The sequence below is a fragment of the Oncorhynchus tshawytscha genome, linkage group LG05, assembly GCF_018296145.1.
Source record: "Oncorhynchus tshawytscha isolate Ot180627B linkage group LG05, Otsh_v2.0, whole genome shotgun sequence".
NCBI classification, from domain to species: Eukaryota; Metazoa; Chordata; class Actinopteri; order Salmoniformes; family Salmonidae; genus Oncorhynchus; species Oncorhynchus tshawytscha.
The window spans coordinates 72,238,602-72,304,015 of NC_056433.1; the positions used below are offsets into that span (position 1 = coordinate 72,238,602).

Here is a 65,414-nt window from a genome sequence, read left to right on the forward strand (position 1 = left end):
ATTTGTTGTCCTCGAAATCCCACTTAATAGACAGTTTGAAGCCTGCTTGACAGAGACGCTAACCTTAGCTAGCTAGCTAAGCTAAGCTGCTAGCCATCATCGAAGGATTTTCCGAAACTTGGAACGCCTCTTCCCATGCAGGCCTCCCCATTCAGAGGAAGAGGCCAATGCTTCCTGCCATGACCGACCCAGCAGACTCAGACCAGTTCCACAACGCTGTCCCTCTGCAAGGAGCCACCATTGGACAACACAAGGAGTTACTGCAATGTCTTATGTAGAGACTCCATACCCTTGCAGAACGCCATGACCAGGCGTTTCCCCACTGGGAAGCAGGTCACACACGTAATCTCCCAGCCTACCCCACTGGCCGAGCTGGGCATCCCTACTCAGCCCCTCTCCATTCCCATGGATGTTAAAGTGCTGGACGGACGCTCTATAGGCCAGGTCACTCACAATACCACTCCCATCAACCTACGAGTGTCAGGGAACCACAGCGAGAAAATCCAATTTGTACTGATTAAGTCTCTTCAGGTTACGGTGGTATTGGGATTCTCTTGGCTCCAGCGACACAATCCTATCATTGACTGGACTGCTGGTGACATTATGGGTTGGAGCCCGTTCTTCCACGCCCATTGTCTGAAGTCAGCGCATCCTGCCCCGGGATGTTTTCCTGTGGGCTCGGAAGTTACCCCGGACCTCTCTGCCATTTCCGCGAAGTACCAAGAACTCTGGGAGGTGTTCAGTAAGGCCCAAGCCACTTCGCTTCCGCCGCACCGACCCTATGACTGCGGGATTGACCTTCTCCCAGGCACCACTCTGTCCCAGGGACGACTGTACTCTTTGTCGGCTCCGGAGACCAAGGCTATGGAAACCTACATTGAGGACTGTCTAGCTGCAGGGTTCATCCATACTTCTGCCTCCCCCACCGGTGCAGGGTTCTTCTTTGTGGAGAAGGAAGACAAAACCCTGCATCCGTGCATTGACTACCGGGGCAACATCATGGTGACGAACCGCTACGCGCTACCCTCAACTCCTCTGCCTTCGAGTCGCTCCAGGGGTCCACCGTGTTCTCCAAGCTGGCCCTACAGAACGATGAGTGGAAGACTGTCTTCAACACAGCCAGCGGTCACTATGAGTATCTGGTCATACCATTTTGCCTTACCAATGCCCCAGCTGTGTTCCAGGCTCTTGTTAATGATGATCTCCGCGACTTGTTGAACCGGTTCATCTTCGTCTACCTCGATGACTTCCTCGTCTTCTCCCGCTTCACCCAAGAACACATGCTCCACGTCCGACAGGTTCTCCAATACCTCCTGGAGAACCAGCTTTCTGTAAAAGCGGAGAAGTGCAAATTCCATCACTCCACCATCCCCTTCCTGGGTTACATCATCGCTGCAGGGAGTGTAAAGATGGATCCCGTGAAGGTGCAGGGTGCAGCTGCAATGTTTTAGATAACCAGATGTTTGTGCCTGACGCTGTCCGCTCCTCAGTTCTGGAGTGGGCCCACTCAACCAGGCTTGCCTGCCACCAGGGATCCCATTGGACCATTGGCCTACCATGGTCCCGGACGTCTCCACGTCCGTGGCTGCCTGCAAGGTCTGTGCGCAGAACAAGACTCCTCAGCAAGCTCCGGCTGGTCTTCTTCAACAACTGCCTGTCCCTCACCATCCCTGGTCTCACATGTCCCTGGATTTCATTACGGGTCTTCCCCCGTCTGATGGCAACACCGCCATCCTGACAGTAGCGAACGTCCTTGGTTGCTATGATAGCCAATTAACTTTAGCTAGCTAAGTAACCCTAGTCAACGTAAGACTGTAACGTTAGCTAACGTGTATGGCCAGTTCATGCAGCACAATATGTCATACATTCTTACACAAAACATAACTAGTTAGTTAATGTTAGTCACATTAAGTTTAAAACCACCACATTTTGGGAAACTGCCATACTAATCACTTTCATTTGCATTGCACAGACTAAGCTACGGGCCGACTCTTTTCTCTGTTTCTATCAATGATGTCGCTCTTGCTGTTGGTGATTCTCTGATCCACCGCTATGCAGACGACGCCATTCTGTAAACATCTGGCCCTTCTTTGGACACTGTGCTAACAAACCTCCAAACGAGCTTCAATGCCATACAACACTCCTTCCAACCGCTTTTAAATGCTAGTAAAACTAAGTGCATGCTCTTCAACCGATAGCTGCCCTCACCTTCCTGCCCGACTAGCCATATTTCAGACAGGACGAACACTGCAGTTAGCTACGCTACATTTCTTAAGAACAACCAAGACCCCAGCACAAACCACAGCCACGAAAACAAATAGTTTTGTTAAGAAACAGTAAGTTAGCTACAGTGGACAGTTGTGGTCGGTACTGTTAAAGATGAGGCGGGGCATTTTATTTGTACTTTTTAATGAGCAAGGCCTTATTTCTATTGTAACATATTGCATGACTTTCAATGTAACATTGATAGGTTTACACTGCTACATGAAACTAGAATTTCCCTATACCCATCATGAGTTTGCTACAACCTTGCATATGAATGAAAGTTTACAACATCGAGAGAAATTAGAGTAATCAAGGTGACTGACAGTGACACATTCAATACTGCCTTGCACATTCTTGCCTGCATCTAGCTGATCTAGGTTGTAATCATTAGTCCAACAGTTGCAAATGAGAATTTCTATTGGACAAATTCAGGTATGTTTAACTTCATTTCGTTCTGTTTGCTTCCGTTTAAGAATTTTTCAACAGAATTGGTGGAATGAATAGACCCCTGATCACACGCAAACACGGACAAAATTTTGCCACTGTACTGAGGATAGGAAACATTGTCACCACCGATAAATCTACAAAAATCAATCATTTCAAAAAGCATTTTTCTACAGCTGGCCATGCTTTCTACCTGGCTACCCCTACCCCGGCCAAAATCTCAGCACCCCCTGCAGCACCTTGCCCAAGCCTCCCCACCCCCACCCCTGCTTCTCCTTCACCCAAATCCAGACAGCTGATGTTCTGAAAGAGCTGCAAGATCTGGATCCCTACAAATCAGCTGGCTAGACAATCTGGACCCTCTCTTTCTAAAATGATCCGCAGAAATTTTTGTCATCCCTATTACTAGCTTATTCAACCTCTCTTTCGTATCGTCTGAGATCCCCAAAGGGGGGGACACTCTAGACCCAAACTGTTACAGACCTATGTCCATCCTGCCCTGCCTTTATAAAATCTTTGACAGCCAAGTTAACAAACAGATCACCGACCATTTCGAATCCCACCGTACCTTCTCCACTATGCAATCTGGTTTCCAAGCTGGTCATGGGTGCACCTCAGCCACGCTCAATGTCCTAAACAATATCATAACCGCCATAGATAAAATACAGTACTGTGTAGCCGTCTTCATCGACCTGGCTTTCGACTCTGTCAATAACCGCATTCTGACTCGCCTGGTTCACCAACTACTTCTCAGATAGAGTTCAGTATGTCAAATCGGAGGGCCTGTTGTCCAGACCTCTGGCAGTCTCTATGAACCCCACAGGGTTCAATTCTCGGGCCGACTCTTTTCTCTGTTTCTATCAATGATGTCGCTCTTGCTGTTGGTGATTCTCTGATCCACCTCTATGCAGACGACGCCATTCTGTAAACATCTGGCCCTTCTTTGGACACTGTGCTAACAAACCTCCAAACGAGCTTCAATGCCATACAACACTCCTTCCAACCGCTTTTAAATGCTAGTAAAACTAAGTGCATGCTCATCAACCGATAGCTGCCCTCACCTTCCTGCCCGACTAGCATCACTACTCTGTACGGTTCTGACTTAGAATATGTGGACAACTACAAATACCTAGGTGTCTGGTTAGACTGTAAACTCTCCTTCCAGACTCACATTAAGAATCTCCAATACAAAATTAAATCTTGAATCGGCTTCCTATTCGCAACAAAGCATCCTTCGCTCATGCTGCCAAACATACCCTCGTAAAACTGACTATCCTACCAATCCTTGACTTCGCTGATGTCATTTACAAAATAGCCTCCAACACTCTACTCAGCAAATTGGATGTAATCTATCACAGTGCCATCCGTTTTGTCACCAAAGCCACATATACTACCCACCACTGCGACCTGTATGCTCTCGTTGGCTGGCCCTCGCTTCATATTCGTTGACAAATCCACTGGCTCCAGGTCATCTATAAGTCTTTGCTAGGTAAAGCCCTGCCTTATCTCAGCTCACTGGTCACCATAGCAGCACCCACCCATAGCATGCTCTCCAGCAGTATATTTCACTGGTCATCCAAAAGCCAACTCCTCGTTTGGCTGCCTTTCCTTCCTGTTCTCTACTGCCAATGACTGGAACAAATTGCAAAAATCACAGAAGCTGGAGTCTTATATCTCCCTCACTAACTTTAAGCATCAGCTGTTAGAGCAGCTTACCGATCATTGCACCTGTACATAGTCCATCTGTAAATAGCCCACCCAACTACCTCATTCCCATATTGTTATTTATTTTTTGCTCCTTTGCACCCCAGTATCTCTACTTGCACATTCACCTTCTGCACATCTATCACTCCAGTGTTTAATTCAATTGTCATTATTTCGCCCCTATGCCCTATTTATTGCCTTACCTTCTTAATCTTACTACATTTGCACACACTGTATATAGACCTTTCTATTGTGTTATTGACTGTATGCTTGTCTATGTATAACTCTGTGTTGTTTGTGTCGCACTGCTTTGCTTTATTTTGACCAGGTCGCAGTTGTAAATGAGATCTTGTTCTCAGCTGGCCTAACTGGTTAAATAAAGGTGAAATAAAAAATAAACAAATCTTGGCCAGGTCGCAGTTGTAAATGGGAACTTGTTCTCAACTGGCCTACTGTCACGCCCTGGTCTTAGTATTTTGTATTTTCTTTATTATTTTGTTCAGGCCAGGGTGTGACATGGGTTTATTATGTGGTGTGTTTTGTCTTGGGATTTTAGTAGGTATTGGGATTGTGGCTTAGTAGAGTTATCTAGTAAAATCTATGGTTGCCTGAAGTGGTTCTCAATCAGAGGCAGGTGATTATCGTTGTCTCTGATTGGGAACCATATTTAGGCAGCCATATTCTTTGAGTGTTTCGTGGGGGATTGTTCCTGTCTCTGTGTTTGTTTGCACCAGATAGGCTGTATAGGTTTTCACGTTACGTTTATTGTTTTTGTATTGTTTGTTTTTTCATCGTCATTAAACATGTATCAAGAATACCACGCTGCATTTTGGTCCGACTCTCCTTCACCACAAGAAAACCGTAACACCTACCTGGTTAAATAAAGGTGAAATTTAAAAAATGATCTCCCCTCCTCTCACCTTTTTCCTTCGATTGTGGACTTCAGTGCACAATACAACATGTGGCCTGTCACCTTATTAATGTCATAGTCAACATAGCTACTACAACTAACACGTTAGTAAACCCGCTACAACCACGCAGTACAGTGTACAGCAAGCAGTTTAGCAGTTACACTGACAGGCCCTGGTGGCAATACATTAATAAAATCTTTCCTTGACTTGGAAGAGTTCCAGTGTTGGATAGCCATAGTCAGCTAGCTAACGTAGCATCCCTCTCTGTTTGAACTGGGTGTTTGAGTAAGCTAAACTTGCTAGTTGCATATGCTAACTAAGTGAAAGTGAAAAAAATGATATATACCCACGAAATATAGCTAGCGTGGTCTCTCTCTCTTGCTTCTCATTAATTTTGGAATTAATTAATTAACTGTTCAACTATTGTCTTTGAGTCGACTGCTGAATGCACCAAGGTGTCTGTTTAAACTACTAGCACACAGCTCAGTCACCCATGCATACTCTACAAGACATGTCACCAGAGGTCTCTTAATCCCCAAGTCAAGAACAGACTATAGGAGGCACAAAGTACTACATAGAGCCATGACTACATGGAACTCTATTCCACATCAGGTAACTGATGCAAGCAGTAGCATCAGATTTTAAAAAACAGATAAACATACACCTTATGGAACAGCGGGGACTGTGAAGAGATACACACACAGGAACACACAGGAATAGACACACACTCTACACACATCTACTGATCATTGTAATATTGTTGTATTGCAGTATTATACATTTTGTATTGTAGATTTGTAGTGGTGTAATAATGTTATATGATTTACTGTTATTTTGCTTTATGTGTGATTTAAGTGCCTAAGTGTGTTTGGAACCCTGCCTTGGCAGCAACTAATGGGGATCCTTAATAAATACAAATACAATCTACTCACCACATAGTGCTAGGTAGCTGTAACTTATGCTTTTAGCACTAGATTAATTCTCTGATCCTTTGATTGTGTGGACAACATGTCAGTTCATGCTGCAAGAGCTCTGATATGTTCCTCCGTAAGTTGTCATAATTACTGTGTAAGTCTATAGAAGGGGGTGAGAATCATTAGCCTCCAAGGTTTTGTATTGAAGTCAATGTACACAGGAGGACAGAAGCTAGCTGTCCTCCTGCTGCACCATGGTGCTAACCTACAGAGTGCTGCTGAGGCAAATGTAGACCTTCATAGCAAAACAGTGTGTTTTAATCAATTATTTAGGGACATGTGAATATATATTTAGTATAATTTTATCTAAAAAATTACAACTTTTCTAACGTTTCACAATTTTTATTTTCTGAAATTCACTGAGGTGGATGGTCCTACCCTTCCTTCTCTGAGGAGCCTCCACTGATGTTTAACCACATATAGTAAATGGTTCAACCAGAAACGCACATGTAATCAGAACCTCCATTGTGCATGCCTACCATACTGACAGCATTGCTGTTCAAGTCAAATCAAATAAAATTTATTTATATAGCCCTTTGTACATCAGCTGATATCTCAAAGTGCTGTACAGAAACCCAGCCTAAAACCCCAAACAGCAAGCAATGCAGGTGTAGAAGCACGGTGGCTAGGAAAAACTCCCTAGAAAGGCCAAAACCTAGGAAGAAACCTAGAGAGGAACCAGGCTATGTGGGGTGGCCAGTCCTCTTCTGGCTGTGCCGGGTGGAGATTATAACAGAACATGGCCAAGATGTTCAAATGTTCATAAATGACCAGCATGGTCGAATAATAATAAGGCAGAACAGTTGAAACTGGAGCAGCAGCACAGTCCGGTGGAAGTTGAAACTGGAGCAGCAGCATGGCAAGGTGGACTGGGGACAGCAAGGAGTCATCATGTCAGGTAGTCCTGGGGCATGGTCCTAGGGCTCAGGTCAGTTGAAACTGGAACAGCAGCATGGCCAGGTGGACTGGGGACAGCAAGGAGTCATCATGTCAGGTAGTCCTGGAGCTCAGGTCCTAGGGCTCAGGTCCTGTTTAAAACCCCTGTCGAATAAATTCCAGCTCCGGCATAAACTCCATCTTCTGTCGTCTTGGCATTTATAATCCAAATGTGTTCTGACTGATTAACACAGTGTCAATTTATACTTTTCAGTGAGTTCACAGAAAATCTGAAATCTCCATCCACATGTAAAATGTAGTCAGGGCGCTCCACATACTGAACCAGGTTAAAACAACAACATCAGAGTTATTACTTACTTACGCGACATGCTGTGTGCCAGATGGTCTCATAGACTAGACGTAACATAGTAAATGTAAATCCTGACATGAACAACAGGACATGAACGAGCTCCAAAAACACGCTCTCAGTATAGTGAGGTATGACTTTAGATGTTTTACACATGAAATTCCGAAATGTATCTGCAACTTTATAATCCATTTCGGTGAAGTCATGTTGTTTCCCCCACGGAGCTGTGCAGCTGGATTATAACATTGCGGATAAAATCAGCAACACCACAATTTCATGTGTACAACATCTAAAGACCTACATCACTATACTGAGAGCGTGTCCGTTTCTAAAAGGACCTATTTGGGTGTTATTGGAGCTCGTTCCTCTCTTTTGCTTGCCTTGACACTGCGCATTGAGCAATGAGGAGGTGAATCGCGATACGTTTCTGAAAGACAAGCCAAATCACAAACAAAAGCGTAAATTACTTCAGAAATAGGAAACTTCTCCTCTAAAGCAAAAACGAGGGTGGTTAAATGGGCATATAACACGAATATCTAGCAACCCAAAAGTTCAAAACTCATCATGGACAACTAGCATTTTAGCTAATTACCAACTTTGCAACTACTTACTACTTTTTTGCTACTTTGCACCTACTTAGCATGTTAACTATCCCTTCCCTTAACCATAACGTTAACCCTTTAACCTCACTCCTAACCGTAACCCTAACTCCTAGCCTAGCTAAGGTTAGCCACGTTAGCGTTAGACACCTAGCTAACGTTAGCCACAACAAATCTGAATTCGTAACATATCATACGATTTGCAAATTCATAACGTATTGTACAAATAGAAAATTCGTAACATATCAAACGAATTCATAACATATCTTGCGAAATGGATCACGGTAGTCCACAAAGTAAGACATACCATACGAAACTTAACATATCACACTAAATGGAGTGTCACAGATTTACGTTCAGAATAATACGAAATGCTATGAGATCAGGTTGCAGCCAGCCTGCAGCAGCATGCACTTAAAATAACATGAATGAGTCTGTTTTCAACAAATGAACTGTTTTAGACTATTGTACACTACATGTCCAAAGTATGTGGACACCTGCTCGTTGAACATCTCAAAACCATGATCAACTGGCGACGTCCATGGAAGAGGTTCTCCATAGTCTGCAGCATCTCGAACACCCCTGAGAAACGTTGCAGTCCAGAATCGGAGGATACTCTAGAGTCTACCCAACGAATCGGAGTCTATCCAACGAGCCAGTGCAACGGCCCATTCAGCAAATCGCTCAGGTCAGCGATGCCCGACTATCCCACCCGGATAAATACGACGGTACACCATTCAAATGCCGTGCCTTCCTCCTTCAGTGCTCCCTCTATTTTTCACACCAGTTGTGAGCCCCCACCACCAAGAGGTCTAAGGTTGCCAGGGTTATTTCTCTAATGACCGGGTGGGCATTGGAATGGGCTACAGCCTTCTGGGAGAGAGGAGAGGAGAAGCTAGATTCTTATGAGGGGTTCATGGCTCTGTTTAAATGCATTTTTGATCATCCTACAGAGGGCAGAAAGGGAGGTGAGCGTCTTATTCTGTAACGTGTGCGCTGGGAGTCGGGAAGCAAGGAAGTGAATCATTTAATCAATAAACGAAACATAATACAAAACAAGAAACACAAACAATGCACAGACATGAAACAGAAACTTCAGGACTTCAGGTGAGTGTCATTAGGCGCTGATGCTCGTGACAGGTGCACACAATAAACAGCAGCTTGGTGACCTAGAGGCCGGAGAGGGAGCACACGTGACAGTATCCCCTCCCCGAAGTGCGGCTTCTGCCACAGGACTCCGACCAAAATGATGGTCCCGGGGAGCGGACCAGTCACCTCTGCTGAGCCACGGGAACCTGTCGATCCGGCTCAGGTGCGAGAGCATGGCAACTTAGAGTGCCGGAGAGAGGAATACGTGACAGTTCACTGTCAGGATCGGCAGGGTGAGTGGGCACGATTCCTTCCCTGGGAAGTGTACGCCCAGAACTCCCTAAGTCACTCCTCCACTGGGTTGACCCCATTCCAGTGTGTTTTGGGTTTCCAGCCGGCCCTGGCCCCGTGGACCCCGGGCCAGACCGCGGCTCCTGCGTTAGATGAGTGGTTCCAGCGAACGGAGGACGTGTGGAGCGACGCACACGTGAGACTCCAGCGCGCCGTCCATCATCAGAAGGAACAGGCAGACCGCCACTGCAGTGAGACCCCTGTGTTCCATCCTGGGGACCGCGTCTGGCTTAATGAGGTGACATACAGGTTACAACTACGCAGTCACTATTGCATCTCACTCCCTTTTCATGTTTCCCTTCTCATGCCGGTGGTTCCTGGTCCCCTTGCTGAGTCTGTCCCCCATGACACACTCCCACCGACCCTGGACATTGAGGAGGGTCCGGCGTACGCTGTCAGATCTCTACTGGACTCCCGACATTGTGGGGGTCTGCTCCAGTATCTGGTGGACTGGGAGGGGTATGGCCCAGAGGAGCAGTGTTGGGTTCTGGTGGAGGACATTCTGGACCCCAACATCATCAGTGATGTTCACCTTCGCAGCCCGGACCGACCTGCTCCTCGCTCTCGGGGTCGTCCCTCTGGTTGGCGTTGTCCTGTGGCTGGAGCCGCTCGTCAGAGGGGGGGGTACTGTCACATCTTCTCCTGCTCCTCCCCTCTAGCGTATGACATTGCCAAAATACTAACTACCGGTCCTGGGATTCATCATTACGCACACCTGTTAATCAATATGTTTCACACCTGGACTTCATTCCCTTCAATATTGCCTCCCCTTTATATGCCACTCACTTACAGTATGTCTTCTCACCAGTTGGTATTGTTCTTGTGTACCGGCGTGTAGCCTTATGGTATTGACTTGTTACTGGTTTTGTTGTTTTATTAAATATTTCACCTGCACCTGCTTCCCGACTCACAGCTCCGTTATTACATTGGGATAACTTACAGGAACTCAAGTCCTTTTGTTCCACCGACCTAGAATACCTCACAATCAAATGCCAATGGTATTATGTCCCAAGAGAATTCTCTTTGGTTAGAGTCACAGCCTTATATATTCCCCCTCAAGCCGATACCACGACGGCCCTCAAGGAACTACACTGGACTTTGTGAAAACTGGAAACCACATATCCCGAGGATGCATTTATTGTAGCTGGGAACTTTAACAAACCAAATTTGAGGAAAACGCTACCGAAGTTCCATCAACACATTGCCTGTAGTACTCGCGCTTGAAAAACTCTCAACCATTGTTACTCTCCCTTCTGGGATGGTTACAAGGCCCTCCCTCACCCTCCTTTCGGCAAATCAGATCACAACTCCATTCTGCTCCAAGCAGGAAATACCCGTGCTAAGGTCTATTCAACTCTGTTCTGACGCATTGGAATCCCATGCTTCAAGATTGTTTTGATCATGTGGACTGGGATATATTCTGGGTTGCCTTTGAGAATTTCATTGACGTATACACTGACACAGTGACTGCGTTCATCAGAAATTGTATAGGGGATGTATAGGCGCTTTGAGGATAACATAGCGCCACTGACACGGCCCGCTCCCAAAGACTGTGGGCTCGCTTTCTTCATGGCCGATTTGACTAAGACATTTAAGTGTGTTAACCCTCACAAGGCTGCCTGCCCAGATGGCATCCCCAGCTGTATTTTCAGACCATGTGCAGACCAGCTGGCTGGAGTGTTTATGGGCATATTCAATCTCTCCCTATTTCAGTCTGCTGTCCCCACATGCTTCAAGATGTCCATCATTGTTCCTGTACCCAAAAAAGCAAAAGTAACTGAACTAAATAACTATCGACACCATAGCACTCACTTCTGTCATCATGAAGTGCTTTCACAGACTTGTTAAGGATTATGTCACTTCCACTTTACCTGACACCCTAGACCCACTTAAATTTTCATACCATCCCAATAGATCCACAGACGATGCAATTGACATCACACTGCACACTGCCTTATCCCATCTGGACAATACCTATGTAAGAATGCTGTTCATTTTCTACAACTCTGCGTGGTCACGCATGCCTCCAATTCAATCATGAAGTTTCTAGATGTCACAACAGTAGTAGGCCTGATTACCAACAATGACGAGACAGCCTACAGGGAGGAGGTGAGGGCCCTGGCGGAGTGGTGCCAGAAAAATAACCTCAACGTCAATAAAACAAAGGAGCTGATCGCGGACTTCAGGAGACAGCAGAGGGAGCACCCCCACGTCCACATCAAAGGGACCACAGTGGAGAAGGTGAAATGCTTCATACATATCACTGATAATCTGAAATGGTCCACCCACACAGACAGTGTGGTGAAGGGGGACGCTCACAAACCTTTACAGATGCACCATTGAAAGCATCCTGTCAGTCTGTATCACAGTCTGGTACGGATACTGCACCACCACAACCGCAGAGCTCTCCAGATGGTGGAGCAGTCTGCCTAATTCATCCCCTGGGATACACTGCCTGCCCTCCAGGACACACTTGATGCCACAGGAAGGCCAAAAAGATCATCAAGGACATCAACCAGCTGAGCCACGGTCTGTTCACCCAGCTATAATCCAGATGTTTACGTCAGTACAGGTGCATCAAAGCTGGGACCGAAAGACTGAAAATAGCTTCTATCTTAAGGCAATCAGACTGTTAAATAGCCATCACTAGCCAGCCTCCACCCAGTACCCTGCCCTGAATTTAGTCATTGTCACTAGCTGGCTGCCACCCGGTTACTCAACAAGGTAATTTAGAGGGTGCTGCCCTATGTACATAGATATGGAATCACTGGTCACTTTAATAATGGAACACTGGTCACTTTAATAATGTTTACATACTGTTTTACACATTTCATATGTATATGCTGTACTCTACTGTATTCTAGTTTATCTCACTCCTACATTGCCCATTCTAATATTTAGTATTTATTCATTCCATTATTTAACTTTTAGACTTGTGTTTATTGTTATGAATTGTTACAGTTGAAGTTGGAAGTTTACATACACCTTCGTTTTTCACAATTCCTGACATTTAATCCTAGTAAGAATTCTCTGGCATAGGTCAGTTATCACCACTTCATTTTAAGAATGTGAAATTTCAGAATAATATTACAGAGAAGGATATATTTAAACTTTTATTTATTTTATCACATTCCCAGTGGGTCAGAAGTTTACATACACTCAATTAGTATTTGGTAGCATTGCCTTTAAATTATTTAACTTGGGTCAAATGTTTCGGGTAGCCTTCCACACGCTTCCCACAATAAGTTGGGTGAATTTTGGCCCATTCCTACTGACAGAGCTGGTGTAACTGAGTCAGGTTTGTAGGCCTCCTTACTCGCACACGCTTTTTCAGTTCTGCCCACACATTTTCTATGGGATTGAGGTCAGGGCTTTGTGATGGCAACTCCAATACCTTGACTTTGGAAGTATGCTTGGGGTCATTGTCCATTTGGAAGACCCATTTGCAATCAAACTTCCTGACTGATGTCTTGAGATGTTGCTTCAATATATCCACATAATTTTCCTACCTCATGATGCCATCTATTTTGTGAAGTGCACCAGTCCCTCCCACAGCAAAGCACCCCCACAACATGATGCGGCCACCCCGTGATTCACGGTTGGGATGGTGTTCTTCGGCTTGCAAGCCTCCCCCTTTTTCCTCCAAACATAACGATGGTCATTATAGCCAAACAGTTCTATTTTTGTTTCATCAGATCAGAGGACATTTCTCCAAAAAGTACGATCTTTGTCCCCATGTCCCCACACACGCACACACACACACACACACACACAGACAGACAGACAGACAGACAGACAGACAGACAGACAGACAGACAGACAGACAGACAGACAGACAGACAGACAGACAGACAGACAGACAGACAGACAGACAGACAGACAGACAGACAGACACCACTTACCAGACCAGACACATGCACACCACTTACCAGACTTAATATTATGCTAAATATTTCACTATTTAAACATTTGCCAAACAACTTCCCCAAAACAAGTGTACATTTCGGACTATGAATTGTGCCTTCATGTATTATACTGATGCTGATGCTAAAATGTTTATTATATTCCACTGAGTCATTTACTTTATGTTCATAGTCTTATATTTGATCATTTCTTATTGTTGCTTGTCGAGAAGGAACCTGCAAGTATGCATTTCATTGGACTGTGTATACCATGTGTATCCTGTACACATGACTAATAAAACTTGAATCTTGAGAAAGGTTTGGGAGCTCATGGAAGCTCTGCTACAGGTTTATCATGGAAGCTCTGCTACAGGTTTATCATGGAAGCTCTGCTACAGGTTTATCATGGATGCTCTGCTACAGGTTTATAATGGATGCTATGCTACAGGTTTATCATGGATGCTATGCTACAGGTTTATAATGGATGCTCTGCTACAGGTTTATCATGGATGCTCTGCTACAGGTTTATCATGGATGCTCTGCTACAGGATTATAATGGATGCTCTGCTACAGGTTTATCATGGATGCTCTGCTACAGGTTTATCATGGATGCTCTGCTACAGGATTATAATGGATGCTCTGCTACAGGTTTATCATGGATGCTCTGCTACAGGATTATCATGGAAGCTCTGCTACAGGTTTATCATGGATGCTCTGCTACAGGTTTATCATGGATGCTCTGCTACAGGTTTATCATGGATGCTCTGCTACAGGTTTATAATGGATGCTCTGCTACAGGTTTATCATGGATGCTCTGCTACAGGTTTATAATGGATGCTCTGCTACAGGTTTATCATGGATGCTCTGCTACAGGTTTATCATGGATGCTCTGCTACAGGTTTATCATGGATGCTCTGCTACAGGTTTATAATGGATGCTCTGCTACAGGTTTATCATGGATGCTCTGCTACAGGTTTATAATGGATGCTCTGCTACAGGTTTATCATGGATGCTCTGCTACAGGTTTATCATGGATGCTCTGCTACAGGTTTATCATGGATGCTCTGCTACAGGTTTATCATGGATGCTCTGCTACAGGTTTATCATGGATGCTCTGCTACAGGTTTATCATGGATGCTCTGCTACAGGTTTATAATGGATGCTCTGCTACAGGTTTATAATGGATGCTATGCTACAGGTTTATCATGGATGCTCTGCTACAGGTTTATAATGGATGCTCTGCTACAGGTTTATCATGGATGCTCTGCTACAGGTTTATCATGGATGCTCTGCTACAGGTTTATAATGGATGCTCTGCTACAGGTTTATCATGGATGCTCTGCTACAGGTTTATCATGGATGCTCTGCTACAGGTTTATCATGGATGCTCTGCTACAGGTTTATCATGGATGCTCTGCTACAGGTTTATCATGGATGCTCTGCTACAGGTTTATCATGGATGCTCTGCTACAGGTTTATCAAGGAAGCCCTGTCACAGGTTTATAATGGAAGCCCTGTTACAGGTTTATCAAGGAAGCCCTGTTACAGGTTTATCATGGATGCTCTGCTACAGGTTTATCATGGATGCTCTGCTACAGGTTTATCATGGAAGCTCTGCTACAGGTTTATCATGGAAGCTCTGCTACAGGTTTATCATGGAAGCTCTGCTACAGGTTTATCATGGATGCTCTGCTACAGGTTTATCATGGATGCTCTGCTACAGGTTTATCAAGGAAGCCCTGTCACAGGTTTATAATGGAAGCCCTGTTACAGGTTTATCAAGGAAGCCCTGTTACAGGTTTATGCTCTGCTACAGGTTTATCATGGATGCTCTGCTACAGGTTTATCATGGATGCTCTGCTACAGGTTTATCATGGAAGCTCTGCTACAGGTTTATCATGGAAGCTCTGCTACAGGTTTATCATGGAAGCTCTGCTACAGGTTTATCATGGAAGCTCTGCTACAGGTTTATCATGGATGCTCTGCTACAGGTTTATCATGGATGCTCTGCTACAGGTTTATAATGGATGCTATGCTACAGGTTTATCATGGATGCTCTGCTACAGGTTTATCATGGATGCTCTGCTACAGGATTATCATGGATGCTATGCTACAGGTTTATCATGGATGCTCTGCTACAGGTTTATCATGGATGCTCTGCTACAGGATTATCATGGATGCTCTGCTACAGGTTTATAATGGATGCTATGCTACAGGTTTATCATGGATGCTCTGCAGGTTTATAATGGATGCTATGCTACAGGTTTATCATGGAAGCTCTGCTACAGGTTTATCATGGATGCTCTGCTACAGGTTTATAATGGATGCTATGCTACAGGTTTATCATGGATGCTCTGCTACAGGTTTATAATGGATGCTCTGCTACAGGTTTATCATGGATGCTCTGCTACAGGTTTATCATGGATGCTCTGCTACAGGTTTATAATGGATGCTCTGCTACAGGTTTATCATGGATGCTCTGCTACAGGATTATCATGGATGCCCTGTTACAGGTTTATCATGGATGCTCTGCTACAGGTTTATCATGGATGCTCTGCTACAGGATTATCATGGATGCTCTGCTACAGGTTTATCATGGATGCTCTGCTACAGGTTTATCATGGATGCTCTGCTACAGGATTATCATGGATGCTCTGCTACAGGTTTATCATGGATGCTCTGCTACAGGTTTATCAAGGAAGCCCTGTCACAGGTTTATAATGGAAGCCCTGTTACAGGTTTATCAAGGAAGCCCTGTTACAGGTTTATCAAGGAAGCCCTGTTACAGGTTTATAAAGGAAGCCCTGTTACAGGTTTATCAAGGAAGCCCTGTTACAGGTTTATCATGGAAGCCCTGTTACAGGTTTATCATGGAAGCCCTGTTACAGGTTTATCATGGAAGCCCTGTTTCAGGTTTATCATGGAAGCCCTGTTACAGGTTTTGACTGAGAAGGACCCTTTTTTTGATCATCACTGTTTGCAATCATGAAAATTCCTGTCTCTCTGCCTCCCCATTTCTTCACCTCTCCATTTCCCTCTGTCTCTCTTCCTCCCCATTTCTTCACCTCTCAATTGCCCTCTGTCTCTCTTCCTCCCCATTTCTCCACCTCTCCATTGCCCTCTGTCTCTCTTCCTCCCCATTTCTTCACCTCTCCATTGCCCTCTGTCTCTCTTCCTCCCCATTTCTTCACCTCTCCATTGCCCTCTGTCTCTCTTCCTCCCCATTTCTTCACCTCTCCATTGCCCTCTGTCTCTCTTCCTCCCCATTTCTTCACCTCTCCATTGCACTCTCTCTTTTCCTCCCCATTTCTTCATCTCACATTTGCTCTCTGTCTCTCTTCCTCTCTCTCCCCACTCTTCCACCCCTCTCTCTTCTCTCCTCTCCCTCTTCCACCACTCTGTCCCACCTCTCCCCCTCTCTCGTCTACCCCACTCTTCTCTCCCTCTCCTCCTCCTCCCCCCTCTTCTTCCCTCCCTCTCCCTCTACCCCTCCCCCTCATCTCTCCAGGAGAACCACTGTAGGCGTATAAAGATTCTGGGGGACTGTTACTACTGTGTGTCAGGTCTGACCCAACCCAAGGCAGACCATGCACACTGTTGTGTAGAGATGGGCCTGGACATGATCGACACTATCACGTGAGTCTGCACTGACCACACACACACACTCACACACATGCACACACACACACAGTGAGCATACACGGACTGCACACTGTCATGCAAAATTATTTTCAGGATACGAAAATCAAATCATACACACACACACACACACACACACACACACACACACACACACACACACACACACACACACACACACACACACACACACACACACACACACACACACACACACACACACACAGAGACATAGTGTCACAGTGTTGATCCCATACTCCAGAATGAGAAGCAGAGCAGAGCATTTCTGCTGTTGTGTTGTTTTCCTGTTTTTCTGTTGAGCGGATGGATGTCAATGCTGGAGCTCATTATCACCCAGGACAAGTGGTGCCATACACTCTCTCCTCACCTCGCTCATACACACTCCTCTCTCCTCACCTCGCTCATACACACTCCTCTCTCCTCACCTCGCTCATACACACTCCTCTCTCCTCACCTCGCTCATACACACTCCTCTCTCCTCACCTCGCTCATACACACTCCTCTCTCCTCACCTCGCTCATACACACTCCTCTCTCCTCACCTCGCTCATACACACTCCTCTCTCCTCCCTTGCTCAAACACACTCCTCCCTCCTCCCTTGCTCAAACACACTCCTCCCTCCTCCCTTGCTCATACACACTCCTCTCTCCTCACCTCGCTCATACACACTCCTCTCTCCTCCCTTGCTCAAACACACTCCTCCCTCCTCCCTTGCTCATACACACACCTCTCTCCTCACCTCGCTCATACACACTCCTCTCTCCTCACCTCGCTCATACACACTCCTCTCTCCTCACCTCGCTCATACACACTCCTCTCTCCTCCCTTGCTCAAACACACTCCTCCCTCCTCCCTTGCTCATAGACACTCCCATCTCCTCCCTTGCTCAAACACACTCCTCCCTCCTCCCTTGCTCATAAATTGTCCTCTCTCCTCACCTCGCTCATACACACTCCTCTCTCCTCCCTCGCCCAAACACACTCCTCCCTCCTCCCTTGCTCAAAAATTGTCCTCTCTCCTCACCTCGCTCATTCACACTCCTCTCTCCTCCCTTGCTCATTCACTGTCCTCTCTCCTCACCTCGCTCATACACACTCCTCTCTCCTCCCTAATACATACTCCTCCCTCCTCCCTTGCTCATAAATTGTCCTCTCTCCTCACCTTGCTCATTCACACTCCTCTCTCCTCCCTCCCTCATACACACTCCTCTCTCCTCCCTTGCTCATACACACTACTCCTTTCTCTCTCTATTCCTTATGGTCCTCTCTTTCTCTCTCTATTCCATATGGTCCTCTCTTTCTCTCTATTCCTTATATTCCTCTCTTTCTCTCTCTATTCCTTATGGTCCTCTCTTTCTCTCTCTATTCCTTATAGTCTTCTCTTTCTCTCTCTTCCATATGGTCCTCTCTTTCTCTCTCAATTCCTTACGGTCCTCTCTTTTTCTCTCAATTCCTTATGGTCTTCTCTTTCTCTCGCAAGTCCTTACAGTCTTCTCTTTCTCTCTCTATTCAATATGGTCCTCTCTTTCTCTCTCTATTCCTTATGGTCCTCTCTTTCTCTCTCTATTCCTTATGGTCCTCTCTTTCTCTCTCTATTCCTTATGGTCCTCTCTTTCTCTCTCAATTCCTTATGGTCCTCTCTTTCTCTCTCTATTCCTTATGGTCCTCTCTTTCTCTCTCTATTCCTTATGGTCCTCTCTTTCTCTCTCTATTCCTTATGGTCCTCTCTTTCTCTCTATTCTATTCCTTATGGTCCTCTCTTTCTCTCTCTATTCCTTATGGTCCTCTCTTTCTCTCTCTATTCCTTATGGTCCTCTCTTTCTCTCTCTATTCCATATGGTCCTCTCTTTCTCTCTCTATTCCTTATGGTCCTCTCTTTCTCTCTCTATTCCTTATGGTCCTCTCTTTCTCTCTCAATTCCTTATGGTCCTCTCTTTCTCTCTCTATTCCATATGGTCCTCTCTTTCTCTCACTTCTTGAATTATCCACCCTCTCCACCTAGATTCCCCTTCTCTCCCTCTATATATACTCATGTGGAGGAAAGGAGAGACTGTGGTGGAAATAGTCCCACTTTATCTCCTCAAAGCCATACCACTAAGACAGGGACTGCACACATGCACGCACGTACACACAGACACACACGCACACACACACACACACACACACACACACACACACACACACCCTCCTGTATCCCAGCCACAGGAGACCCGGGTCTCACCAATGAGTTCGTACCACACCATTCTTAGTTGAATATTTATTTACTAAAAAGATAAAATGATGATAAAAGATACACATAGACAAACACATTATAGGCTATTGATTAGAACTTAGTATAACGGGACAACACACTATGGCGCGTGTTGCCCACGTAAAAAAGAAAGTACACAAGAGAAATATACATTTGGGTGAATTTGTCAGCTATGCTATTCTAACCCTAGCCTTGCCCCAAACTGCCGCTCTTATGGGTCAGAATATAATGATGTTATTACGTGGGGATGATCTCCGAGGATTCTCTGCGTAGGCCTTCAGCTGTTCGATGACGCACTACTCTGGTGAACCTCTCTGAGCGTCCTCCCGATGTCAGTGTCCTTTTTGGCTTCGGAGTCTGTTCCCTCACCCTTTGATCTTCTGAGGACAGACAGCTCTGTAGCTCAGAGCTCACAGTATAGGACTGAAACCCTTTAGATACCACGATTCGATGGGAGATGGAGGCTAGGTGGTTCGACTTGAATTCACCCGCTTAGACACGGCTACTCATCCGTAGCTTGGGTAGAAAAGGATTTCGTTGTCCTCAAACTTGCGTTGCGTTCTGTGTTCGTTGACTTTTTAGACCTTGCTGCAGCTTGGGTCACGTGGTCTCCTTGTAAATTCTATACTCACAGGTTTTATACCCTTGGGTCCGAAGTGGTCATAACCGCCTTTAGGGCACTTCTCTAGGCGTACCAAGTTAATGAGGCAAGGTCTAGATTTTATTCAAATCCAATTTTAGACAACTAACTTCACATTTCATCTTTACCAAAACATTCTCTTTGATTTGGACATTTTCCATACAACGTACAATGTATAAACATCAAACATATACTAGGTAAACTGTTGACGTTACAATGTTTTTGTAATAACGTCATCTATTAACCTTTAATAACAAAACAAAAATGACATACATTTTCATATTCCATCTATCGTCATGACCACCATTGTGGCTGACGGAAACCATTGTTCCAAAGTCCCTTTATTTAATGTTTAATGTTCTGAGGCTGGTTCTCCATAGTAACACGACAAAAGGAATTTGTCTGTGGCCTAAGTTTTACCAGAGGCGTGAGGGGTCTTAAAACCCCCACATCTTCAGACCCCTAGATCTCTCCTCCTCTGTTGGGGTTGAGCGATGTCTGTAGGGTTGTGGTCTCCTGTAACCTGACCCGGTCAGGACAGTCATGACAGAGTGCACACTCAGGGCCGTACCCATTAACAAGCATACCACTTGTTAGTTTAAGATTTGAAAGTGACATTTTTCTTTATTCTGATGATATAAAGCGGTCTACAACAATGCTTTAGGCTAGAAGCAGGCTGTACATTTCACGAGGCTTCTAACTCTTCCTAGGTCTGTGGTGGAGGCTACAGAGGTGGATCTGAACATGCGTGTGGGTCTGCACACGGGCCGTGTACTCTGTGGGGTTCTGGGACTCCGGAAGTGGCAGTATGATGTCTGGTCCAATGATGTCACTCTGGCCAATGTGATGGAGGCAGGAGGACTGCCTGGGTATGTATGACTACTGGAAACTATGTCTGAGTCCTAATTGGCTCCCTATTCCCTATATACAGTAGTGCACTATTTTTGACCAGAGCCCATGAATAGCTCATATATAGGGACTAAGGTGTCATTTGGGAAATGCCACATATTGATGACGTGGAATGTTTTGTCAAGCTCTTTTGGGGAAGAATTGTCTCGCTATTGAAAGAAAGCCTTGTATCTCCAAAACTGAAACTTCAAAAGCATTTTTACTATTTCTGAACAATCACAAAACTACAGAAGCTATTTTTAATGCATTTTATTGGTCTCAGAGTCGTGAAATGTTGAGTGTACAAAAAGGGGAGTGCTTTCAATTCGATACAATTAAAGTATTTTTTATTTTATTTTATTTAATCTTATTTTTAACTAGGCAAGTCAGTTAATAAGAATTCTTATTTGCAATGACGGCCTACACCGGCCAAACCCGGACGATGCTGGGCCAATTGTGCGCCGCCTTATGGGACTCCCAGTCACGGCTGGTTGTGATACAGCCTGGATTTGAATCAGGGTGTCTGTAGTGACGCCTAAAGCACTGAGATGCAGTGGCTTAGACTGCTGTGTCACTCAGGAGCCAAGTAAACAAGAACCAGCTAATGAGCAGAGATAGCAGTGTAGGGATCCATTTAATTCCAATCTCAGTGTGTTCAGTAGATGAACTGAAATGTAATTAATGATTAATGATCTATCTCAAACCTGGAAGAGATGAAAACAGTTTCTGATTCTCCTTTAATGAATTACATATCCATAATTACTCCCCCCACCTCTCTCTCTCCCCACTTTCCCTGTATACCCCTTCCTTCTCATGCTCTCTCTCTCTCTCTCTCTCTCTCTCTCTCTCTCTCTCTCTCTCTCTCTCTCTCTCTCTCTCTCTCTCTCTCTCTCTCTCTCTCTCTCTCTCTCTCTCTCTCTCTCTCTCTCTCAGTAAGGTCCACATAACCAGGACTACTCTAGAGTGTTTGAATGGAGACTATGAGGTGGAGCCTGGCTTTGGCCATGATCGACATACCTTCCTACAGAAACACAACATTGAGACCTTCTTCATAGTACCCTCCCACAGGCGAAAGGTACACAACCACACACACACAAACACACACACACAAACACCCACACACACACACACACACACACACACACACACACACATTCCAATAACCGTATCTACACAAACACACAACCACAACAATCTTATATTGTACCCTCCAACAGACGTAAGGTACACAGTGACTCATACTGTTGTCATCCAAAATGGCACCCTATTCCCTTTATAGTGCACCGGGGTCCATATCCTGGTCCTGCCACTTACACTAGTCCAACATCTCCTGTGCTCCACCCAGAACATAATGCAGTGGCTGGTCACCCCTCATGTGTGATTTGGTTATGGGTTGCCCAGATTAGTCAACTTCAACTTCCTTTGCACCATTCTGTGTAATCTACTATAGACAGTGGAGGATTCACCTCCGGAGTTCACGCATGATGATTCCACTGAATGATTTATCCTATGAGGTGATTTATCCTATTAAGCTGTGGGTCAGTGTCTCCTAGTCCCAGTAATGTGGATCATACACAGATCATACATGTGGATCATACATGTGGATCATACACATAGATCATACATGTGGATCATACATGTGGATAATACACATAGATCATACATGTGGATCATACATGTGGATAATACACATAGATCATACATGTGGATCATACATGTGGATAATACACATAGATCATACATGTGGATCATACATGTGGATAATACACATAGATCATACATGTGGATCATACATGTGGATAATACACAGATCATACATGTGGATCATACATGTGGATAATACACATAGATCATACATGTGGATCATACATGTGGATCATACATGTGGATAATACACAGATCATACATGTGGATCATACATGTGGATAATACACATAGATCATACATGTGGATCATACATGTGGATAATACACGTAGATCATACATGTGGATAATACACGCAGATCATACATGTGGATCATACATGTGGATAATACACATAGATCATACATGTGGATCATACATGTTGATAATACACATAGATCATACATGTGGATCAGACATGTGGATAATACACGTAGCTCATACATGTGGATCATACATGTGGGTAATACACATAGATCATACATATGGATCATACATGTGGATAATACACATAGATCATACATGTGGATCATACATGTGGATAATATACATAGATCATACATGTGGATCATACATGTGGATAATACACATAGATCATACATGTGGATCATACATGTGGATAATACACATAGATCATACATGTGGATCATACATGTGGATCATACACATATATTGTACAGGTGAATCATACTGTCACACTGCTCTCAGTTTAAATCGTCTGTATTTAGTTGTTGTACCTGAAACACTTAATAACCACAACAGGTCTAACGTATCATCTAGAGCAGGCAGGCAGGCAGGCAGGCACACACACACACACACACACACACACACACACACACACACACACACACACACACACACACACACACACACACACACACACTGCTTGATCTGTCTCATCTTTTCTTCCTCAGGAAGTGTTAGGACTGCTAGTCCTGATGTGATCATTTTATCTCTCTCTCTTCCTCTCACATAACACTACCAGTTATTAGACTCTATCACATAACACTACCAGTTATTAGACTCTATCACATAACACTACCAGTTATTAGACTCTATCACATAACACTACCAGTTCATAGGCTCTTTTATAGAGTTTCTATTATAAAGGCTGAAGATCTTTCTCTAGTACTTAAACACCTCTCTCTCCCCCTGCTTTCCCCCTCTCCCCCTCTCCCTCCCCCACTCCCTCCCTCCCCCTCTTTCCCACCTCCCTCTCCCTTTCCCTCTCTCTCCCCCACCCCTTTCTCTCCGCCTGCTCCCTCTATTCCCCCTCTCTCCCCCTCTTCCTCTCTCTCCCTTCTCTCCTCAGATCTTCCCAGGGTTGATCCTGTCGGATATCAAGCCAGCCAAGAAGATGAAGTTTAAGACAGTGTGCTACCTGCTGGTTCAGCTCATGCACTGTAGGAAGATGTTCAAGGCAGAGATCCCCTTCTCTAATGTCATGACCTGCGACGACGATGACAAGGTGTGTGTGTGTGTGTTGCTGTTAGTGTGTGGGTGTTGTGTGTGTGTATTCGTATTTCTGGGAAATAATATGTCTGAGAGCTAAAAACCTTTTAACGGGTTTTTATGTCCAGCTGTGAAATCCTGCTCGGTTTCCTAATCCTGAAACACACACACACACACACACACACACACACACACACACACACACACACACACACACACACACACACACACACACACACACACACACACACACACACTAATCTGTATCACTGCTATAAGTGCCAACACACTCATTCCCAGAGTAAGTTACAGAAACTTGGTTAAAACCAAGGCAACAGATATCATTGCTAACTCTAACACCAAAACAAACCGCTATATTATAGGGTGGGTGTGTGTTGAAAACTGTGACTCAGTGATGACTCAGTGTGTTATGATTCGTGTGTGTGTGGAGGCATCATTTCTCTGTCAGGAATAGCCCTGTAACTGTGTAATCCTCTAATAACTGTCGGGCTTTGTCTGGCTTTAGAATTCACTGTAGAGCTCACTGCTAATGCTAGCGTTATGACACCCAAAAGTATTACGTTGTAGAACTCATTGCTAATGCTAGCATTATGACACCCAAAAGTATTACATTGTAGAACGCATTGCTAATGCTAGCATTATGACACCCAATAATATTACATTGTTCAACGGGTGGGTCTAATCATGGACGCTGATTCGTTAAAATCAGCCGGTGTCTATTCCACAAGGTACCACCGGCTAAAGCTCTGTTCCAATCCACTGTCTCATCAGCCCAGCCAGACAATTTATACATTTGATCTCCATTGTAAAAAGCATTATTAACATTATCTCCCATTTCTTTTAGATTAGCAATTGGTTTTCAATAGCAGAGAGCTGTATAAAACTTGTGGTCTGTCTCTCTGATATTTGCAAAATTGTTTCAATATTTAAATAATAATAATGTACGTGTAGGGGTCGGGAGTCGGGACGAGACAGACAGGCAGACAGCTTTTCTCAGCCAGTCAAAATCATAATTTTAAGAAAATATACAAAGAAATAGAAAACAGGTCAAACTAAACGAAATGTAGCTACTTTGCGGTCTTTCCAGCTTCAGTTTGAAGTGATTGTCTTAGCTGTGTTGGTGTTGTGTTATTTGTGTTGGTGTTGTGTTATTTGTGTTGGTGTTGTGTTAGCTGTGTTGATGTTGTGCTAGCTGTGTTAGCTGTGTTGGTGTTGTGTTAGCTGTGTTGGTGCTGTGTTAGCTGTGTTGGTGTTGTGTTAGCTGTGTTGGTGTTGTGTTAGCTGTGTTGTTGGCTAGCTCCTCTGAACAACAGTGTCCCGATGAGAGAGCACAATTTCTATACCAGGTGATATTGCACAACATTAGCTCATTGTTACGGGTGTTAATAAATGTCACTAGAAAACAGCTTAAATACATGCAAATGCAGCTAATTTGTTGTTATTCTGGCTGCACTGTTTGGCATAAGAACATTGCCAGCCAGTAGTATGGCAATAGAACATTTAGAACGAACGACTTAATGACTGGGTGGCGTCTCTGGCAACCGAACCGATAGAACCAATGACCAGTCAGCTTGGGTAGCAAACCCTAGAGTTGTGTCGGGACTATATCTTGTGGAAGGATGAAATAGTATGAATAAATTAATCCAAATATATTTTTTTATAAAAATATTTGAATATGTTGTTAACCCGTTGTATAATAGTGATAATGAAGTGATAATGCCCTCGAAGCCGATGTTGGAGGATGTATTGGCATGGTTTGCCGTTTGATACACCCACAGTCTCACCATTTGATACACTAACAAGGGCATTACCAATTGAAGGGAATGTTATTCTTACCAATACAGTTGTTATACACTTAGTGGCCAGTTTATTAGTGGCTCCAGTGGGCACGCAATCACAGACAATGGACAATTGAGGAGTGGAAAAACATTGCCTGGTCCGACGAATCCTGGTTCCTGTTGCGTCATGCTGATGGTAGAGTCAGTATTTGTCTTAGGTCCATGGACCCATCCTGTCTGGTGTCAATGGTGTGGGGAATTTTCCCTTCAAGCTGTTCTGGGGGCAAAGGGGGGTCCGACCTGGTACTATATGGGTATACCTAATAAACTGGCCGCTGAGTGTATGTTTCCTATATGTTTCCTGTATGCCATGATTCATTATTTATTCCATTAACTGTTTGCGACTAAACTATATAAGCTGTAGGACCTACAGTATAAGAACTCATTAAACCTTGGAATTAACATTTGGTGGAACGGCCACTTCCAGGTTCTCCTGTGGATGGGGTTCAAGTCCTTGTGACTCTGATGCTGTCCTAATATTAGCACATTGTCCTCTGTCCCGTGTCCCTGACAGAGGCGTGCATTGCGGACGGCATCGGAGAAGGTGCGTAGCCGGACGTCGTTCTCGGGCTCCGTGCAGCACCCGCCTGGTACACGGGTTAACCGCTACATTGGCCGGCTAATCGAGGCTCGTCAGACAGACTCACAGACCACCGACCTCAACTTCATCACACTCACCTACAGGAACACAGACAGGGAGCGCAGGGTATGTAGAGTACACACACACACACACACACACACACACACACACACACACTGTAAAAATCTGCCTTCTCACTGTCTTTCTTTCTCAGTGTGTGGGTGGCAAAGAAGGGGCATGCTTCGTGACTCCCTTCATCTTCTCTCTCTCTCTCTCTCTCTCTCTTTCTCTCTCTCTCACTCTTTCTCCCTCTCACTCTTTCTCTCTCTCTCACTCTCTCTTTTTCTCTCTCTTTCTCTCTCCTCTCTCTTACTCTTTATTTTTCTCTCCCCCTTCCCCTCTCCTCTCTCTCTCCCACGCTTGTCATCTTTGGTTGTGGGGTTTAAAGTGATCCACCCACACTCTCAGGAGGGGGTGCTGCTAATGATTTGGGAGCCTCTGAGCCACATGCGCCTGCCGGATGACTTTCTCCTTCGTGTGAGTGGGAGTCTGACACAAAGACCCAGAGAACAGAAGAACTGTGATTGTGTGTATATGTATGTGTGGGTGTATGTGTGTATGTTTGTGTGTGTGCCTGCGTGAGTGCGTTGCGTGTGTGCCTGTGTGAGTGCGTTGCGTGTGTGCCTGTGTGAGTGCGTGTGTGCCTGTGTGAGTGCGTTGCCTGTGTGAGTGCGTTGTGTGTGCCTGTGTGAGTGCGTTGCGTGTGTGCCTGTGTGAGTGCGTGTGTGCCTGTGTGAGTGCATGTGTGCCTGTGTGAGTGCGTGTGTGCCTGTGTGAGTGCGTTGCGTGTGTGCCTGTGTGAGTGCGTGTGTGCTTGTGTGAGTGTGCGTGTGTGCCTGTGTGAGTGCATTGCGTGTGTGCCTGTGTGAGTGCGTGTGTGTGCCTGCGTGAGTGCGTTGCGTGTGTGCCTGTGTGAGTGTGTGTGTGTGCCTGCGTGAATGCATTGCGTGTGTGCCTGTGTGAGTGCGTGTGTGCCTGTGTGAGTGCGTGTGTGCCTGTGTGAGTGCGTTGCGTGTGTGCCTGTGTGAGTGCGTGTGTGCCTGTGTGAGTGCGTTGCGTGTCTGCCTGTGTGAGTGCGTGTGTGCCTGTGTGAGTGCGTGTGTGCCTGTGTGAGTGCGTGTGTGCCTGTGTGTGCGTGTGCCTGTGAGTGCCTGTGTGCGTGTGTGCCTGTATGAGTGCGTGTGCCTGTGCCTGAGTGCGTGTGTGCCTGTGTGAGTGCGTGTGTGTGCCTGCGTGAGTGCGTTGCGTGTGTGCCTGTGTGAGTGTGCGTGTGTGCCTGCGTGAGTGCATTGCGTGTGTGCCTGTGTGAGTGCGTGTGTGCCTGTGTGAGTGTGTGTGCCTGTGTGAGTGCGTTGCGTGTGTGCCTGTGTGAGTGCGTGTGTGTGTGTGAGTGCCTGCGTGAATGCCAGTGCGTGTGTGCCTGTGTGAGTGCGTGTGTGCCTGTGTGAGTGCGTGTGTGCCTGTGTGAGTGCGTTGCGTGTGTGCCTGTGTGAGTGCGTGTGTGCCTGTGTGAGTGCGTTGCGTGTGTGCCTGTGTGAGTGCGTGTGTGCCTGTGTGAGTGCGTGTGTGCCTGTGTGAGTGCGTGTGCCTGTGTGAGTGCGTGCCTGTGTGAGTGCGTGTGTGCCTGTGTGAGTGCTGTGTGAGTGCGTGTGTGCCTGTGTGAGTGCGTGTGTGCCTGTGTGAGTGCGTGTGTGCCTGTGTGAGTGCGTGTGTGCCTGTGTGTGCCTGTGAGTGCGTGTGTGCCTGTGTGAGTGCGTGTGTGCCTGTGCCTGTGTGCGTGTGTGCCTGTGTGAGTGCGTGTGTGCCTGTGTGAGTGCGTGTGTGCCTGTGTGAGTGCGTGTGTGCCTGTGTGAGTGCGTGTGTGCCTGTGTGAGTGCGTGTGTGCCTGTGTGAGTGCGTGTGCCTGTGTGAGTGTGTGTGTGCAGGTAGGTTACTTTCTAAATGTAACGTTTTGATTACTTTCCCATAAACAGGCATTAGAAGAAGACAAAGATAATCTATTAAACGCATTTGCTGTGTCGCCATAGTGGTTTCTGACTTGGGGTCATACTCGCTCAGGTGGAAGAAATTTAAACTTGCATCTTTTTTTCAATGCTGAATTGAATGTCATTGAGAAAACAGAAAGGTGTTGTAATGTATTTTTTCACAAACATCCTTTCTAAATGTGATCCAAGAAGTAATCATCTAGAGGTCATCTAGTTTTTCAAAAGTATCTAATCTGATTACAATTCTTTGGACGGTATACACTAAAAACAAATGGTTCTATATGTTGCCAAATAAGGGTTCTTTGGCTTGTAACCATTGCGGAACCCTTTTTGGTGCTATATGGAACCTTTTCTTGAAGGTTCTATAAACAACCATGCTCAGAAGCTTCTAAATGGACCCTGTATGGTGCTATACAGAACCTTAAGGTAAAGAACCATTAAAAAACTGTTCCGATATCATTACAACCCTTTTGGGGGCTACAGCGCCTTCAGAAAGTATTCACGCCCCTTGACTTTTTCCACATTTTGTTGTGTTACAAAGTCGGATTAAAATGGATTTAATTGTCATTTTTGGTCAATGTACACTAAATACTCTGTAATGTCAAAGTGGAAGAAAATTTCCAAAAATGTATCACATTTATGGAAAATGAAACACTTTCTGGGTAAGTCTCTAAGAGCTTTGCACACCTGGATTGTACAATATTTGCACATTATTTATTTTTTTATTCTTCAAGCTCTGTCAAGTTGGTTGTTGTTCATTGCTAGACAGCCATTTTCAAGTCTTGCCCTAGATTTTCAAGATGATTTAAGTCAAAACTGTTACTAGGCCACTCAGGAACATTCAATGTCATCTTGGTAAATCATTGGTTCGAAACTACAGAGCAGTACAAAACAAGAGAACACACATGGTTAATGTTCTGAAAAATAAAGATATCCATATTGGTCATATTGGTCATGGCTCTCGAGTGGCGCAGTAGTCTAAGGCACTGCATCTCAGTGCAAAGAGGCATCACTACAGTCCCTGATCTGACTGTGATTAGAGCGATGTTGATGTTGTGCTGTGATGCCAGCAGATTCCAGACTGCATTTGCCGATCGCCCTTCATCTTCATTCATCAGTGAGTCGATGGCTTGAATAGTCTCACTGGAAATTGAATACAATGTAAAAAATGATGACCAGCAGGGTCAAATAATATAAACAGTGGTTATAGAGGGTGCAACCAGTCAGCACCTTAGGAATAAATGCCAGTTGGCTTTTCATAGCCGAGCATTCAGAGGTCGAGAGAGACTTTGACTTTTTGACTTTCTTTATTGAAACATTCTCAATTCATTTAAAACTCACCCCCCCACTCCTAAAATAAAAAATAAAAATATAAAAACCCTCTCCTACAACCGTATATCCAAAACATCTTCCCCAGCAATACAGAAAGCCCCCCCCAACACACCATATCTCCTCAAACATCTCCACACATTTGATCATTTTATAGAACTCAAACTCAACCCTAAGGCGCGCAGAGACCATCCCATTAAACAGTAGTAAAGGGTCTGTTATCCCCCACCTTTGACCCTGTTCCTCCTTGTTAGCCAAATAGCTAACTTTGCCTGAGCAAACAGAAAATTCAACAAAACACATTTTTCTTTCTCCTTACTCGAATACCTGTATCCCATTATAAACATCCCAACAGCAAAAACCACCCCCAACCTGTCACACAGACATTCCAACAGAGACATTAATGGCATTAACCTGGTGCACACAGAAAACACATGAATTACAGTTTCTTTCATTTGACAGAAAGGACACCCCTGCCCAATTCCCGGATCAACCCGTGCCAACCAGCTGTTAGTGGCCAGGGCTCCATGAAGAACCCTCCACTGGAGGTCCCCTGACCTCTTTGGTACTGGGGGTTTGTAGAGCGCCCTCCATCTAAAACCCACCATACTCTCCGCCCCACATACCCCCTGCCACTGATGAGCCTTCACTCCTGTTAGGCTTCTAATGCTCCTAACCTTAACGCAGAGGTTGTAGAGGGCTTTACCTCCCACCCCCTCAAACTCCCCCAGGCTCGGAGTGTTAAAATCTAACAAGTCCTCCAGACCCCCTTGCCAGTCTCCAGTCTCTGCCGTCACCTGCAGTGGCGGGAACATTGGTGGCCCCTCTCCCTTTGGCCTCTCAAACACCCCCCTTACCGGCTCAGACAGTGCCTCCTGGACCTCCTCCAGGAATCTCTCCAGCAGCCTAAGAGACGTTATTCCTGTTTGTTGCGCCAAGACCTCCGGGGTTTTCCACCCCTCCTCTCCCAGCAGTCTCAGGTCACCCAGCCTTTGTAAACCCCCTGCCATCAGTTGCCTCTGCAGGGTGGCCGACTGAACCGATCTCAAAGGGATGGCTGGGTTGTGGAAGATAGGCTCCTCCCACACCCACTGCCCAGGCTCCACACCCCCTTCTCGTGTGGGCCTTAGCAGCTGCCAGGCCCTCAGCACCGCAGAGTAAAACTCTGAGAGACCTGCTGTACTCAACCTCTCCAGCTTCATGAGGAACAGCTGCCGGTCCAACCCTAATCCGCCAGCTCTCCTCAGCAGCGCGCATGCTGGTTCCCTCCAGCCAACATCAGTGTGGTACAGCAGTCTCTGCACCGCCTTTAGTCGGAAAGCAGCCATCCTGCTCTCCAGTTCCACCAGGCCCTGTCCTCCTTCGTGGACAGTCATGTACAAAACTGCTGCCTTCAGCCAGTGATGTCCCGACCAAAAGAAGTCCACCAGCTTGCGTTGCAGGTCTGCAAGCAGACCGGGCGGGGGTTGAGGACAGCCAGTTTATGCCACAAGGAAGATGCCACCAGGTTGTTGATTGTCAGCACCCTCCCTCTATATGACACTTGGGACAAGAGCCACCTCCACCTGGCCAGTCTTGACACCACTGCCTGTGACAGCCCCTCCCAGTTCTTGCTGACCCACCTCTCCGAGCCCAAGTACAACCCCAACACTTTAAGCCCTTCACAACCCCACTGCAAACCCCCTGGAAGCAGAGGAGGAGCCCTATCCCCCCATGCCCCACATAACAGAGCTTTGCTCTTTCCCCAGTTTACCTTAGCTGATGAAGCTCCCTCGTACACCTTCAGACTGGTCTCTAGTTCCTGCATATCTTGCCCATCTCTGACCATCACAGAAACATCATCTGCATATGCTGAGACTGCTATTCCTGTCACCACATCCATGCCTGTCCAGCACACTCCCCGCAGTCTCCTGCGTAGCAGTCCTAAAAAAGGTTCAATGGCTAGTGTGTACAGCTGCCCAGATAGAGGGCATCCTTGTCTAATGCCCCGTCTCACCCAGACTGGCCTACTGAGCCCCCCTCCCACCTTAACCATACATGACGCCCCAGCATACAACAGCTTCACACAGGTCACAAAACTCTTCCCAAACCCAAACACAGACATCACATTAAACATATACTCATGATCCACTCTATCAAAAGCCTTCTCTTGATCTAAAGAGACCAGTCCAAAGTTCACATTAGAACCTCTCGACAAGTCCAACATGTCCCTAATCAAGAACAAGTTGTCCGTGATTGAGCGTCCCGGTACACAATATGTCTGGTCCTTGTGTATTATAGAGTCCAGATGGGACTTCAGTCTGTTAGAGAGGACCTTGGCAAAAATCTTGTAGTCCGCACAGAGTAATGCCACAGGCCTCCAGTTCTTAAGTTCACACAAGTCCCCTTTTTTGGGCAGGAGAGTCAGAGCCGCCCGACGGCAGCTCATCGGCAACTCTCCTACCCCGACGCATTCACGCAACACGCAAAAGAAATCCTGTCCAATTGTTCCCCAGAATTTTTGGTAAAATTCCACTGGAAGTCCATCGACCCCGGGTGCACGACCGGGTGACATCTGGGTTACTGCCTCTGCCAGTTCATGTGACAACAGAGGAATGTCCATTTCATCCCTCTGTGCCCGAGAGAGCTTAGGGAGTCCTGCGAACAAGACCTGAGCACACATAGGATCACACATTTCTGCCCTATACAATTCAGTATAAAACTCCACAGTCCGCTCCCGCATCTCCCCCACCACAGAGGTCACCCGCCCATCAGACAGCCGTAGACAATGCATACCCTTGGCTTCACTGCTCTGTCTTTCCAAACCAAAGAAGAAGGAGCTGGGAGCATCCATCTCCTTGAGCATGGAGAACCTAGCTCTTACAAGTGCTCCCTTTGCTTTAACCTGGAAAAAACTGCCCAGGTCCCTACGTAATTCGGCTAAGTTAGCCTGGAGGCCTACATTGCCTTGCCCCACCATCTCTACCTCCATCTCACTAATACACCGCTCTAGTTCCCCCAATACTCTCCTAGCCTCTGAGGATGAGAGAGCTGTGTACTGTTGACAGAAAAGCCGAATTTGCACTTTCCCCACATCCCACCATTGACTCAGAGACTCATACTCCTCTCTTCGCTGCCCCCATCTTTCCCAAAAAGTCTGGAAACCTGAGCAAAAAGTGGCATCTTGTAAGAGCTTTACATTGAACTTCCAATAAGATGCCTGCCGGGGCCCTGGTGAAATAGACAGCCGAGCCATGGTTATGTGGTGATCCGAAAACCCCACTGGGAGAATGGTAGCACCCAGCAGCCTATTGCTCTGATTCCTGGACATGTAAAAACGATCAAGTCGAGCTGCACTCACCCTAGCCCCAAAAACCTTCACCCACGTATACTGTCTTGTGTTTGGATGTTTAGTTCTCCAAACATCCACTAGGTCAAACTGATTAAAGATATCCCTTAACACTCCCACTGACACTGAATGAGGCTCTTCCCCATTTCTGTCTTTTGTAAAATCCATTGTACAGTTCCAGTCACCTCCGATCACCAGCGTCTCCTCAGGCGCTACTTGTGAGAGTTCCTGTCTAAGACTCCCAAATAGAACCCCTCTTTCTCTCCCTGTGTTAGGCGCATACACATTTATAAAGACAAAACACATGTTGTTAATTTCTGCTTTAACAACAAGCAACCTACCCTTACACACCTCCTTTGAGGAGCAAATTTTTACAGCCAGACCCGGTGCAAAAAGGACTGCCACCCCTGCACTAAGATTTGTCCCATGGCTCAACACACTTGCCCCTTTCCACCAGAGCCCCCAATCAACTTCATTCACCACATCACTATGCGTCTCCTGCAGAAACAACACCTGTACTTTTTTTTGTTTTACATTTTCACCCAACACACTCCTCTTTCCCGCATCTCTGGCGCCATTTATATTGAGCGAGCCTACCCGAAGAGTCTCCATAAGAAGTGGGAGAAAAGCCAGCAGAGAAATAGACCAATAGCAAAGCTCAAAAAGCCCCAGTGTCAGTAAGAAATTAAACATTTAAACAGTGTCTGAAGGTAAACCTTTACGCACTGTTGTGACCCACTTCCTCAACCTAAACCGTTTCCTGGGTGAGAGGACACCATGCCCCTCATTTGTCATAGCATGTTGTACTGATCTTACAAACTTTCTAGGATCAGGAAAAAAAGCCTCAAGATTAACTTTTTTCCCCTTAGTCTCATTCAGGAACCTTGTCAGTTCTCTCAACGTGTACTTAGACCCCTCTGGTTGACTGGCTGTCAGCTCCAGGCCAATTGAAGAGGAGTCTGAAAAAAATAACTCCTCATCCTCTTCCTCAGACTCACTTTCCTCCTCTTCTCTATCTCCCACCCTGACCACCTGCCCTTTCTCTCTGGTTAGGGCCTCACCCACAGCAACAGGCAACATTTCCATGGTGCCTTTGTCCACACCCTTTTTCCTTTTCCTCTTGACACCCTCCTCCTCCCCCCCTAATCTCTTACTCTTCCCCACTATATTCTCCTCATCCACTAGAATAACCTGACTAGACGCAGTATCATCTGCACCACCCTCCATAGCATGACTAGGGCCAGCCTCAGCTACACCACCCTCCATAGCATGACTAGGGCCAGCCTCAGCTACACCACCTTCCATAGCATGACTAGGGCCAGCCTCAGCTACACCACCCTCCATAGCATGACTCGGCCCAGCATCATCTGCACCACCCTCCATAGCATGTCTAGGCCCAGCCTCAGCTACCCCACCATCTCTAGCCTGACTAGACCCAGCCTCTGCTTCTCCACCATCTCTAGCCTGACTAGACCCAGCCTCCACTACCCTACCATCTCTAGCCTGACTAGACCCAGCCTCTGCTTCTCCACCATCTCTAGCCTGACTAGACCCAGCCTCCACTACCCTACCATCTCTAGCCTGACTAGGCCCAGCCTCATCTACACCACCATCTCTAGACTGACTAGGCCCAGCCTCTGCTGTCTGCATCTCCTTACCCCCTGCATTTTGACCTCGATTTCCCCCACTTGCGCTTGTACCCTGACCTTGTCTATGGCCTTTATGTGGGCACGCAAAACTCTTGTGCCTCAAATCCCCACATTCAAAACACCGTAGACTATCTGTGCTGGCAAAACCTGCATAGAGCCCCTCCCCATGCCTCACTTTAAAATGCACATTTAGCTGTTGCTCATTATTGTTCAGAAACATAAACACTTGCCTCCTGAACGAAACAACGTGCTTAACGGCATCTGCCTGAAAACCTGCTGACAGTACACGGAAACCGCTAGCAAACTTACCAAAACGACTCAGCTCTTTCCTAATTTGATCATCCGTAATAAACGGAGGCAAATTTGCCACTACAACTCTTGTTGAAGGGGTAGAGAGAGGTGAAATTGACACCAACACATCCCTTACAAATATTCCGCTAGCAATTAGCCTACCGACCAAATTAGCCCTTTTCATGAACACAACCACAGCTTTGTTCATTCTAGAAGCAGAATGTATAAACTCAGCTCCTACCTGTTCACCGACCGCGAGCAGAACCTCCTCCACCTTAACTCCGTTCTCAGGAACACACCTGAATCCATGCTGTATCGACAGCGTCTCCTCCGCGCTAGGCTGAGAAGCCATTGCGCACACTACACCTTCCAACCCCCAGGAAAGTTACTCTGTCCTCTTCCACCCTAACTTTGAAAAAAAACTTTGGATACCGCTAAAAACAAATATTGCATTAACCCTCCACCATAGAAAATAACATGTAAAGAAAAGAATGCACTGAGAGAGAGAGAGAGAGAGAGAGAGAGAGAGAGAGAGAGAGAGAGAGAGAGAGAGAGAGAGAGAGAGAGAGAGAGGGAGAGAGAGGGAGAGATAGAGAGAGAGATAGATAGAGAGAGAGATAGAGAGAGAGAGAGAGAATATCGAAACACACACAGTAACGCGTGTTAATGAGTTCCGAGAGCCGATCTGTTATCCAACGATTAGATTAATAGCCCGGCTACTGTAGGTGGGAAAATCCCCCCCAACAAGCAATAGCCTCCCCCCGTGTGGTCAACTATTTTAGCACCGTTTCGCGCTGATCTGAGACAATGAAGATTACTTAATAAACATAAACATTTTATTCACCCTGCATTATAATATATAATTGTACAAAAGCCCCTTAGATAGGAATTTAGAATCCTCTAATTTACTTAGATCTACTACTGTACAAGGACATTTTATGGATCTGCCAGTATTTACATTTAGAGATTCCGGTAAAGAAATGTGTATGTAGAGGGGTAACATTCTTCCCCAGTTCTCTTACCATTTTGTACAGTTGTATGAAAAGCCTACCAGTTGGTGTGACTGTAATGTTAATTCTCTTGAGAGGAGTTTTGCTCTTCACTATCACAATATTAAACACTTTCATATGCATTCAGGAAGGAAATCTCTTTAGCCGACATGTTGCGGTTCATCTGATGAAGGATTGACTCGATCTATAAGCCCAGGACGACAGTAAAACGGGCAATAAGATACACTGCAAGAAAGGGAACACAGGACCCTGTCTTTCAAAGATAATTCGTAAAATTCCAAATAACTTCACAGATCTTCATTGTAAAGGGTTTAAACACCGTTTCCCATGCTTGTTAAATGAACCATAAACAATTAATGAACATGCACCTACAGTGCCTTGCGAAAGTATTCGGCCACCTTGAACTTTGCGATCTTCTACCACATTTCAGGCTTCAAACATAAAGATATAAAACTGTATTTTTTTGTGAAGAATCAACAACAAGTGGGACACAATCATGAAGTGGAACGACATTTATTGGATATTTCAAACTTTTTTAACAAATCAAAAACTGAAAAATTGGGCGTGCAAAATTATTCAGCCCCCTTAAGATAATACTTTGTAGCGCCACCTTTTGCTGCGATTACAGCTGTAAGTCACTTGGGGTATGTCTCTATCAGTTTTGCACAAACTGAAATTTTTCCAATTCCTCCTTGCAAAACAGCTCGAGCTCAGTGAGGTTGGATGGAGAGCATTTGTGAACAGCAGTTTTCAGTTCTTTCCACAGATTCTCGATTGATTCAGGTCTGGACTTTGACTTGGCCCTTCTAACACCTATATGTTTATTTTTGAACCATTCCATTGTATATTTTGCTTTATGTTTTGGATCATTGTCTTGTTGGAAGACAAATCTCCGTCCCAGTCTCAGGTCTTTTGCAGACTCCATCAGGTTTTCTTCCAGAATGGTCCTGTATTTGGCTCCATCCATCTTCCCATCAATTTTAACCATCTTCCCTGTCCCTGCTGAAGAAAAGCAGGCCCAAACCATGATGCTGCCACCACCATGTTTGACAGTGGGGATGATGTGTTCAGGGTGATGAGCTGTGTTGCTTTTACGCCAAACATAACGTTTTGCATTGTTGCCAAAAAGTTCAATTTTGGTTTCATCTGACCAGAGCACCTTCTTCCACATGTTTGGTGTGTCTCCCAGGTGGCTTGTGGCAAACTTTAAACGACACTTTTTATGGATATCTTTAAGAAATGGCTTTCTTCTTGCCACACTTCCATAAAGAACAGATTTGTGCAATATACGTCTGATTGTTGTCCTATGGACAGAATCAGCTGTAGATCTCTGCAGTTCATCCAGAGTGATCATGGGCCTCTTGGCTGCATCTCTGATCAGTCTTCTCCTTGTATGAGCTGAAAGTTTAGAGGGACGGCCAGGTCTTGGTAGATTTGCAGTGGTCTGATACTCCTTCCATTTCAATATTATCGCTTGCACAGTGCTCCTTGGGATGTTTAAAGCTTGGGAAATCTTTTTGTAAAAGGCTTTAAACTTCTTCACAACAGTATCTCGGACCTGCCTGGTGTGTTCCTTGTTCTTCATGATGCTCTCTGCGCTTTTAACGGACCTCTGAGACTATCACAGTGCATGTGCATTTATACGGAGACTTGATTACACACAGGTGGATTGTATTGATCATCATTAGTCATTTAGGTCAACATTGGATCATTCAGAGATCCTCACTGAACTTCTGGAGAGAGTTTGCTGCACTGAAAGTAAAGGGGCTGAATAATTTTGCACGCCCAATTTTTCAGTTTTTGATTTGTTAAAAAGGTTTAAAATATCCAATAAATGTCGTTCCACTTCATGATTGTGTCCCACTTGCTGTTGATTCTTCACAAAAAAATTCAGTTTTATATCTTTATGTTTGAAGCCTGAAATGTGGCAAAAGGTCGCAAAGTTCAAGGGGGGCAAATACTTTCGCAAGGCACTGTATGGAACGGTCGTTAAGACTCTAACAGCTTACAGACGGTAGGCAATTAAGGTCACAGTTATGAAAACTTAGGACAGTAAAGAGGCCTTTCTAGTGACTCTGAAAAACACCAAAAGAATGATGCCCAGGGTCGCTGCTCATCTGCGTGAACGTGCCTTAGGCATGCTGCAAGGAGGCATGAGGACTATTGCAATGTCCGTACTGTGAGACGCCTAAGACAGAGCTACAGGGAGACAGGACGGACAGCTGATCATCCTCGCAGTGGCAGACCACGTGTAACAACATCTGCGCAGGATCGGTGCATCCAAACATCACACCTGCGGGACCGGTACAGAATGGCAACAACAACTGTCCGAGTTACACCTGGAACGCACAATCCCTCCATCAGTGCTCAGACTGTCTGCAATAGGCTGAGAAAGGCTGGACTGAGGGCTTGTAGGCCTGTTGTAAGGCCCCCCCTTTGTTCAGGGACACATTATTCCATTTCTGTTCGTAACATCTCTGTGAAACTTGTTCAGTTTATGTCTCAGTTGTTGAATCTTGTTATGTTCATACAAATATTTACATATGTTAAGTTTGCTGAAAATAAACACAGTTGACAGTGAGAGGACATTTCTTTTTTTGCTGAGTTTATAGACCCGTAGAAAATGGTTGCAGGTCGGAGGGCCATCTAACAAGTGCAGATCGGAGGACCATCAAGCGAAACAGACCAATGAAGCACGGGTAAATGGTAGGTGTATCTGTGACTCTCTGAGGACTGGGTAGGGTAGGGGGCCCACTCCCTCCACTTCTCCCTTCCCTTGGCGCGGGTTCTGGGCTGGGAGGGATGGTAGGGTGGCTTTGGCTCTCACCCGAGCTCGGATCCCAGCGTCTCCACGTGGCCTGGGCTGCACCATCCAAAGTGTAATTAGTAGCTTCACCTTGCTCGAAGGGATATTCAGTGTTTATTTTTTATATATTTACCAATCTACTAATAGGTGCCCTTCTTTGCGAACCATTGGAAAACCTCCCTGGTCTTTATGGTTGAATCTGTGCTTGAAATTCACTGCTCAACTGAGTGACCTTACAGATCATCATATGTGTGGGGTACAGAAATGGGGTGGTCATTTAAAAATCATGTTAAACACTATTCTTGCACACAGTGAGTCCATGCAACTTATGTGACTTGTTAAAGATGATTTTACTCCTGACCTTATTTAGGCCATAACAAGAGGGTTGAATACTTATGGACTCAACACATTTCAGCTTTTCATTCATTGTTAGATTATAAACATTTCTAAAAACATATTTCTACTTAGACATTATGGTGTATTGTGTGTAGATCAGTGACACAGAATCTAAATGTAATCCATTTTAAATTCAGGCTGTAATTACAACAGAACGTGGAACAAGTAAAGTGGTGTGAATACTTTCTGAAGGCACTTCAGGGTTCTTTATAGAACCTTTATGGAGAATGGTTCTACAAAGAATATTTTTCAATTTCAAAGATTCTTTGTAGAACCATGCAGGGATTTTCTTCCAGTTTAATAGCCATATTACACTAACTGGAATGACACTGCCAATCATGGCTGCACAAAAAGACCTGTGCGCAAACCACACCCCAAATATTCTGATTAGCCGCAGCCCCTACATTTTCAATAATTTATCACTAAAGGAAATAACAATTTTTTGAATTGTAAAGAACCATTAAAGGGCTCGAAGGGTTCTTTCGGTCAGTATGGTTCCACATAGACTGGCTGTCCTTTGGCTACAGTGTTTACATAATTGTTACATTTGTTTAACTGCAACTCATATTTTGCCCCACCTCTCTCTCTCTCTCGCTCTCTTGTTCTCTCTCTTTCTCTCTCTCTCTGTAGATTGCCTGACATTTAAAAGATCAATCTCAACTCTGGAATCGATGAAAAACAGTTTCAGATGCTTCTTTAATTAATTACATGTCAGTAATCACTACTCTCTCTCTTCACCCCTCTCTCTTCACCCCTCTCTCTCTCTCTCTCTCTCTCTCGCTCTCTCTCTTGCTCTCTCTCTCTCTCTCTCTCTCTCTCTCTCTCTCTCTCCCTCCCTCTCTCTCTCCAGTATAACCAGGAGTATGATGGTAATTTCATCAGTGCAGTGATTGTCTCTCTGGTCCTCGCTGCTCTCTTTGGCCTTATCTATCTTCTGATGATACCACAGTACGTACGTACACACACGCACACAGGCACGCAGGCACACACACACACAAAACACACACACACACACACACACACACACACACACACACACACACACACACACACACACACACACACCAGATCCAAAGCAGTATTGGATGTTTATCCAGGTCCCCTGGATGTTAGGAGATGCCTTCAATACCATCCACTAGGGGCAACGGTGAGCACTATTACCATCAAGTAGGCTCTATTGTTGCAATGCATACCAAAACATTGGTACTTTGTCAATACTAGAACATGAAAAAACGATTCGGTACTAGAATTTTTGTTGCTTTCGTTCTGTCAAATGTTTCTCACGTCATATACCCATTGAGAGGATCGAGTCTGTCGAGTAGTTTGTCTGGATCTTCTCAAGGGGGCAGTAGCTAGTCAGGATGTGCTTGTCCATGCAGCTGACACAATGCAAGCCACTTTTGAGAAGTAAGCGAGAGGAGAAAGAAAATGCAAACAGCATGGCTTCTTCTAACGAAAACATCATCCCCCCACGCCCGCAGCTTGTTGGCAAAACTGGCTGCAGATGTGAACTATGGGAATAGTTTGATTACAGAGCAGATGATGAGGGTCAGCCCACCAAAACAACTAAGCAAAATGTTATACAAAGCAGTGCAGTGCAAGGTAGGTTTAGTTCTAAAACGCCAAAAGACAATTTTACACATGACATTTGCATTGTAACGTTATTCTACTAGCAACTCAATTTGAATTATTTTTAAGTGACAATAACATGAACAATTATTATGCACTCATAACTTAGCTATGACAGCAATATACACTGAGTGTGCAAAACATTAAGCACTTCCCATGCTCTTTCCATGACATAGATGACCAGGTGAAACCAGGTGAAAGCTATAATCGCTTATTGCTGTCACCTGTTAAATGCCATTCAATCAGTGTAGATGAAGGGATGGAGACAGGTTATAGAAAAGTTTTTAAGCCTTGAGACAGTTGAGACATGGATTGTGTATGTGTGCTATTCAGAGGGTGAATGGGCAAGACAAAAGATTGAAGTTCATTTGAACGGAGTATGGTAATATGTGCCATGCGCACCAGTTTGTGTCAAGAACTGCAACGCTGCTGGGTTTGTCACGCTCAACCGTTTCCCGTGTGTATCAACAATGGTCCACCACCAAAGGACATCCAGCCAACTTGACACAACTGTAAGATCTTTTTGTGTTATTTAATGTTTTTTTTCTTCATTTAGAAAATACATTGATTATAGAATAGAAGGTATTCTATTTGTTTTTTGTTGTTGTTCTACCAGTTATCAACACATTATTACAATGGTGGAATTCCATTAGTTATTCTGTGACTTCAGCTAATACGCTTATTTTTTTTGGCGTGGTATCGTTTTGGTAGTGAATATAGTTTTGGTGTCAAGTATGGTGATACTAAACCTGGTATTGGTATCGAAGTCAACATGTTGTTATCGTGACAACACTAGTAGGCTCACGGCTTGCTAGAACTCCGGCTCTGAGGGTTCAGTCCCAGTGGCACGATGGGCTTTTAACACTATCAAAACCTTAACCAATCAAAACCCTAACTCAACTTAACCAATCAGAATGAATGACTCAATTTAACTGTTAAAACTCAACGTTTATCCCCCTCCCTGGACAAACATAAACACACACACACACGAACACACACACAAAGAGACATCTCGAAAGAAACAAGACATTAGAGAAGTTGATAAGTCACTTTGTACTTATCTCTCTCTCTATATATATATCTCTCTCTCTCCCTCTCTATCTCTCTCTCTCTCTCTCTCTTATCTATCTCTCTCTCTATATCTATCTCTCTCTCCCTCTCTATATCTCTCTCTCTCTATCTCTCTCTATATATATCTATCTCTCTCTCTCTCTATATCTATCTATCTCTCTCTCTCTCTATATCTATCTCTCTCTCTATATATCTCTCTCTCCCTCTCTCTCTCTCTCTCGCTCTCTCTCTCTCCCTCTCTATATCTCTCTCTCTCGCGCCCTCTATCTCTCTCTCTCTATCTCTCCCTCTCTCCCTCTCTCCCTCTCTCTATCTCTCCCTCTCTCTATCTCTCGCTCTCTCTCTCTCTCTCTCTCTCTCTCTCTCTCTCTCTCTCTCTATCTCTCTCTCTATATATCTATCTCTCCCTCTCTCCCTCTCTCTATCTCTCGCTCTCTCTATCTCTCTCTCTATCTATCTCTCTCTCTCTCTCTCTCTCTCTCTCTCTCTCTCTCTCTCTCTCTCTCTCTCTCTCTCTCTCTCTCTCTCGCTCTCTCTATCTCTCTCTCCCTCTATCTCTCTCTCTCTCTCTCTCTCTCGCTCTCTTTCTCTCTAGGGGACTGTTGGTGCTGCTGTTGCTGGTGATGTGTTTGTGCTTCCATGTGGTCTGTGTGATGTATCTTTACATCACAAGTGTTCAGGTAGGGAAGTCTGCCTACCTAGTGCTAGTCTACCTATTTGGGAACCCTTTAGTTGACACCCAGCGTCATAACACGTTATGACGTGGTCATAACCATGTCATAATATGTCAGAACAGCTGACATAACGTGTCATATATAACCATGTCATATTATGTCAGAACAGCTGACATAACGTGTCATACATAACCTGTCATAATATGTCAGAACAGCTGACATAACGTGTCATACATAACCTGTTATAATATGTCAGAACAGCTGACATAACGTGTCATACATAACCTGTTATAATATGTCAGAACAGCTGACATAACGTGTCATACATAACCTGTCATAATATGTCAGAACAGCTGACATAACGTGTCATACATAACCTGTCATAATATGTCAGAACAGCTGACATAACATGTCATACATAACCTGTCATAATATGTCAGAACAGCTGACATAACGTGTCATACATAACCTGTTATAATATGGTCATAGTACTGTAATGACGTATATATTTAGACCATTATTTTATGGCTGGTTATGACATCTTTATAAGAGTGTCAAAACCCACCAAACCTACCACATAAGGAAAAACAATCCATTACACCATATCAATGGTATGTTTGTTATATATAAAAAATGAAATTGACCATGTTAAATTATCATTGTAATTGAGCACACACTAATGTCAGACATGCACCTACCCCCAGTGCTCTGTTGCTGATGACTGGGATGAATGCAGGAGCAGGACAAGACACCCTCTTTGTGACTGATGACTGATATAAAGACATGTACGTGATAGGCCTATCTGGCTTATATGATTATGATGGTCATAAAAGCTATTTTTTTTGTAGGTGTCATAACCAGCCATAAAATAACGCAATATATGTCACAACAGGTGTAAACATATTGGTCATATTATGACAAGTTATGTCAGCTGTTATGACATATTACGACATGGTTATGACTGTGTCATAACGTGTTATGATGCTGGGTGTCAAGTAAAGTGTTACCAACAAAACACAGGGTCATACCTATAGGCCCTGCTTTAAAGTAGCGCACTAAATAGGGAATAGTCTCCCTCTCCTCCTCTATAGTAGTGTGGTGTCTGTGGAGTGGACTTACTGCCTGTCCCCCTCCAGTCATTTTACTCCTCTCACAGAGAGAGAGACTCGTTCTCTTTTCCGCTCCCCAGTAATGACAAGATGCATAAAACTATCATTGAGATAAACTGGTACTTCAACTCTTCGTTCTCCATCTCCCTCTCCTCGGTTTAGTGTTTTCCAGGGTGTCTCACCATTCAGATCCGAACAGCGCTCTGTGTGTTTCTAGTCCTGTTGACCTACACTGTCACCCAAGCATGTGTGGTAAGTGTGTGTGTTTAGAGGTCATCATGTACGTTTGAAATCTGGCCACTCCAAGGCATGTTTTAAAACGCAGGTTAGCTCCACTATTAGAGCTCCTTTCCCCTCATAATCTCTCCCTCTCTTTTTAACCCGTCTCCTTCCCCTTTTACCCCTCACCCTTTTCCTACCTCCTCCAGGTGAGCTGTTTACCCTGGGTCTGGATTATGGGAGGTAACTCTAGTAGCAGCTCCGTGGAGACTGTTTCCATGGACACGCCGAGCGAGCCAGGGCCAATGAACAGTACGGTAGCGGAGGGGGTGTGTCCGAACGTTTCCTACGCTCTCCTCTCCTGCGTGGCCGGAACTCTCACCGTCATCCCTTACCTCCGCGTCTCCTCGCTACCTAAGATACTCCTGCTCTTCCTTCTCTCGGTCCTTTACACCGTTGCCATGGAGACCAGCGGGTACCGCATCGCCGTGGGGTAAGGCGGCGGGGGCTCGGGTGAGGGGGTGAGAGGAGTGTGGTTCGATATGGGCAGGGTATGCTTTATCTGTAAGTTTGGTCAGCGTGTGTTTTAATGCAGTGTGTGTGTGTGTGTGTGTGTGTGTGTGTGTGTGTGTGTGTGTGTGTGTGTGTGTGTGTGTGTGTGGGGAAGTTTGCTCCACCCTCGGCGGTATGATCCAGTGCTGGGTCTCCTGTTGTTTACTGTAGCTCTGGCTCTACACTGTAGACAACTGGACCTCAAACTACGCTTAGACTACCTGTGGGCCACTCAGGTGAGTGTTTGTGTGTGTATTTGCGTATATGTGTCTGTGAGTCATTAGTGTTTGTGAGTCATTACCCCCCTCTAGTGATGAGGAAAAGCTATTACAGCTGAAATAGACTACTTTGTGAGCTCCAAGTGAAAACCAAGCCCCCTTTTTGGATATCGCTACAAACTAAAGGACTATCACTCTTTCATTCTGTCTGTATCTAGGTCTGTTAGTTATTTGTTGGTTGAAACCCAAATGGCACCCTATCCCTATGTAGTGCACTACTTTTGACCAGGGCCATATAAGGAATAGGTTGCCATACTATACTAATACATGTAACATGTTTTTGTTTCCATGTATTTTGTGCAGGCAGAGGAGGAGAGAGGCGACATGGAGAAGGTGAAGTTGGACAACAAGAGGATCCTGTTCAATCTCCTACCTGCACACGTTGCGCAGCACTTCCTCATGTCCAACCCCCGCAACATGGTGAGTCTCACCCCCGTCCCCCTCTCTCCCTGTCCCCCTCTCTCTCTGTCCCACCATCACCCTGTCTCCCTGCATCTCGTCCCCCTATTCCCCCGTCCCCCTTATGCCTTGTCCCCCATTCCCCCGCACCTCATTCCCCTGTTCCCCCTACGCCTCGTCCCACTGTTCCGCCTGCCCCACCTGTGCCTTGTCCACCAGTTCCCCCTGTGCTTTGTCCCCCTGTCCCTGCCATTCCCTGCTAGGTCATCTCCCGTTTGGGTAGTGGTGCATTTGAGTAGCTGGCTGGTGTGATCATGTCATTTTGAGGTCATGTTTGGGTTGAAGTGTGATCTGACCGCATCATGACGTGGTCATGTTTTGATGTTGCCTGAGAGCTTTTTGAACAGTAAATGTTAAGAATAGCCTCTTTTACCTCCAAGGTTGTATGGTCATTGTGGTTTTGTTGCAGTTTGGTTGCACTTTGTTTGGTTTGGTTGTGGTTGTGGTTGATATTTGTTTGAGATTTGATTTTGGTTTGGTTGTGGTTGATGTTTGTTTGTGGTTTGGTTGCGGTTTGGTTGGGGTTTGGTTAAGGTGTGATGTGACAGGTTCTCCGTCGTTGTGTCTGCTGATTGATCAATATCCGTTCTAATGATGTCTGTTCCACTCCCAGGACCCTCCCACTCCCCCCTCTCAGGAAGAGGAAGTGATTAAATCAAACATCCTGTAGACTTCCCAACCAGGACACGTATATTCCCGTCACTGACTTTTTTGTAAACAGTGGAACCAGGAAGTGACCCTGGGACAGTTGTTACAGGGGTGGTAGAACAGGTTCTAGAGCAAGGGAGAGAGAGGATAGTTTTTACATAGGGTTAACAGTACAGGTCCTGCAGTGGCCTGTCATATTGGTACAGTGTGTTGATGGCCATAGGGATACCGGGAACAGCGGTCACCCTTAAACCCTGGAATGTTGTAGAATGGTTACATCTCTCGATCCAATGTATCCCTATGTCAATCAATGCACTGTACCAATATGCCAGGGCTCTGTAGGACCTGTTCTGCCACCCCTGTAACAACTGTCCCAGGACCAGTGTAATAGCCCTATCTAGCTCTGGTTGCCTGTCTACCTCTATTCTAGGACATGTACTGTTAACCCTCTGTAACAACTGTCTCAGGACCTGCTCATATCTGTGTATTAGCCCTATCTGACTTTTAGTTCCTCGTATCTGTTCTATGACATGTACTGTTAACCGTCTATAACTGTCTGAAGACCTGTTAATACCTGTGCAATAGCCCTACGTAAGTCTTGATTCGTGTCTACCTATCTGCCTCCCTGTTTTAGAACCTGTACTGTTATAACCATCAACTGTCCCAGGACCTGTGTATATAACGAGCCTATCTGATCTAGGATTGGTACTGTTAACTCTGCAATAACTGTTCTTTCAGGGTGATGAACCATCTAACGTCAAGTTGTAAAATCCTGAAATTTTCCTTGAACCCTTTGTAAAAACTGTTTCAGGACCTGTTAATACCTTTGTAATAGTCCTATCTAACTGTTAGGTTCCCTGTCTGAATCTGTGTTAGGACCTGTACTACCAGTCGTATAGTCAGGTAGGAGTGCTGTTTGCCTCCATCGCTAATTTCAATGACTTCTACATTGAGCTGGACGGCAACAACATGGGAGTGGAGTGTCTCAGGCTGCTCAACGAGATCATCGCAGACTTTGACGAGGTGAGGCATCCCAAATGGCACCCTATTCCCTATATAGTGCACTGCTTTTGTCCAGAGCCCAACATTTATTTATTTTATTTGCACAAAAAAAAGATAATTGAAAAACAAACAGTGCAGATACTTCTGCGAACAGAGCCCAAATGGCACCCGATTCCCTATATAGTGCACTACTTTTGACCAGGGCCCTATGGCACCTTATTTATTTTATAGTCCTATGGACCCTGGTCAAAAGCAGTGCATAGGGAATAGGGTGCCAATTGGAATGTGGACCAACATCTCCTCTATTTTCATGTTCTACTGTTCCATGTGTACTGACAGTGTTGACATTAGTTCCATGTGTACTGACAGTGTTGACATTAGTTCCATGTGTACTGACAGTGTTGACATTAGTTCCATGTGTACTGACAGTGTTGACATTAGTTCCATGTGTACTGACAGTGTTGACATTAGTTCCATGTGTACTGACAGTGTTGACATTAGTTCCATGTGTACTGACAGTGTTGACATTAGTTCCATGTGTACTGACAGTGTTGACATTAGTTCCAGTGTTGACATTAGTTCCATGTGTACTGACAGTGTTGACATTAGTTCCATGTGTACTGACAGTGTTGACATTAGTTCCAGTGTTGACATTAGTTCCATGTGTACTGACAGTGTTGACATTAGTTCCATGTGTACTGACAGTGTTGATATTAGTTCCATGTGTTGACAGTGTTGAGTTCCATGTGTACTGACAGTGTTGACATTAGTTCCATGTGTACTGACAGTGTTGACATTAGCTGGTCAGATATTATAGTGGTGGTGTGATCATACAGTTTATTCATTGCTCTCTTCAGGGAGAGGAAGATGTTCATGTGGGGAGGAGGTTGGTTTGGCTGAATGTTGATTACAGGGTTGGGGTTACAGGGAAGGCAGTCAATTCAGGAAGTAAACTTTCCAAAAGTTCCAATTCCATACTTGAAAACATTTGATCTATTTTTAACGACTTCTCAATGATCTGAAAAAGAGAAGCTATGTATGTCTAAAGTTTGTCCATTTGTGTTTTTCTTTTAAAAATCAAATCGCTTCCTGAATTGACTGACTTCAATTGGAATGAACCCAACCCTGGCTTCTTATTTCTAATGCTTACTGGTCACGTCTCTCTCATAACTCTCTGTATACCTATATATAATTACCTTTCTCTCTCTCTCTGCCTGTAGCTGATGGACAAAGAGTGCTATAAGGACATTGAGAAGATCAAAACTATCGGCAGCACATACATGGCTGCAGTAGGCCTGGTACCTACCACTGGCTCCAAGGTACACTTAACTTGTATATCATACTGTGTGTGTGTGTGTGTGTGTGTGTGTGTGTGTGTGTGTGTGTGTGTGTGTGTGTGTGTGTGTGTGTGTGTGTGTGTGTGTGTGTGTGTGTGTGTGTGTGTGTGTGTGTGTGTGACCTCAATACAAACCGCTTCTGGAGACCCAAATCCAAGGGTCCTCAGAAACTGATTTCTTTGCATGAGGTGAAGTTTCCACCTTCCAAATTCTATATGAGAGAGAGAGTCATCGAGAGAGAGACATCGAGAGAGTGAGAGACATTGAGAGAGAGATATCGAGAGAGACATCGAGAGAGAGAGAGAGAGAGATAGATAGAGACAGAGAGAGAAAGACAGATGGTGAGAGACATTGAGATAGAGAGAGATTAGAGAGAGAGAGAGAGAGACATTTAGAGACGAAGAGAGAGAGAGAGAGAGAGACAGACAGAGAAAAAGAGAGAGAGAGACTTGTTAATTTTTATTGTTTATTTCACTTTATATATTCACTTTATATATTATCTACCTCACTTGCTTTGGCAATGTTAACACATGTTTCCCATGCCAATAAAGCCCTTGAATTAAATTGAATTGAATTGAATTGAGAGACATTGAGAGACGAAGAGAGAGAGAGAGAGAGAGACAGAGAGAGAGAGAGAGAGAGAGAGAGAGACAGACAGACAGACAGACAGACAGACAGACAGACAGACAGACAGACAGACAGACAGACAGACAGACAGACAGACAGACAGACAGACAGACAGACAGACAGACAGACAGACAGACAGACAGACAGACAGACAGACAGACAGACAGACAGAGAGAGAAAGAGAGAGAGAGAGAGAGAGAGACATTGAGAGACGAAGAGAGAGAGAGAGAGAGAGAGAGAGAGAGACAGACAGACAGACAGACAGACAGAGAAAGAGAGAGAGAGAGAGACATTGAGAGATGAAGAGAGAGAGACAGAGAGAGAGAGAGAGAGAGAGAGAGAGAGAGACAGACAGACAGACAGACAGACAGACAGACAGACAGACAGACAGACAGACAGACAGACAGACAGACAGACAGACAGACAGACAGACAGACGCGACAGACAGACAGACAGACAGACAGACAGACAGACAGACAGACAGACAGACAGAGAAAGAGAGAGAGAGAGACATTGAGAGATGAAGAGAGAGAGAGACTGAGAGATGAAGAGAGAGAGGGAGAGAGATAGATAGAGACAGAGAGAGAAAGACAGATGGAGAGAGACCTTGAGATAGAGAGAGATTAGAGAGAGAGAGAGAGAGACATTTAGAGATGAAGAGAGAGAGAGAGAGAGAGAGAGAGAGACAGACAGAGAAAGAGAGAGAGAGACATTGAGAGACGGAGAGAGAGAGAGAGAGAGAGAGACAGACAGACAGACAGACAGACAGACAGACAGAGAAAGAGAGAGAGAGAGAGAGACAGACAGACAGACAGAGAAAGAGAGAGAGAGAGAGAGCCATTGAGAGACGAAGAGAAGAGAGAGAGAGACATTGAGAGAGAGAGACAGACAGACAGACAGAGAAAGAAAGAGAGAGAGAGAGAGAGAGACATTGAGAGACGAAGAGAGACTTTTTGACTTTTGGTCTTTCTTTATTGAAACATTCTCAATTCATTTAAAACTCACCCCCCCCACTCCTAAAATAAAAATATAAAAACCCTCTCCTACAACCGTATATCCAAAACATCTTCCCCAGCAATACAGACAGCCCCCCCAACACACCATATCTCCTCAAACATCTCCACACATTTGATCATTTTATAGAACTCAAACTCAACCCTAAGGCACGCAGAGACCATCCCATTAAACAGTAGTAAAGGGTCTGTTATCCCCCCACCTTTGACCCTGTTCCTCCTTGTTAGCCAAATAGCTAACTTTGCCTGAGCAAACAGAAAATTCAACAAAACACATTTTTCTTTCTCCTTACTCGAATACCTGTATCCCATTATAAACATCCCAACAGCAAAAACCACCCCCAACCTGTCACACAGACATTCCAACAGAGACATTAATGGCATTAACCTGGTGCACACAGAAAACACATGAATTACAGTTTCTTTCATTTGACAGAAAGGACATCCCTGCCCAATTCCCGGATCAACCCGTGCCAACCAGCTGTTAGTGGCCAGGGCTCCATGAAGAACCCTCCACTGGAGGTCCCCTGACCTCTTTGGTACTGGGGGTTTGTAGAGCGCCCTCCATCTAAAACCCACCATACTCTCCGCCCCACATACCCCCTGCCACTGATGAGCCTTCACTCCTGTTAGGCTTCTAATGCTCCTAACCTTAACGCAGAGGTTGTAGAGGGCTTTACCTCCCACCCCCTCAAACTCCCCAGGCTCGGAGTGTTAAAATCTAACAAGTCCTCCAGACCCCCTTGCCAGTCTCCAGTCTCTGCCGTCACCTGCAGTGGCGGGAACATTGGTGGCCCCTCTCCCTTTGGCCTCTCAAACACCCCCCTTACCGGCTCAGACAGTGCCTCCTGGACCTCCTCCAGGAATCTCTCCAGCAGCCTAAGAGACATTATTCCTGTTTGTTGCGCCAAGACCTCCGGGGTTTTCCACCCCTCCTCTCCCAGCAGTCTCAGGTCACCCAGCCTTTGTAAACCCCCTGCCATCAGTTGCCTCTGCAGGGTGGCCGACTGAACCGATCTCAAAGGGATGGCTGGGTTGTGGAAGATAGGCTCCTCCCACACCCACTGCCCAGGCTCCACACCCCCTTCTCGTGTGGGCCTTAGCAGCTGCCAGGCCCTCAGCACCGCAGAGTAAAACTCTGAGAGACCTGCTGTACTCAGCCTCTCCAGCTTCATGAGGAACAGCTGCCGGTCCAACCCTAATCCGCCAGCTCTCCTCAGCAGCGCGCATGCTGGTTCCCTCCAGCCAACATCAGTGTGGTACAGCAGTCTCTGCACCGCCTTTAGTCGGAAAGCAGCCATCCTGCTCTCCAGTTCCACCAGGCCCTGTCCTCCTTCGTGGACGGTCATGTACAAAACTGCTGCCTTCAGCCAGTGATGTCCCGACCAAAAGAAGTCCACCAGCTTGCGTTGCAGGTCTGCAAGCAGACCGGCGGGGGGGTTGAGGACAGCCAGTTTATGCCACAAGGAAGATGCCACCAGGTTGTTGATTATCAGCACCCTCCCTCTATATGACACTTGGGACAGGAGCCACCTCCACCTGGCCAGTCTTGACACCACTGCCTGTGACAGCCCCTCCCAGTTCTTGCTGACCCACCTCTCCGAGCCCAGGTACACCCCCAACACTTTAAGCCCTTCACAACCCCACTGCAAACCCCCTGGAAGCAGAGGAGGAGCCCTATCCCCCCATGCCCCACATAACAGAGCTTTGCTCTTTCCCCAGTTTACCTTAGCTGATGAAGCTCCCTCGTACACCTTCAGACTGGTCTCTAGTTCCTGCATATCTTGCCCATCCCTGACCATCACAGAAACATCATCTGCATATGCTGAGACTGCTATTCCTGTACCACATCCATGCCTGTCCAGCACACTCCCCGCAGTCTCCTGCGTAGCAGTCCTAAAAAAGGCTCAATGGCTAGTGTGTACAGCTGCCCAGATAGAGGGCATCCTTGTCTAATGCCCCGTCTCACCCAGACTGGCCTACTGAGCCCCCCTCCCACCTTAACCATACATGACACCCCAGCATACAACAGCTTCACACAGGTCACAAAACTCTTCCCAAACCCAAACACAGACATCACATTAAACAGATACTCATGATCCACTCTATCAAAAGCCTTCTCTTGATCTAAAGAGACCAGTCCAAAGTTCACATTAGAACCTCTCGACAAGTCCAACATGTCCCTAATCAAGAACAAGTTGTCCGTGATTGAGCGTCCCGGTACACAATATGTCTGGTCCTTGTGTATTATAGAGTCCAGATGGGACTTCAGTCTGTTAGAGAGGACCTTGGCAAAAATCTTGTAGTCCGCACAGAGTAATGCCACAGGCCTCCAGTTCTTAAGTTCACACAAGTCCCCTTTTTTGGGCAGGAGAGTCAGAGCCGCCCGACGGCAGCTCATCGGCAACTCTCCTACCCCGACGCATTCACGCAACACGCAAAAGAAATCCTGTCCAATTGTTCCCCAGAATTTTTTTGTAAAATTCCACTGGAAGTCCATCGACCCCGGGTGCACGACCGGGGACATCTGGGTTACTGCCTCTGCCAGTTCATGTGACAACAGAGGAATGTCCATTTCATCCCTCTGTGCCCGAGAGAGCTTAGGGAGTCCTGCGAACAAGACCTGAGCACACATAGGATCACACATTTCTGCCCTATACAATTCAGTATAAAACTCCACAGTCCGCTCCCGCATCTCCCCCACCACAGAGGTCACCCGCCCATCAGACAGCCGTAGACAATGCATACCCTTGGCTTCACTGCTCTGTCTTTCCAAACCAAAGAAGAAGGAGCTGGGAGCATCCATCTCCTTGAGCATGGAGAACCTAGCTCTTACAAGTGCTCCCTTTGCTTTAACCTGGAAAAAACTGCCCAGGTCCCTACGTATTCGGCTAAAGTTAGCCTGGAGGCCTACATTGCCTTGCCCCACCATCTCTACCTCCATCTCACTAATACACCGCTCTAGTTCCCCCAATACTCTCCTAGCCTCTGAGGATGAGAGAGCTGTGTACTGTTGACAGAAAAGCCGAATTTGCACTTTCCCCACATCCCACCATTGACTCAGAGACTCATACTCCTCTCTTCGCTGCCCCCATCTTTCCCAAAAGTCTGGAAACCTGAGCAAAAAGTGGCATCTTGTAAGAGCTTTACATTGAACTTCCAATAAGATGCCTGCCGGGGCCCTGGTGAAATAGACAGCCGAGCCATGGTTATGTGGTGATCCGAAAACCCCACTGGGAGAATGGTAGCACCCAGCAGCCTATTGCTCTGATTCCTGGACATGTAAAAACGATCAAGTCGAGCTGCACTCACCCTAGCCCCAAAAACCTTCACCCACGTATACTGTCTTGTGTTTGGATGTTTAGTTCTCCAAACATCCACTAGGTCAAACTGATTAAAGATATCCCTTAACACTCCCACTGACACTGAATGAGGCTCTTCCCCATTTCTGTCTTTTGTAAAATCCATTGTACAGTTCCAGTCACCTCCGATCACCAGCGTCTCCTCAGGCGCTACTTGTGAGAGTTCCTGTCTAAGACTCCCAAATAGAACCCCTCTTTCTCTCCCTGTGTTAGGCGCATACACATTTATAAAGACAAAACACATGTTGTTAATTTCTGCTTTAACAACAAGCAACCTACCCCTACACACCTCCTTTGAGGAGCAAATTTTTACAGCAAGACCCGGTGCAAAAAGGACTGCCACCCCTGCACTAAGATTTGTCCCATGGCTCAACACATTTGCCCCTTTCCACCAGAGCTCCCAATCAACTTCATTCACCACATCACTATGCGTCTCCTGCAGAAACATCACTTGTACTTTTTTTTGTTTTACATATTCACCCAACACACTCCTCTTTCCCGCATCTCTGGCACCATTTATATTGAGCGAGCCTACCCGAAGAGTCTCCATAAGAAGTGGGAGAAAAGCCAGCAGAGAAATAGACCAATAGCAAAGCTCAAAAAGCCCCAGTGTCAGTAAGAAATTAAACATTTAAACAGTGTCTGAAGGTAAACCTTTACGCACTGTTGTGACCCACTTCCTCAACCTAAACCGTTTCCTGGGTGAGAGGACACCATGCCCCTCATTTGTCATAGCATGTTGTACTGATCTTACAAACTTTCTAGGATCAGGAAAAAAAAGCCTCAAGATTAACTTTTTTCCCCTTAGTCTCATTCAGGAACCTTGTCAGTTCTCTCAACGTGTACTTAGACCCCTCTGGTTGACTGGCTGTCAGCTCCGGGCCAATTGAAGAGGAGTCTGAAAAAATAACTCCTCATCCTCTTCCTCAGACTCACTTTCCTCCTCTTCTCTATCTCCCACCCTGACCACCTGCCCTTTCTCTCTGGTTAGGGCCTCACCCACAGCAACAGGCAACATTTCCATGGTGCGTTTGTCCACACCCTTTTTCCTTTTCCTCTTGACACCCTCCTCCTCCCCCTAATCTCTTACACTTCCCCACTATACTCTCCTCATCCACTAGAATAACCTGACTAGACGCAGTATCATCTGCACCACCCTCCATAGCATGACTAGGGCCAGCCTCAGCTACACCACCCTCCATAGCATGACTAGGGCCAGCCTCAGCTACACCACCCTCCATAGCATGACTCGGCCCAGCATCATCTGCACCACCCTCCATAGCATGTCTAGGCCCAGCCTCAGCTACCCCACCATCTCTAGCCTGACTAGACCCAGCCTCTGCTTCTCCACCATCTCTAGCCTGACTAGACCCAGCCTCCACTACCCTACCATCTCTAGCCTGACTAGACCCAGCCTCTGCTTCTCCACCATCTCTAGCCTGACTAGACCCAGCCTCCACTACCCTACCATCTCTAGCCTGACTAGGCCCAGCCTCATCTACACCACCATCTCTAGACTGACTAGGCCCAGCCTCTGCTGTCTGCATCTCCTTACCCCCTGCATTTTGACCTCGATTTCCCCCACTTGCGCTTGTACCCTCACCTTGTCTATGGCCTTTATGTGGGCACGCAAAACTCTTGTGCCCCAAATCCCCACATTCAAAACACCGTAGACTATCTGTGCTGGCAAAACCTGCATAGAGCCCCTCCCCATGCCTCACTTTAAAATGCACATTTAGCTGTTGCTCATTATTGTTCAGAAACATAAACACTTGCCTCCTGAACGAAACAACGTGCTTAACGGCATCTGCCTGAAAACCTGCTGACAGTACACGGAAACCGCTAGCAAACTTACCAAAACGACTCAGCTCTTTCCTAATTTGATCATCCGTAATAAACGGAGGCAAATTTGCCACTACAACTCTTGTTGAAGGGGTAGAGAGAGGTGAAATTGACACCAACACATCCCTTACAAATATTCCGCTAGCAATTAGCCTACCGACCAAATTAGCCCTTTTCATGAACACAACCACAGCTTTGTTCATTCTAGAAGCAGAATGTATAAACTCAGCTCCTACCTGTTCACCGACCGCGAGCAGAACCTCCTCCACCTTAACTCCGTTCTCAGGAACACACCTGAATCCATGCTGTATCGACAGCGTCTCCTCCGCGCTAGGCTGAGAAGCCATTGCGCACACTACACCTTCCAACCCCCAGGAAAGTTACTCTGTCCTCTTCCACCCTAACTTTGAAAAAAAACTTTGGATACCGCTAAAAACAAATATTGCATTAACCCTCCACCATAGAAAATAACATGTAAAGAAAAGAATCAAGAAAGTTAGTTAGGATAAAGCTTTCCACACCAAACACTCAAACTCCAAAAACTCCCAGCATGCACAGAGAGAGAGAGAGAGAGACAGACAGACAGACAGACAGACAGACAGAGAAAGAGAGAGAGAGAGCCATTGAGAGACGAAGAGAAGAGAGAGAGAGACATTGAGAGAGAGAGACAGACAGACAGACAGACAGAGAAAGAAAGAGAGAGAGAGAGAGAGAGAGAGAGAGAGAGACATTGAGAGACGAAGAGAGAGAGAGAGAGAGAGAGAGAGAGAGGGAGAGAGAGACAGACAGACAGAGAAAGAGAGAGAGAGAGACATTGAGAGATGAAGAGAGAGACATTGAGAGATGAAGAGAGAGAGACGGAGAGAGAGAGAGACATTGAGAGATGAAGAGAGAGAGGGAGAGAGATAGATAGAGACAGAGAGAGAAAGACAGATGGAGAGACCTTGAGATAGAGAGAGATTAGAGAGAGAGAGAGAGACATTTAGAGACGAAGAGAGAGAGAGATAGAGAGAGAGACAGACGGAGAAAGAGAGAGAGAGAGAGAGAGAGAGACATTGAGAGATGAAGAGAGAGAGAGACGGAGAGAGAGAGAGAGAGAGAGAGAGAGAGAGAGAGAGAGAGACAGAGAGAGAGGATTAAACGTTACTGTAGTGTAAGTATGTCTGCTTTTTATAAAACACTCTTCTGGCTTTACATTAAATCCTCGAAGGTGGACAAACAAAGCAGTAATTTTGAGACCTAAATCCAAACTTTATGCAAACGTCACAGTTTGTGAGCCGGCAATATTTTAAATCCTTATGGTATGAGCTGCATTAGATAACTTCCTTCATAGCTTTTTTTCCATTTTGTACTTAATTCTCACCTCTTGTCTTGTGATTTCAAGGCTAAGAAGTCCACCTCCTCACACTTATGCACAGTGGCAGATTTTGCTGTTGAGATGTATGATGTACTGGATGCCATCAACTACCAGTCGTATAACGACTTTGTCTTGAGAGTGGGTGAGTGAAAACACACACACAGGAACACGAATGCATGCATGTGCACATGCACACAGACGAACAGGCACACAAACACACACGTACCCCCCCCCACACACACACACAAATAAACACACACAGACAGACACACACAGGTCCACACAGATTGTTGTGAGAGTCAATGCGTAAAGCTGTGACCTTTGACAGTCCGTCAAGAGCCTTGTGACAGGAAGCGTGTCACAGGGAAACCTGAGGGGTTGACACTAGTTACCACAGCCACAGTCTTTATCGTAAAAATTAATATACATATATACTTTCATATATACATTAATATATATAAAATATAATATATATAAATATATTTAATATATATAAAATGGGCTTTTTTGTCTTAATTTAAGGTTAGGGTTAGGTATAAGGTTAGCAGTTAAGGTTAGGGTTACGGTTAGGGTCAGGTTTAAAATCAGATTTTAAGAAAATAAATTGTGGAAATAGGCAGGGTTGAACCGTGACCATGACTTTGGCTGTGGTAACTAGTAATGTCCGACCTTGGTTTCAATTGTATTTGTTATCTTGTTTGGAACCTGAACCTGCTAGTTAGTCACTGTAGTGCCTGATGTCCACACTTCCATACTGTCGCAGACTCTATGTGTGTGTGTGTGTGTGTGTGTGTAGGTATTAACGTGGGTCCAGTAGTAGCAGGAGTGATTGGAGCACGGAGGCCTCAGTATGATATCTGGGGGAACACAGTCAACGTGGCCAGCAGGATGGACACCACCGGACTACCTGGCAAGATACAGGTACAGCACCCCAAACACACACAAATGTACAGACACACGCACGCACACATAACGCACACAGATGCACACACACACACACACTATGCAGGTGATCATTCAGCTGTCGTTTGTTATCATGTGTCCTACATTACCCCCAGGTGACAGAAGATGTGCAGCGCATCATTAAGGGTCAATATGACTTTGTGTGCCGTGGCAAGGTCAGCGTCAAGGGCAAAGGACAGATGCTTACCTACTTCCTGGAGGGGCGGATCCCCGGCAGAGGGTCACAGCACCAGCCCAGGAACCTGGATCGCTCCCGGACAAGTCTTTTCAACCGTTCAGCCATTAGCAACATCTGCACCAAACTGAGCCCCGCCCCCACCATGACCGTCTATTCCACGATGCGAAACCCCACCCCCGGCACAGCCACTGCAGCAACCACCTCCACAAACAGCACCATCCTCTACCTGCCCTCTGTGGCTGTTCCCACGGCGATGGAGGTGTGAGTGAGAGGCTGACATGAAGACTGTCTCCATAGTGACCAAGGAATCTCCCTTGACAGATAGAGAGTGGAGATCAAGAGAGAGATAGAGTAGAGCTGTTAGTAAGTCACTGAAAGTGAGAGTGAAATTAGGGATGAGAGAGAGAGAGGAAGAAGGAGCGGGTTCCACTTTACTGGACTGTCACTAGAGAATGTGGTTCCACCTTACTGGACTGTCACTAGAGAATGTGGTTCCACCTTACTGGACTGTCACTAGAGAATGTGGTTCCACCTTACTGGACTGTCACTAGAGAATGTGGTTCCACCTTACTGGACTGTCACTAGAGAATGTGGTTCCACCCTACTGGACTGTCACTAGAGAATGTGGTTCCACCTTACTGGACTGTCACTAGAGAATGTGGTTCCACCTTACTGGACTGTCACTAGAGAATGTGGTTCCACCTTACTGGACTGTCACTAGAGAATGTGGTTCCACCTTACTGGACTGTCACTAGAGAATGTGGTTCCACCTTACTGGACTGTCACTAGAGAGTGTGGTTCCACTTTACTGGACTGTCACTAGAGAATGTGGTTCCACTTTACTGGACTGTCACTAGAGAATGTGGTTCCACGGTGCAGACGGACAGAGAAATCGTCCAGGACCCAGTCCTTTCTCTCTCTGTGAGGAAATGGAACTTAAGGATTTTGGTCACTGGCCAGCCGGGCTAGTAGACCACAATTTCTACTAGCCATAGGTCCTAAATCTGTACCATGCATACTTCACTCGCATGACATTGCTTTCGTCTTACTTTACCTAAAGATTCCTTCACATTATGTAACCATTCCCTGGTCTTACCTTACCTAACCTACCATTCCTTCACCTTAACTTACCTAACCATTCCTTCACCTTACCTTTCCTAACCATTCCTTCACCTTACCTTATCTTACCTAACCATTCCTTCACCTTACCTTACCTAACCATTCCTTTGCCTTACCTTACCTAACCATTCCTTCACCTTACCTTACCTTTCCTAACCATTCCTTCACCTTACCTTATCTTACCTAACCATTCCTTCACCTTACCTTACCTAACCATTCCTTTGCCTTACCTTACCTAACCATTCCTTCACCTTACCTTATCTTACCTAACCATTCCTTCACCTTACCTTATCTTACCTAACCATTCCCTTCCCTTCCCCTTCCCTTCCCTTCCCTTCCCTTCCCTTCCCTTCCCTTCCCTTCCCTTCCCTTCCCTTCCCTTCCCTTCCCTTCCCTTCCCTTCCCTTCCCTTCCCTTACCTTACCTTACCTTACCTTACCTTCCCTTCCCTTACCTTACCTTACCTTACCTTACCTTACCTTACCTTACCTTACCTTACCTTACCTTACCTTACCTTACCTTACCTTACCTTACCATTCCTTCACCTCGCCTTAGGTTGACCCCTTCTATCCCTCTGATTAGGGTTACAAAATTCTGGTAACTTTCTCAAAAGTTTTCAGAAATCCAGGTTGGGAGATACTTGGAATTAGGAATGAATCAACTGTAAATCCAGGTTGGGAGATACTTGGAATTAGGAATGGATCAACTGTAAATCCAGGTTGGGAGATACTTGGAATTAGGAATGAATCAACTGTAAATCCAGGTTGGGAGATATTTGGAATTAGGAATGGATCAACTGTAAATCAAGGTTGGGAGATACTTGGAATTAGGAATGGATCAACTGTAAATCCAGGTTGGGAGATACTTGGAATTAGGAATGGATCAACTGTAAATCCAGGTTGGGAGATACTTGGAATTAGGAATGGATCAACTGTAAATCCAGGTTGGGAGATACTTGGAATTAGGAATGGATCAACTGTAAATCCAGGTTGGGAGATACTTGGAATTAGGAATGGATCAACTGCAAATCCAGGTTGGGAGATACTTGGAATTAGGAATGGATCAACTGTAAATCCAGGTTGGGAGATACTTGGAATTAGGAATGGATCAACTGTAAATCCAGGTTGGAAGATACTTGGAATTAGGAATGGATCAACTGTAAATCCAGGTTGGAAGATACTTGGAATTAGGAATGGATCAACTGTAAATCCAGGTTGGGAGATACTTGGAATTAGGAATGGATCAACTGTAAATCCAGGTTGGGAGATACTTGGAATTAGGAATGGATCAACTGTAAATCCAGGTTGGAAGATACTTGGAATTAGGAATGGATCAACTGTAAATCCAGGTTGGGAGATACTTGGAATTAGGAATGGATCAACTGTAAATCCAGGTTGGAAGATACTTGGAATTAGGAATGGATCAACTGGAAATCCAGGTTGGAAGATACTTGGAATTAGGAATGGATCAACTGTAAATCCAGGTTGGGAGATACTTGGAATTAGGAATGGATCAACTGTAAATCCAGGTTGGAAGATACTTGGAATTAGGAATGGATCAACTGTAAATCCAGGTTGGGAGATACTTGGAATTAGGAACGGATAAACTGTAATCCAGGAATCCTACAACCAGGATTTCTGGAAACCTGGGATTGTTGGGAAAGTTACCAGAATTTTGCAACCCTACTTATGCATCTTATATCATAGCTGTAGTCTTACCGACGGACCACTCTACAGGCAGAGTTTAGTGTTATAATTGTATCATCTTTCAAATAGATCAATGTAGATTTCATCCAAGCATTTAGATTTCCTCCCTTTTCCATATAAATGTAATTCTGCCAAAAATGTCTGTCACAGACTGGACCATATTGCATTTTCTGGACCATATTCCTCCAATACAAACTGCCAGACCACATTGTCTATTGCAAAGTGTTTTAGTCTTTATTACAGCTTTTTAAATGTACAAAACTTAGATTTTAAGAATGACAGCTATTATCTTAGAGATGGGGCCTTGTATCAGTTCAGGGTTGGTCACCAGTAGTGCTGTTGTTGGATGCATGATGACACCTTCCGCTACATTGGAGTCCAGTTTGCTGTGTGTTTATATTAAAGTGGATAAATGATGCTTCTAACTTCCAGAATCTTCCTTCCGTCATTCCAGTAAATGTGTAGCAATAAAACAGTGTGTGTTCTTCTGAAACGGAATCTCCCCTGCCCTATCCTGCTTGCAGTAGCAGTGTTGCCGACTGTTTTTCAGTGAGAATCACTATTGGCTCCTTGATTTGTTGCTAGAAGTCCTTAGATTACGTTTTGCCGTGAGGTCAGCTGGCTCAGTAGCTCAGCTCTGATTGAATAATGCTGTTAGAGCATCCTGATTGGATAGCTGTTTATTGTAAGAGCATCCTGATTGGATAGATGTTTATTCATTGTAAGAGAATCCTGATTGGATAGCTGTTTATTGTAAGAGCATCCTGATTGGATATATGTTTATTCATTGTAAGAGAATCCTGATTGGATAGCTGTTTATTGTAAGAGCATCCCGATTGGATCGTGCTGTTAATGAGCATCCTGATTGGATAGTGCTCTTATAAGAGCATCCCAATTGGATAGTGCTCTTTAAGAGCATCCTGATTGGACCGTGATGTTAACTGCAAGAGCATCCTAATTGGATAGTGCTGTTATCTGCAAGAGCATCCTGATTGGATAGTGCTGTTAACTTGTAAGAGCATCCTGATTGGATAGTGCTGTTAACTTGTAAGAGCATCCTGATTGATAGTGCTGTTAACTTGTAAGAGCATCCTGATTATAGTGCTGTTAACTTGTAAGAGCATCCTGATTGGATAGTGCTGTTAACTTGTAAGAGCATCCTGATTGGATAGTGCTGTTAACTTGTAAGAGCATCCTGATTGGATAGTGCTGTTAACTTGTAAGAGCATCCTGATTGGATAGTGCTGTTAACTTGTAAGAGCATCCTGATTGGATAGTGCTGTTAACTTGTAAGAGCATCCTGATTGGATAGTGCTGTTAACTTGTAAGAGCATCCTGATTGGATAGTGCTGTTAACTTGTAAGAGCATCCTGATTGGATAGTGCTGTTAACTTGTAAGAGCATCCTGATTAGATAGTGCTGTTAACTTGTAAGAGCATGCGTTGCCGTGACAAAATAAGTATGTATTTCTGTGAAAAAAAGAAGAGCATGTTACAGAGAGTTATTTTTGTGTTGAGTGTGGTGAGGTTACAATTCTTTGGTGGTTTAAAATTGCGTTTTTGCCTGCTTGTTTACTGAGTGATATTTTCAATGACAAAAAGACCATGTTCAACTTCTATTTTTATCAAAACTTTATTGAGACCTGTGGTTTTGAAGCAGGAAGGGGAGTACAATTCTCTCACTGAAGAGCAACCATCATCCTTCGTATTTTCTCCCCTTTTCATGCAGAGTCAAATTATTTCTATCATGGCACTGTATGTCTCTTACAGGCCACCGTAGCCAGTTACTCTGAAGGCCTCTCCTCTCGGGCCTGCCATGCATCTCGTCTGTATGAGGTAAAGACACAACGAAACAAACAGACAAACAGACCAACAGACCAACATACACAACAGTCCTCTTGCATGTGAAAACTAAGCCAAGGAAAGCAGTGGTCTTGAATATTTGCTGCTTTTCAACCTGTGATTTTCTTTGGGGTGTTGTGCTGTGGTGTGGTCGTACGATCTTCATTTTGATGTTTGCGGTAGTTGAGCAAATGTCTGAAATCGACTTCTGTTTGTAAGCAATGTTGGACCTAACTGAGATATTACAGGATGGTAGGAGGCTGGGGGGGGGGATTAGGATATGGATTAGGTGATGTATCAATGTGCCAACATATTGTCGTAAACATATCATACATATCGGTTGCATCCCAAATGGTACTCTATTCCGTATATAGTGCACTACTTTTGACCAAAAGTAGTGCACCATATATGGAATAGGGTGGCATTTGGGAAGCTCCCATCCAGTGTACATCAGTAGCACACAGACCGGTGGCTATGGGGTTTCATTGACTGTGTTTTTCCTGTTTTCATTTGTCGTTTCATTTAAAGGGATCTTAGTGCTTTTGTAACTCAAGATGAACTTTATTGGAATGCTGTAGCACGATCAACAATCCCCGTATTTTATTTACATGGAAGTGATTCTGCATATCACATCAACCAGAAAGTCTCAAACTCTTCATACTTCTGTGTCAGATTCAGGTCAGATTCAATCTTTCTACATTTCATCATATCAGTCTCTGAGAGAAAAAAAGATTTTTATATACCTCTGCTTTGGACAACCAGTAACATTGAGGGACAAGGGTTCTATATTCTATATTTCCTGTGAACTAGATATCGATATTTTCATATATGATACGGGTTGAAATATTGTGATATGTTTAGGTATTGCTCACTGTATGTTGTATTTAGAGAGACATGACATACTAACCTGAATGATGGTGAAATATTTCCAATGTCCAATATTCCTTTTGTTAACGAAACAGTATTGGTTGATATGTTATATGTGAATGTACATTTCTTATGGAGAAACTATTTTATACTATAAGTGTTTGCACTGCTATGATATTGACGTATTATTAAATAATAATCAACGTATGCTCTTGCGTCTATCTCCTCAACCCTTTGTGTTCTTCCAGTGTGTGTGTGTGTGTGTGTGTGTGTGTGTGTGTGTGTGTGTGTGCGTGCGTGCGTGTGTGTGCGTGTGTGTGTGTGTGTGTGTGTGCGTGCGTGCGTGCGTGCGTGTGTGTGTGTGTGTGTGTGTGTGTGTGTGTGTTGTGTGTGTGTGTGTGTGTGTGTGTGTGTGTGTGTGAGGCAACCAGAGTAGTTGCTTATGCAGAGGTAACTAAACTAATAATGCATAAAATGACAACCCGGCAGAAGAGAGAACTGAGGGATGTAAGGAGTGGGGGGGCAACAACACAACATGGGGTCAGGCTGTTGGTCATAGTGCGGCCTCTCTCTGTCTCTCTCTGTGTTGTGGTTGGTTGTGTCGTAACAGTGTACGGACGTCATGTGGGGTAGCAACTGACAACATAACAGGAATCTTGTCCAGAGAAGAGAGTAATTCTGTTGACACTCAGACATCACTGATCCCCAGAATATGTATTCCTCTCAAGGGGAGAATGGCCAAACGATCTGGGGATGGGGATAAAGAAAACACACAGACACACTCTCTCGCTCTCGCGTTCTGTTGACACTCAGACATCACTGATCCCCAGAATATGTATTCCTCTCAAGGGGAGAATGGCCAAACGATCTGGGGGTGGGGATAAAGAAAACACACAGACACACTCTCTCGCTCTCGTGTTCTGTTGGACTCCTTCGTGCTCTCTTGTGCTCTCTCGTTCTCTCTTTCTCTGTCTCTCTCTCTTATATGCACACACACACATACAGTACACACACTCAGGAGGTTGAAAAGGTTTGGCATGAGCCCCCAAATCCTGAAAGGTTCTACAGCTGTACTATTGAGAGCATATTGACTGGCTGCATCACTGCTTGCTATGGCAATAGCAGCGCTCTCAATAGTACCTCCCTTGATGTCATGGCGCTAGAGAGGGTTGTGTGGAGAGCCCAGTACATCACTGGGGTCGAGCTCCCTGCCATCCAGGAACTCTATACCAGGTGGTGTGAAAAGAAGGCTCTGAAAATCGTCAAACATCCCAACCACCCAAGCCATAGAATATTCTCTCTGCTGCCGCATGGCAAGAGGTACTGGTGTATCAAGTCTGACACCAACAGGCTCTTGAACAGCTTCTATTCCCAAGCAATATGACTGATAAATAGCTAACAATAGCTTATAGCTCTATATGCACACTCACAGGGCCCTACACACAATGCCTTTCTCTCTTTCCATCTTTCACACAGACATGCAGTACACTCTCGCTCTTTCTCTCCCTCTCACACACACACACACCACTCACACACACACACACCACTCACACACACACACACACACACACACACACACACACACACACACACACACACACACACACACACACACACACACACACACACACACACACACAATGCCTTTCTCTCTTTCCATCTTTCACACAGACATGCAGTACACTCTCGCTCTTTCTCTCCCTCTTTCTCACCGACACACACTTCCTGTATATGGGGCAGCGCCAGCAGCTTGCGTAGTTAGGAGTGGTGCCAACAAGGTGTTCCAGTAGTAGTGACGGTGGTGGAAACTCAGCCTGGCATACACACACCAGAGGGTTCCGCTCTCATTGGGAAAAAAGGAAAAGGATCATGTGTGTGTGTGTATGTGTGTGTGTATGTGTGTGTGTGTGTGTGTGTTATGTGAGCAAAGAGCTGAAGGAATGGTTCATGTCCTGCCACAGGAAGATGTTTCCAAACATTCAGCACAGATTGGGAACATTGCACTTGCTCTGTGTGTGTGTGTGCGTGTGCGCGTGCGCGTGTGCGTGTTGTTCGTATTGCCATTCAACAGTGGGACTTGAACAGAATTAGCAGATTTCTGATGATAAGGTCATTTTAGCTGCATTATCCCCACTTCACCCCTGCTTTGTCTGGGGGTTGCACATACCTGACATGATATCAGGGCTTTGTTTAATAAACAAAATTATTAGCCC

At 45.3% G+C, this 65,414-nt stretch overlaps 1 protein-coding gene across 1 annotated transcript; it reads left to right on the plus strand.

Moving 5' to 3' along the window:
• Positions 1 to 9,221: 9,221 nt before the first annotated feature.
• LOC112251320 (adenylate cyclase type 1-like) lies at positions 9,222 to 59,161 on the plus strand. Its single transcript, XM_042322722.1, has 18 exons — positions 9,222 to 9,247; positions 9,374 to 10,175; positions 16,991 to 17,118; positions 20,743 to 20,901; positions 21,854 to 21,995; positions 23,916 to 24,071; positions 26,429 to 26,620; positions 40,199 to 40,296; positions 42,644 to 42,728; positions 43,994 to 44,083; positions 44,260 to 44,543; positions 44,718 to 44,838; positions 45,184 to 45,300; positions 46,864 to 47,010; positions 48,210 to 48,308; positions 56,555 to 56,669; positions 57,324 to 57,448; positions 57,586 to 59,161. Exons 1-18 carry the CDS (start codon positions 9,222 to 9,224, stop codon positions 57,931 to 57,933), a joined length of 3,234 nt encoding a protein of 1,077 aa, XP_042178656.1. The 3' UTR covers positions 57,934 to 59,161.
• Positions 59,162 to 65,414: the final 6,253 nt, after the last annotated feature.

Excerpts from the sequence above, each read along its gene's own strand:
- LOC112251320 (XM_042322722.1), top strand. The coding sequence starts at position 9,222 with ATGAAACAGAAACTTCAGGACTTCAG. Across the intron at positions 20,902-21,853 it reads GAGGCAGGAGGACTGCCTGG|TAAGGTCCACATAACCAGGA; the intron begins GTATGTATGACT and ends TCTCTCTCTCAG. Across the intron at positions 48,309-56,554 it reads TACCTACCACTGGCTCCAAG|GCTAAGAAGTCCACCTCCTC; the intron begins GTACACTTAACT and ends TGTGATTTCAAG.